The sequence below is a fragment of the Barbatula barbatula genome, assembly GCF_947034865.1.
Source record: "Barbatula barbatula genome assembly, chromosome: 10".
NCBI lineage: Eukaryota > Metazoa > Chordata > Actinopteri > Cypriniformes > Nemacheilidae > Barbatula > Barbatula barbatula.
In genome coordinates, this window is record NC_136773.1 from 11,426,685 (window position 1) to 11,498,773 (window position 72,089).

At 38.8% G+C, this 72,089-nt stretch overlaps 5 protein-coding genes across 5 annotated transcripts; 3 read left to right on the forward strand and 2 right to left on the reverse strand.

Annotated features, from left to right (window-relative positions):
• Positions 1 to 15,002: 15,002 nt before the first annotated feature.
• On the forward strand, positions 15,003 to 21,643 carry LOC306899837 (uncharacterized protein C14orf132; the record flags this gene model as incomplete). The annotated part of the gene is made up of 2 exons (XM_079466368.1): positions 15,003 to 15,029; positions 21,425 to 21,643. 2 exons carry the CDS (start codon positions 15,003 to 15,005, stop codon positions 21,641 to 21,643), a joined length of 246 nt encoding a protein of 81 aa, XP_079322494.1.
• Positions 21,644 to 28,441: 6,798 nt separating this feature from the next.
• Positions 28,442 to 40,645, forward strand: LOC306899838 (HHIP-like protein 1). Its single transcript, XM_079466369.1, has 9 exons — positions 28,442 to 28,971; positions 31,897 to 32,543; positions 33,107 to 33,250; positions 35,026 to 35,354; positions 35,525 to 35,651; positions 35,811 to 35,956; positions 36,055 to 36,136; positions 39,345 to 39,427; positions 39,506 to 40,645. Exons 1-9 carry the CDS (start codon positions 28,684 to 28,686, stop codon positions 40,147 to 40,149), a joined length of 2,490 nt encoding a protein of 829 aa, XP_079322495.1. The 5' UTR covers positions 28,442 to 28,683; the 3' UTR covers positions 40,150 to 40,645.
• Positions 40,646 to 41,455: 810 nt separating this feature from the next.
• On the forward strand, positions 41,456 to 45,487 carry yif1b (Yip1 interacting factor homolog B). Its single transcript, XM_079465352.1, has 9 exons — positions 41,456 to 41,554; positions 41,637 to 41,672; positions 42,109 to 42,311; positions 42,723 to 42,827; positions 42,940 to 43,018; positions 43,236 to 43,293; positions 43,826 to 43,981; positions 44,184 to 44,277; positions 44,545 to 45,487. Exons 2-9 carry the CDS (start codon positions 41,639 to 41,641, stop codon positions 44,698 to 44,700), a joined length of 885 nt encoding a protein of 294 aa, XP_079321478.1. The 5' UTR covers positions 41,456 to 41,554; positions 41,637 to 41,638; the 3' UTR covers positions 44,701 to 45,487.
• A 124-nt stretch (positions 45,488 to 45,611) lies between these two features.
• Positions 45,612 to 56,535, reverse strand: LOC306899315 (uncharacterized protein). The gene is made up of 2 exons (XM_079465473.1): positions 56,264 to 56,535; positions 45,612 to 47,605 (listed from the first exon to the last, which is right to left on the reverse strand). Exons 1-2 carry the CDS (start codon positions 56,274 to 56,276, stop codon positions 46,173 to 46,175), a joined length of 1,446 nt encoding a protein of 481 aa, XP_079321599.1. The 5' UTR covers positions 56,277 to 56,535; the 3' UTR covers positions 45,612 to 46,172.
• Positions 56,536 to 67,834: 11,299 nt separating this feature from the next.
• LOC306899807 (mRNA decay activator protein ZFP36L1) lies at positions 67,835 to 70,332 on the reverse strand. The gene is made up of 2 exons (XM_079466321.1): positions 70,207 to 70,332; positions 67,835 to 70,037 (listed from the first exon to the last, which is right to left on the reverse strand). Exons 1-2 carry the CDS (start codon positions 70,258 to 70,260, stop codon positions 68,988 to 68,990), a joined length of 1,104 nt encoding a protein of 367 aa, XP_079322447.1. The 5' UTR covers positions 70,261 to 70,332; the 3' UTR covers positions 67,835 to 68,987.
• Positions 70,333 to 72,089: the final 1,757 nt, after the last annotated feature.

A 72,089-nucleotide genomic window follows, 5' to 3' on the forward strand; every position in this document is an offset into this window, starting at 1 on the left:
AAGCAGGCTTATTTCTGTATATCAAAGTTGATTTTATGTCTGTTTGCAGTCCCAGCAATACTATTAGTCTGACATGAAGACCTCTCATGCCAAAAGACCCAAAATAGCATGGCTCCTCCCTAATGGGCCGTCTATGGCCCAGTTCTGTCTGCATTCAAAGTCACCGTGCTGGTCTACTCCAAGTGCTAAAACACATCTCTTCCGTCAGCACCTGACCAATCAGTTCTGACTTCTATCTCTTTTCTGAAAAAGGCTATATGAGACCAGTTTTCTAACTGTAGATAATTGTAATTCTAACTGTAATAAATGTAAATGTAAATGTACTCCCTCTGACCAATATGTTTGGATAAGCTGGGGACATTCCACAACTACACATAGCAGACATCCCTATACTCCAGAATGCAGGTTGGGTTCACCTTTGGGCTCACATTGATGTTGTTCCCACATTAAACACCATTAAGGTTGCTAGATAACTTTATTTTGCACGACTTGTATATAACATTATACATAGACAAATGCAAAATAGGTACAGCGACAAGAGTAGCATTAGTTTTGAAGTAAAAAAAGGATACTTCACCCAAAAATGAAAATTCTGTCATCATTTCTTCGAGTTGTTCCAGATCTGTATAAATGTATTTGTTCTGATGAACACAGAGAAAGATATTTGGAATAATGCTTTTAACCAGACAGATTTTTCACAACATTGGCTACCATAGTAGGAAAAAATACAATGGTAGCCAAAGGTCCCCCAGAACTTTTTGCTGTCATAAATTCTTCAAATTAACTTCTTTTGTGTGGAACAGAACAAAAAACCTAAGATCTGTTTGGTTGTAGACATTCTTCCAAATATCTTTCTTTGTGTTCATCAGAACAAAGACATTTAGACAGATTTGGAACCACTTGAAGGTGAGTAAAAAAAACGAATTAACATTTTTGGGTGAATCATCACTTTAAATGTTTTAATTCAAGAATATTATTGTCATCATTTATGTCACTTAAGTTGTGTGTGTGTATACAAAAGCATGACGAAGAAGTACAATCCACTTGGTTTATAAATCCACTTGGGTTATAAATCCACAGACAAAAGGAGCATCCACACACTGAAAGACAAACGATAACCGGCCAAGATCTGAACTTAACCGGGAATATATATATATAACAAGACTAATGAGAGAGTGACAGGCGATGATGATTATTAATGTGTAAGGCAACGAATGAGTGAATGAAGAGAACAAGGGCAAAATAACCAGACAGACATTAACAAATAAACATAACTTTATAATAAACAATTCATAACTGTGACCCTGCGTTCAGCAAACGAGCGGCGTCTTGTATTGCCTTCTCATAAGGGCAGTAAATCTCTTTCCCTCTCATTCTCCTTCACAACTCCTTCCTGTTGGAACATTCTTCCTAACTCGGTCCGGTCAACCACATCCCTCACTACCTTCAAAAAATGACTTAAAACCAATCTCTTCTGGGAATACTTGACAGACAAATGAGAAAAAAGGTACACTAACCCTCTCTCTTTCTCTCAACAGGTAGTGGTCTAGCTTTTGTTGAAGCTAGTAACTTTGTATCAGCACCTCTTGTACTATTGCTCGTGTATGACATATGGCTTATTGCTCCATGGACTCTTTGTAAGTCGCTTTGGATAAAAGCATCTGCTAAATGACTAACTGTAAATGTGACACTTTTCAAAAATGCAAGATGTCTTAACAATATTATAATATTATAAATTATGAAGTACTGTTCAACAGCAATCTATATTAATGAGGCCTTTGGTGAAGTGTAAAGTGTTACCAAAACTATATAATATGCAATCCATATGCATAATAGAATTGAGAGAATTAAAAGGAAAGTGGAGTTGGCATTGTAAGAGACAGACATGAACGTGATGTGAAACAACCCCTTCATGGAAATGAAGTTTTGGGGGATCGTGTAATAGAGGAAGTAATGAGATTGCAGCGGGTCACTGAACCAGGTCCATGCGGAAGCCCTTCAGACCCATGATACAGTGAGAAAATGTACACATGATTACCTCTATAGATATACAGTACATTTCTTAACGAAGTCTTTGGTTTTTTTTAACATTTTCTCCTTTTCAAAAATGGTTTCCACGTATTTGTCAGAGGGGAATTTTAAACACATGCTAATGTGTCATGACAGACATATTTACTAATGCAGTCATGCTCTCCACATCCCACTCACATGCACACAAACACGTGTGTACGCACATATATTCTCTCTCTCACTTAATCTCAACACACCCACACAGAGAGTTGATGATTCATGCTGCCATGGTAGAGCAGATATAAACTTGAGAACAAGATTTGGATTCATAGCTTCCATTATTTATTGTACCTACATTTTTTTCACTGTCAGATTCAGTTTCATAGCTGAAGCAGTGGATGCAAATATGGAAATCTACGGCCATTCAGGTATTCAAAATACTACCACACTGGAATAGGTTAAATAGATATGCTAATGCAGGTGGCGGGTCGCAAGCCAGAATTGGGTCACTGTTCTGTTCCGGGGGGTTGCAGAAAGAAAGAAAATAATGCTAAATGCCAAACAATAAAATCCAAGCACATAACTGTGATTCTTTGAATAGCAAATAGCTTAAACTTTAAAATGGGAATAAACGTAACATATTCCTGTTGATTTAAAAAAAAATTGAAAGTGCATCCAATTAAACTTAGAACTTGAGTGTCCTATCAAATTTATACTAAACCTGGGAATATGGTAATATACAAATTCCACTTGTTATGCTGGTAAATCATTCTCTCTCTGTTTATGCATGTACAAAAATGAACAGTTTTTCCCTTTCAACCTGTCATGTAAAAACAATTGCATATATGCAGATGGAAACATTTTGAATCGTAAATAATTTTGGTACTGTGTAGGGTCACCACTTGATGTCAAGTGCTGAAACAAAACCAATTGAGAACCACCTTTGTTCCTAATGCAGTTTCCCCCCTTTAAGAAACCGGGATGCATCGTGCAGCATGCTAACGTGTTTTGATTTCTTGGTAGCAAACAGTTTTTTTCAAATGAATAAAAAACATTTTGCTAATAGCATAAAACTGAACAGGTGTGAACCACTTTCTGAACATGACAGTGTAGAAATGTTTGATATCGACCTTTTCAGAGATGCAGTGGTGTGTGATTTCAGTAAACAGTTTTGGACAACCTCTCATGCACATCAGTGTAAAACTTTGGCAGAGATGGTCCTACCCAGTGGTGTAGTGGTATCTGAAGAAGTGGGTAACTACTCTGTGTTATAATGTAGCCAGGTTCAGTCTCATGGTCAATATTGTTACACAAATATAACACAATCTATGTTTCATGAATGAGCATTTGGGTTTGAAATGACATAAAGGTAAATGACGGATAACAGAATGTCCAGTTTTGAGTGAATTATCCCTTTAACGTTTTGAGTAATAACATAGACGTCAGATTACAAAAGTTGCAGATACTTTTTTTTTCAAGTAGGTAACATTAAAAGAATATAGAAACAGAATTAAGAAACATTTCAAGAATTCATTTAGAAGTTATGCATTTAAAATGTTTGCAAATATTTTAGAGTAAGCCATGCGCTTAAGCACGAACTAGTGAAGGTCTGGTCTTGTATTTGTATTGACATTGACATTACCTTAAACGCGTAATACTTTCAGCGTTTTTTTGTTTACATTACTGGATTTTACATTTGGTTGTTTACCATGTTGACACGGGTCAAGCATACCCACAGTAAACGATACCACGGGCATGCAAACTTCAGAGAGCTGTGGAAAGAGGAAGAAAGCAACACAGCCAGCGTTTTGCACACGTTTTTAACCGTGGCATGTGAACTACCCCTGACATTTTCATGATAAAACATTTGGCTACTTGCATTGCGCACTTTCACAGTTAAACTGACCTCGAGCTGAGCTTCTGTCAAAAGCAACTCCTGACTTCTTCCTTTGATTGGACAGTAATGCTCGGCTTCCTTCATTTGATCTCAATTAGATTGATGAGCGCTTGTAGAAAGCTGAGGTAGATCAGATCTGAGATCAGTCATGGGCGTTACAATATTGGCAGCAGTTCATTCAGTTTGTCCTGTTATTCACAACTTTTATGATACACCATGGGAAAATTACCGAGGGTATACGCCGTATAAACCTCCAAAAAGGTGACAGTGCAAGATGTGTATTTATGTTTAAAAAGTATTTATATGTTTTTAATGTTCTTGCAAAATGATTTATCGTTTCGCTAGAGAACACCCTTATTTATCAACTGGTGTTGTGTAGAGCCGTTTCAAGCTGCGATGAAACTGAAATTTGGCATGTAACCAACAGCCCTCCATTCAAGTCCATTATATGAAGCTTCCTCATAAGCCTCAATTTGTTTTCGACAGAAGAAATAAACACACAGACGGTTTGAATGATTTGTGGGTAAGTTAATTATCATTAATAATTTTTTTAAAGTGGACTACTAATTTGTAATGGCATAAAACCAAGTAGATTTAACTTATTTTTTTATTGTTTATTTTTTATTTTTAACAGGGACCATGCACATCACAAGCGTGTGAAAGAGTTAGCTATACAGCTAATATGCACCTACATTTTTTTTAAGTTTTTAGTTGACATGTTAAGATAAAATAGGTACATTTTTGTAAGTATTGTCCGATCTCAATAAAGATTGCCATTTACACAACTAAGATAGCAACTGTCCCAGATATATTAGTAGATATTAACATCATCTAACAACTAAAGTCTTATTATATACAGAAAAAACAACCAAATGAGTCCAGACATATAGTTTAACTCTTGTGAAATGCACACACTGTCTTTACTCACCACACATCGTTCCAGTGGGAAAGCAGAAACTTCCCGTCCTGTTTTTTATTCCGGTGTTGGATCCATGCCTTCAGGACCAGTGACAACCCCTGGAAGCCCCACACGGCCCTGGTCCTTTCCCCCTGCACCCTTTCGTCCGCCTGGTCCAGTTCTGTCACTCTTATCACCTGCCGCCTGTGGTTCCTAAACACTTCCTCCTTACTAAGAAACTTTTCACAATGTTCTTCTACCACCTGCCTGGTTGTTGCTGTCTGATCTGAAGCTTTATTTTCTTTCCTCGAAATCGTAAATTTAGTTAGAATCCACTGGAAGACTGCTGTTCTGTTGGCTCAGCATCTGAAAGGTGTCTTCCGACAAGACCTGAAGATCAGCTAGAGGGCAAGATACGACGTCAAAGGCCAGAAAGAACACGCAGTAAGTTCAAAAAGGGAACAGCACAGGAGGTGGGGCAGGGAAGGCATTGGGGTACCATTTTGCTCAGGCTTCAAATATTGGCATCACAGGACATGAAACAGCAGCACAGCTTCCTCAATCGACATCCAGATTATTAAAAAATGCTGCGGTTTCTTGACTCAGACTGTCGTTCTGTTGTGCTTTCCTTAATTCTTCGCCTTTGCTTTTGAAAGATTTTTCGTCCGTGTAAGAGAAATTAGTCCCATCTTTTTTAGGAAACAGGTAACCTTTTCTTTCTTCTCGGATTTTCCTCTTCACTTCATATTATGTCTGGCATCTTCTCGCCAGAGCTCTTCCTCTCAGTGTAGCTCAGAGCTGCTCACTCCATCTCTTTCACTCTCTCTCTCTCTCTCTCTGTCTCTTTGTCAGTTATTTTATCCCCTCCCTCTCTTCTTTCTTTCTCTGTGTTACTCTCCCACTCTTTGTAAACCCCCACCAGGACCACATGGAATCTCCCCAAATGTAAGACAGTAACAGACTGATTTCATTCATATCACTAGGAAAAACACCCATAAACACAAAGCATGAAAACCCATAAACACAGAGCATGAAAAAAAATCTAATTTGAATGTGCTTGTGGACTGTCTGTCTAGAAATTTGAAAACAAGTTAAAATACAATATGTCTATTTTATCATGCCAGTATGAGCTCACGTCTGTACAATTATGAATAAACATTAGGTTCAAACAATGAGAGGGTGCCTGGTGTTTAGATCCTCCAGTACCATTAGTGTGTGATGCAATGACAGGGATGTCATGTCTCCAACATACCCAACGGATAAAGGGCAGACTGTATTGTTTTTATTGAGAGCATAATTTAATTGCTCAGAGGGTTTTCCTGTGTAGCTTGAGAGATCTAACAGTATTCTCATTAGCGTTTTGCTTGATTTAAAGATGCATTCTTGCCACTTTTTGGAGATCTCCGTTTGAAACATGTACATAATTGACGTTTTTTAGGTGTGTTGTGCTTTGGCAACGCTTCTCTACGTGGATGAAACTGAGTTGCCAGATCTGTGTAACAAAACCAGCCGACTGCCATTTAAAACTGGATCAAAACACAGTCTGGTAACAGTCTGACAGCTGGCACCTCTTCTTTCTGTTAACAGGCATCGACCAGTCATTTCTCGCAAAATCCAACTAAAGCACTCTAATTGAAAATCATAAGCATCAAATATAATGAAAAAATTTAATCATTATGAAAAGCTTGCTGTTGTGAATTGGGGTAAGGTAAGGAGAGTTTAAGTTGTATACATTTCTCATATGAGTATTAAAGAAATTTTGAAAATAATGGATAAATGTCAAATTATGGATATAATTATTTGTAACAGAATTATTGATTTATAATTATTATCACAAATAATAATAATACAATCAATATTTCTTTTGAAATTGGTATTTTAGGAAATCTAAGCATGGTGTGAGACACTTTAAGAGTCTTAGACTAAAACTCAAAGTGGTACTTGGCTTGTAATAGAGGGTAACCACTTTTATTGCTATATAGAACCATATTTGCTGCTTTTGTGGTTCTTCAGATGTTCTTTGGGATGGCTGAAGAGCTGAAGAACCAAACAGGGGTTGAACAGGTTCTTTATACCGAAACGGTGCTATTTACAGCACCACTGTAACCCCAAAGAACCTCTGAAGCACCAATGCGATATGGTGCTATATAGCACTCCATAATTTTTTTAGAGTGTAGAGTCTATTCTCAGAGAAAAATCTGCGGTCTTAAAGACTAAGGTCTAAATTTGCTCTCACTGCTGTCTAGGAAAAACAACAGATATGTTAAAAATATTTGAGGGTTTTTCTCTATCTCTCACAACCTCATATACTCCTTCTAAACAAATAAAACCCCATTGATCCGCTAAACTACTTTAACTCCTAACATGACAGGTGAGTATACTGTCAATTTCATAACACCCACAATATGGACAAATATTGTCATGGCAACAGGGAGGAAAGCTGTTGCTATAGATACAGACCTTTTTGCGAGCTAATTTGCCTCCATTAGCTTCCAAGAGTTTGTTGGGGTATGTGGTCTCTACCAAGTTCAGTTGGCCTGAATCAGCCTTACACACATCCCCGCACACACATAACGTACCATCTCCCATGGTTGCATTTTCTTGCTTCTGACTTAACCCATAATCCAACAGTAGCCAGTTGCTTAGCAACTACCTCCAGGGAGACTTTTTCCGCATCAAAAGCAGCCTGCTGAAGACATGTGAGTCATGAAACTAAGGATGTAGTAAGAGACACAGAGAAAGACAGTAGGAGGTATGGAGAGACAGATAAAGCTGACACATAGGGGACAGAGGCATAACATATGCCAGAATGAGAAAACAGCAACTGGGGTGGATGCGGAGTCCTGCCAAATTCAATCAAATATCTTTTTTATATTCTGCCTTTTTTATTTCTAGAGGAGAGGCTGATGAAATATTCACAGGCTGCACTGCAACGGTAAACCCAATGCAAACCTCACATGCCCAAAGCAAACCTGCTTGACAGCATCTCCCAACACTCTTCACACTAGATCTGCTAATAGTGAAAAGTGCATTATGAATAATCAACCGAGACTGTAATATTATATGTCAAATGGTTTGATGAAGGCAAAACACACAGAGTAAATCATCATAATGATCTGTCTAATCGGCTTATTTGTCTCTCTGCTTATGGAAGGGTGATCCAGATTCATTACATGGTTAAGATGAGAACGAGTTCAGAGTGACGAGACAGCAACGGAGCCTTTTTGCCGTTGTATTAAGGATAAGATTAGGCACGAATGTGTGCATATTGTGAATGAATTGAATAGTGACCGAGTCAATTCACTTGTCTAAGCAAGTGATGAATTAAATCATTCTTGGTAAGCTGTGTGGCTTTCAATGTCTGTTATAGGTTGCGGTAGGTCAATAAAAATAAAAATGAAAACTTTTTTAACAATAAAATCTGATACACAAACACTTTATTTGTCAGTTTCTTTATTCCTTTAATTTTCTCTTGACAAAATCTCCTAAGTGTTTACAACCTTAAGAAGTCCATGTCTGGTCTGTGCTCAATTTAAAGGGACAGTTCACATAATGTAAATCTGTTATGTAATGGTTTGACAAACACACTTCCAATGCAAGATTTTTGTTGTTTAAGACATTCCCGCATCACTGACCCCCCCCCCCCAACAATCTCACTCCAAACTAACCTCAAAAGTTGGCATCCCTAAATGTTATTAATGTGTGTATTACAGAAAAGAGAGCTAACATTTCAATGTATGGCTGTGAAATGACAATAAAGACGTATTATTGTGTATACGCGATCATGCATAGTCTAATGTTTCCATTACAACTACCATTATTAACCATCAGCTGTTTACCATTGCAACCGTTAAAATCCCTTTAAAAAGTCTATTTGGATTAAACACCGTTCTTTGGATTACCATCCGCCAGATATGTGACCAATAGAATCCAACACAACACTACACCAGTAGAGACTCACCCCAAATGCGAAAGCTAATACAACTCACATTATAACCATTAAATCCATTCAGATGATCAGCAGGGACTTTTGGACTCCTGTCCATAAACTTAAAACATTGGATGAAAGCACACGTTGCTTCAGGGTGCAGTAAAATCACACGAGCTTAAACTGTGTTTCTCGGGTCAAGTCGTCCATTAAAGTGGAGTGTGATCAAAGAAAATAATACATTTGGTGAGTGTCCCGTCTGGGACTCGCCTTTGATGGGTCGCAGGGTCAGCTGGTGGAGCTCCACTGGTCATGTCGAGAGTGTCACTACCGGCGAGGCATCAGAAAGTTTCTCAGTGTTTTATGAGAGACAAGAGCTCCCGTGAGAGTTGCATTGTGTGTTTTTACATTCAAGAAGAAACCTGTAGGATCTGTGGTGCGAAAGACAGGTGACGTCATCGCGGAGGGAATGCGCTTTGTGTTTGTTGACCGGGTCATGCACTCCAACAGCTGCTCAGTTGGACAAGGAAAAGCCCAACACTCGCTTCAGTGGTGGAGAAGTAGATCCGGCTGGGAGGTTCTTTGCAGGTACATATTCCGAAAATACAGTATATTTGGGTGACTCTGCAATAATGCAGTGCATTAGAGTTTGCTGTACGCTTAGTGTAGTTACAGTGAGGGAAATAAGTATTAGATCCCCTGCTAATTTTGTAAGTTTGCCAGGCTTATTTGAACTGATAGAGACAGCCAATAAAAAATAATCAGGATACATTTTTTTTATAAAGTGAAATGAGTATTTAATTCCCTACAAAGCAGCAATGATTCTGGCTCCACAGATTGGTTATGTGCCTATATGGACCACAGATTAGTCCTCTCACTTTAAAAAAGTACTAAGTCAGCATGATATGTATTTGAAAGATGCCTGCCAACAGAATCTGTATCTTTCATTTTTTGTCACGGTGTGTGGACAGAACCCAAACGCAGGCAGCAGAGTTAAATAACAAAAACTTTATTTAAACAAAAGACCCTCGATGGGGAGAACATGAACTAAAACAAGACAAAAGTGTAAACTAAAACTTCCCACATGGGGAACAAAACAAACAAAGTCCTTTGAATAATAAATCAACAAAATCCACAAACTTAGAACAGGAACAAACACGATAATCCATAGACAGGAATAATCCAACAAGGTGACGTGAGGAGGTACGATAATGACGAAATGACAATGAACCGACAAGGGACAGAGGGAAAACTGGGGCTTGATAAAGGGAAAACACTAACAAGGACTGATGACACAGGGAGAGTGGCCACAGGTGACATGGATGAAACACTAAGGGAAAGCTAACAGGAGGATTGCACGAGGCAGGTGAGGGGACTGAAACACTAAGGGAAAGATGGATCAGGGTTGGAGACAAGACTAACAATAATGGGCTGCTAACAGGGAAACAAGGGGGCGGGGCTAAAGGACGTGACACCAAAGAGAGAGCATGGCTTCTCAAACCAAAACAATGCTCTTTCTCCACACAAAACACATGGGACTGACATGATCCTGCCACAAGACTCGAAAACCAAGACAAGGAGAGGCAGGATCATGACATTTTTATCCTGAACGCTCATCATTCAGACCAGGGGGACCTCCAACAGTTTGGACTGGTCACTGGATCCCCGTATCTTTTACCACATCCACAGCCTACCGTACACATGACTATGACATGGATGTCCATACTGTATTTACTGTATGTGTGTGTATGTGTGTGTAATTATGCTGACCGCAGAGGGGTTTACAGGGTAGAGCCCGATGAAGATACACCGGACGGCATGCCATGAATCTGTGGGTGAAACAGGTGTGTGAACTTGTAAAAGCCTTTCCATGTGTGTTGGTGTTGCCGGAGGAAAATGAATTACACTTCGAGACCATTCGTTGGAATGAAGGCTTTACAACGGGCGTCTTTATCCAAATGACTTTCGGCCAACACCTAAAGTTAACAGACTTCTTTCAGGCACCCGACTGCAGACAGTGAAACTGCCAGGAGAAGACCACCCCATGTTATTTAGGTGGGAAGGATCACGCTGATCTGCACGTCCCCACCACAGCGTATAAAGACACGGATGAAGTTTCACCGGCCGAACCGACCAGCGCCTGGCTGCATATTTAAGGTGATGTAACATACAAGGTGACATCGCTTTAAACTGACACGTAATATCCTTTATTCTCACTGCAGGTTACTGGTGTAGGAGTGACGGCCATTCCATCATTCTCGTATTCTGGATAAAAACCAAGAAGACGGCGATGATGTCACAATTTTTCTGCCAAACAACATTGATTATTTTACCACCGTTCTAACTGTGCAACCGTTGCTTTAATGCACGCTTGGGATAGATGAAAATCTTTGTTTTATGGTATTAGACATTGGAACATATTTGCCTTAAACTGATTTAATAGACCAGATCAGCAGATATATAACGCATTTATTTGCACATCCACTTTTTAGATGTGAAGTACAAAAGTACAATTGTACACACAATTGTTTCTAATCCTGTTTTCATTAACCAAACTCATTCAACATTTGCAATGTTTAGTATTAATGATCTCGACGTGTTGCTGCCAAACAGAGGTGTTGAAGTGATCTGATCAGACACTGTTATATGGTTTATTAAGGATGGTGCTATACAATGACAACGACGCTACAATTGCTGTTTTCCATTGTTAACGTCTTGTTAAAATAAAAATAAGACGTATTTTTATGTAAAACAAGATAATCTTGAGACTTAACATCAATCTTTTTGAAATTGAAAAAGTAGTGTGGTAGTCACATATAGTGTCACATCCCAGGACTGAGGCATAACGAGCTGTGTATTCGGAATCTGTTGGGGGAAAATAAATTAGTTCTCAGAAGTCCTCTTGCGCCCTCCGTTGGTAATGTTATGTATGTGCAAGTGCATGCCCGTGGACAAAAAGCTAGAACATATCGTATTGGACATGCGCAGGATAATGCTTTAAAAGTTTAAAGTACAGAGAGACACAAAGAAAGGGACAGCCCATCTTAAACCCCATCCAAGCACCCAATAACTGCACCAAACAGTATTACAGAAAACATTACCACAGCTCTCTAACAATTTCTTGAATCGAGTAATGTTTGTGTGGGGCATACCAAATAAACGTTTTCACTCTATTACACAGAAAATAATGATGATTACAGAACATTACTAAAGCTGCACAGACAAATCCTGTGTTTTAGGAATCCGTGTTAAATTAGAGGCAATTCTGTGGTTTTCACATATTACCACAAGTAGCCAGATTGACATATGGCCACAAATGTCTTGTAAATTATTATTTTCTTCACTCACATTGATCTCAAATATTAAATATTAAATATACCGCCTGACTCTTGTCCTACTGTACTTGCTTGATCTTAAATATTTTTATTATGTAAACTTTTAGTTTGTAGTACTGGCTTGTTCATGTTTAACATGGTTGTTTAATGTTAACGATGCTTTGGTTAAGTTTACCCTTCTATTTTAAAATATGTTTTGTGTTCACAGTTTTTAGTGTTCTGAGGTACACGAAAAACCCTTTTTGATAGAGCCTTTGTGAAATCGTCCTTATTTTGTGCTGCCCTTTTTTAAACCTCAGGACATAATGCTAAGTGCTACAGTTTTTATGTGCGCTGTGTGTGTTTTTATATCCTTTTCCAGCACTGAATCTCACAGCGGGACTTTCACTTCCCATATGCATTTTCATCACAGGTTAAGTATAATGCATTGTGTCTCTTTCTGTCATGTAAGAGTGTGGTGGGTGGGGGAGCTCTGCGATCTATCGTGAGGAGTCCCATCTGTTCCAGAGCATCCAAAGTCTTATTCCCTCAACAGACAAGCACGTCTTCACTATCAGCATGTTGTTGAATGTTTAAATTCTTATCACAGGGACATTTTTAAATAAGAAAATCTTCGGTTGTAATGAAATAAACAATTTAGGAGATTATATAATACATTTGATTTAACATTCATGTGTTTCTTTAATAACCTGTTTTTTAATGTTACACGTAGGTCAATATTTTAGGATCCCCTCTCAGAATATTGAAATTTCCCTGTGTATAAGTCAGCAAAGGTTTTAGTGAAACGTTTTGTACCTTTTGCTGAGAATGTTTCCAACACTGTTGTCATTATAATATCATAATTAAACCTACAGATTCCTAAATGAATGTGAGTCTGCGGGAGTCCCCCTCATCTCATGATGGACCGTCATGCTGTTATATCACACAGATTACTGACAGCTGGAGCAGTTCAGAATATAAGGTTTTAACAATCCCTGTGACGTGATGAGCTCATCAGTCCCACACAGAGCTGCTAATGTCATGAACATCTCAGTCACAGGGAGCTGTCGGATTACCCATGATGCTCTTGTACTGTTTCTTTGCATTCCTTGGATCAGGCATTGTTGAGACTTTACTGTTTTTCAGTTCGGCCAGGATTTGAAGGCTTATTTTCTGATCAGAAGTTTTAGTTGTGGTTTACTCACACAATTAAACTCAATTGATCTTAAATTCAAGGGTCAAGAAACCAACTCAAGGAAACACTTATCACCGTCATGGTGACTTGTTTGGGTTGCACGTATGTCCACCTTACTTCTAATATTTAGTGTCAACTAAACTTTTTTGAGTTGAAAATACCAAGACAAACAAGTGAATGCAACTTTGCTGAGTCAAAGCAAACAGATAACTTCACATTTTAAGTTGAGTCAACAAATTGTTTTTATAGTGTTAGTACAGGAAAAACCTAAGATTTTAGATACTGCATACAAAATAGCTGTACAAGAAAACATATTGACTATAAGCAAAACATATAAGGTTATGCAAGTCAAAACACACCACTGCACAGCACTTAGTCTCATCACGCATGATCAAAATTCACACGAGTGCCTGTGGCTGTATCTGTACTGTCCAGTCTACCCTCCTGATAAAAGCACAGATCCACAAACGCGACATTGAAATAGCAAGACATAGCAGCTTTATAAACATTAAAATAAAGCACAGCACATAAATTTCTAACATCTACATTTATTCTTGTTTATATAATGCGGGCAGCATTATAATAGGCCTCTAATCTCTCTCCAATGCATTTTAACAATTATTCAGATTTTAAGATGCATTTTGTAGTCCACATGAGGCATCTGTTTTCATCAGCCTGAAGCAGCTCCTCATCTTTTGATGATCACTTAATAAAGCAAATGTAATAATAGCATTAGCCTATAGGTTAATAACATTAAACAGTTTGAAGTGATGCAGGCTTGCAGCAGTAAGAGGTCTGAATGACAGATTGGTTAAAAAAAACGTATCATTCCTTTCAGCCCACAAACATTAATGCACCTCTTACTTTCTTCGGAATTCTTTATCACAAACATATTTTTCTTATTCAAGTAAAAAAATTCTACTGCTTCACAATGCCATTATGTAACCCGATGCCTTTCATTTTAACATTTCACCCAAATTTACCTTAAAGTAGCCTACTTATGTATATCTCCATTTACCAGAGAGGTTAGAATTTTCTTCAGTAAATGTTGTTAGAACTGTATGTTTGATTATTTTAAAGATTTTGATATAAAGTTACAACCTCATAAAGAGTCAAAACATTATTCAAAAAAGTGAATAATGCAATAGAAATGTCACTTGCAACCCTAACTCTTTCAAATACAAAGATGGTGATCTTTATGGACCATCACCAAGACACTGCAAAGCTATTTTAGTGCTATTTCTGAGAACTGACACTTTTGCTATTGCTTGTACATGAATTGTGAATCTCCTGGGAAAGACAGCATCTGCTAAATGAACACATATTAGCTGAATACTATACATTGTGGAGCATCACTAATTTCAAAAGGTTACATTCTATCTGTCAAACGATGCACATCATTTACTTTTGACCAGAACTCTTTTCAGTTCCCTCCCAAAAAACTGTTAAGGGAACTAAAGGTAAATCAATCATTTATCAAACCAGATTGTAAAAGCAATATTGTTCAGGTCTGTGGGGTTGAGGTTTTAAGCAGTATACCAGTGTCAAAGGATTTGACTGTCAAAGAAACAGTTTAATAAATAATTCTGCGATGATACACTGCTCGTGCATGCCTGCAGCTGGATTCACTAGCAGAGATGTGCGCATCCAGGCAGCAGCGCGCGTGAGGAGAGACGTGCCTCTGAGTCTCTGTTGGTGTGCTGACATACAGAAGAGACTTTATCTCAACACATTCTGCAGACACACAGGAGTGGATAAGGATGGAGTTATCACTGATGGCAGCGCAGGTATGACTTACAACATTGTTTGTCTTTGTTTAAAAATATATATTCGAAGGTTATTGAGAATTTTAAGAAAGGGGTTTAAGTGTTACAGTATATTGGAAGAGTATTTATGCCAAGATTTGTCGACTAAAACCACGCCTATAAAATGTGTTGAGTACGTAAGCATAGCATAACCGTATGTTTTCCGTTGCAACAATTTTTATATAGCTTACCAAAGTCTGTTTTATTGATGCATATTTTTCATACAAATCATAAATACAAATGTGAATGTATTGCATGTTATGCCATGTTGAACTATTTTTGTTTAGACAAATTTTGTGATGATTTACGACTTTTACGACAATTACATGAGTTTATGACTTTAGTTTGATGGCCATTGATGGCCAGCTTGCCTGTCCAGAAAGCCATCAGGCCTGATAAACCGATCTCTTTCAGACAAAAACACTACTAAAGGCTGTATATCAACACTGTAAGTGACAGGACCCTTGACAATTATTAGCACAATATCAGCTTTGTCAGTATGGAAAATATATGGATTGACACTTTGCAAAGCCGACTTTTACACGGTGATGTATAAAAGCCAAAAATTACATTGGTTTTAAATGCTTTCATAGTTAGTGAAACTTTGAAACTCATTATTTGTACTGCACAGGTGAAATGCTCAATAAGTGACGGAACAAAACAGCTGGTGATGCTATTTATTCGAGCTGTTTTTCTTTGGCCACTTTATTATCAAGTGACAGGATGCTAATGAGAATTATAAAGCAGGGCACCAGTTCACACCTGTTCTCTAACTCATAATGTCATCATCATGAGCTGTCATCAGAGATGCCATTACCTGGAAACGTGTGCTTTCAAAAGGATCACATTTATGTTGTTTAAAAGTAGTTTGAAGGTTGAAACGTGACATGGTTAAAAACTCTCACGAATACCTCAAACAAGGTGAAGATGTTTACTTGATTCGAATTGGCACACGTTGTACATTAAAATTTAAGTCAAACATTCTACATGAATTGCTTTTTTTGCACGCGTTTATCCAAAGCTACTTAAAAGTAGGAGAGCACATAACATTTTGTCGACACGCTAAACATTCTATAAAATTTAGGTTAAACTGATAAATGGTTCGTGCCCCTGGCAACCGAATTTTTACAGCCGTGGCAGTTTTATGTCACTTGCATTAATACATGGTTATTTTAAACATTTAAACATTTTATTAACACATATTCAACATTGGGGTCCTGATCATCGCTATCAATAGATTGTTTTGTGAAAATAACCAGATGACTGTCCATTATCACTTATGTTAGATGCCTTAGAACAGTGACTAGTAAAATAAATCATTCAAATTCATACTCATTAATGTTTATATTTCTGTATTCATTATTTCACATTTTAAACAATTAAAACAATATATGATATTATAGTTGTACTTCTGATCAACAACTAAATGTGCACGTTCAAGACCTACTTAGACCTTTCTTTAAAAAAGGCATCTCAAAATTTTTTTAAGCAGCTCTATGGCAGCTCTTGTCGGGAAACGACAGTAAGAAGCAATGTCATCAAGCTCCACCCACTAATCCCAGCAGTCTACACCGATTTGCTACAACATCATTCAGTGATAAATGAGACATAGGGGGGGTCAAGGGGGAGTGCATCGGGGAGGGGGAAGAGGGAGGGGTCCGTCTCAGTTTGGCAGGTGATTCATCCAGCACAGGTGAGACAGGAGGATGAGCGGTCATTCATGTCATTGAGCAAGATTTTATTAAGTGACGTTCTATACACTGCTTGTTTTCATTTAGCTCATAGCTCATTCATAGCTTCATCATTGTTTAGCATGTATGTGTGTCACTGACACATGATGAATGTCACGATTATGTTAAAAATGACACACAAGGAACCCTTAAGAAAAAAAAATCTTTTTTGATTTAATAACAAACATTTTCATTTATTTAGTTCAAAGTACTATTTTTTTCTTGCACCTTAATGTGTATAATCTTTTTTTTCATTATTACCTTTAAGTTTTATAAGAAATTTGTTAAGGTAGAATACTTGCAATGAAAAAACCAGAATAAGAAACGAGAATAAGAAAACTTGTGTTGCCACGCGGACCCCGACTTTATGAAAAAGTGTAAGGTACATGGTTTGATGGCTTAAACACAGAAACGGTGTAAACATCAAATTAAAAAGTTGAAATACTGTCTATGGCAGCGTAGGAGGTATCTTACTCAACATTTCATCATAGCTGGCAATAAAAGATAAAGTCCCAAGACCTCGAGTGAGTTTGTGAAGCCTTCAGAACATCTCTACATCAGAGTTGATCACAAGAATAAAATCACAATTCAATTAATTTCTTGGGTGACATTTAACAATATTATAACAACATTAAGCCTAATTACTTGTGAAACTTAGAATTATTTTATTATCTGTGAGTGTGCAACACTTTCTTAATGTAAAAAATTAGGCAGATAATGACAAATATTGTGCATCAGTCAAATCTCTGATCTACTGCTTGTTTCACCCGAGGCTCTAATATGAATGTCAAAACAGCTGAACGTAGATCTTCCGCTTACAATGGGAGTGCATTGTGGTGTTGACGGAAACTGCTTTGCTAATGCTGTGAAAGATAACTGCATTACATTTATGATGGATGACATTTAATGAGTCTCTCACAAGATCTAACTAGCATTGGAGAGGTTTATGAAATAAGATGAAACAAATAAACAGGAAAGGGCTTATGAAGGAAATCTATTTGTTTCAGATAATTCAAATGAAAAAAAAACAGCTTTAATTGGGCAAATGACCATGGAATTACTTATGGAATAAGTAAGGAATAAGTGACGAGAGGCCATTTAATTCTTAGAAAATAATGCACACACGATGTGCAGAGGAGCGTGCTTGGGGTGTGCATTATTTTCTAAGAATTCAACAGACCGGAGTCAATTATTCTGCTAATGCCACAGTTACCACGTTGGTCTGATGTTTGTTGTCAAGACATTTTTAAGCTATTTATCCTAGAACGCGCTAATTTCTAATTGGACGCTAATTAAATAGGAAGCTAATTTCTTACACGCCATGAGCTGTGCCCTGGTGGTTAGAGAGTTGGGCTTGTGATCAGAAGGTTGCTGGTTCAAATCTCAGCGCCAGCAGGTCATGACTGAAGTGCCCTTGAGCAAGACACCTTACCCCTGATTGCTCTGCAGTAATGTGCCACTGTAAAAACTACTTGTAAGTCGCTTAGGATAAAAGCGTCTGCCAAATGAATAAATGTAAGTGTAAACATCAGAGAGCGAGCGAGAGGAAGCACATACAGCACAGCGCATATGCACATGCATTTGCTTCATTAAGACAGTAAAGCCAAGTATTGATATTTGTTTTCAACCTGTTTAACAGCCTGGTCATGTCAGAAAAGCATTTAGAGAAAAAACATAACACAGAGTTGTCTGTGCCGGTGGAAGTTCTCACTGCGCTATAGAACGCTTGCAGCTGTGTTGGCCTATTTAAAGGCCCTGTACAAGGCTTTCCATCTAGTGGCTTTGTATATGCTTTCTGTTTATCATTTGTTTCCTTAGATACAGATTAGCCATACCTGTTTCTAGTTTAGTTAATTGACCTTGTGGATAAATAATAGGCCTAGCCATTCCTTTTCTGTGTTTATTGTCAGTTATCGTCTTTGCATGTTATGTAAAGCTGTTATGATTACTAATCTAGTTCATGCAAATTGTTCCCAAATTCCTTGCCAACCACAACCAAATGATATCCTTCATTACCCATGATCATCCTTGTTTTGTCAGGCCTATTAGGGATTAAATAGATATGTTTGTGTGTTAGAAAGAGTGAACCCAAAACCCTTGGTCCCTTTGGTATCGAATATAACACGTACACCAATGGAAACCAACTGCTTGAATGTATAGCACATAAACAAATGATTTGGCAGATGGAATGGGTGGTTGGACAAAGCTTGAAAAGCTTGGCTGTTTCAAATGGAACCAGCTGAATAATGTGGGATTTGCCTGATTTGCTGTGAGATATATAAAGCCAGAAGATCTGTAAAATGACTCTAATCTGTTTGGAGCAACCCCCCTGCAGCAAGATTACTCTCTCACACACACAGATACTGAAATAGTCGCTTCAGTGACGTGACTTTTATAAAGAAGACACCTTTCAGTCCACTCAGGGCTGAAACTTGACTAAAGGTACTCTCTTTGTTTTAACTTCTCTTTACTGCGGTGAAATTGACCTCTACAACATTCTTGTTCTGTGATGTTTGTCTGTGTGTTTTTGCCAGATTTGATGATTTGCATGTTTGCATACACCCAGTGACTTGGTGGCGTGATTGTGATGCTAGTTGAGTTGATTCATTTAGCAGACTTCTGTATCCTTGCAAATTTGATGCTGTATTAGTTTTACGTTATAACATTTCTGTATAAATTACAGCAGTTTGACTGTAATTTACTGTAGATTTACTGTATTGTAGTTGTTTAAATATAAATGGACATTAACAAGTCTTTCTCTTTACAGAAATAAAATGTAAAATAACAACCTCATGCAAAGCATTTTGGGAACGAACATTAGAAAAAAAAATTCTGGTTCCCAGAATGCTTTGCAGACAACTTTTTTTCTGTAAAGATAAAGACTTGTTGATGCTTAATGTCCATTTATCTTTTAACAAACCATTGCCAATACATTAGATAAAAATAAATCTACGGTAAGTTTCTGGCAACTAGCTGCATAACTGCAGCGATTTTTACTCTTTGAAAATTCAAAGTTAATAGGTAAAAAGTTTACACAATACGCTTTCTTGACCGTTTTTAGAGGAGCTGTGAGATAATGACATGTACTGCATCCTCCCACTGTTAAACTGTGCGGTCAGTTCATGTATTTTTGATTCACGACACTAATTGATGGGTTGGGTTTGGGTTTAGTTTAGCCGACAGTGGCTCAAAGCACAAATGTTCTTACTTTCTAAAAGAACAAGAAATCTGTCAACAGCATCCTCTGGGGAACAGATTTATGTTTACAGGGAGAGGACCTCTCATTAGAGAGCATTACCACTCACCACTGCTAACAGCTTTTATTTGTGAAAAACAACATTAGCTGCGGTCTCACAGTAGACAAATGTACTTTTTGTGGATCTGGAACTCGGATACAGTCACTCGGATGAATAATTCTCAGCTCATTGTGTTCTGTAAATGCTTTTTAAGCTGTTTATTTTTGCCCTCGGTTGAAAACATTGCAGTTTGATTCACATAGATAGAACAGAACTGAAGAAATGTTAGTTCAGTAAAATGTTTTGCGATGTATAAAATGTCCTTGCACAAAACAAATGACAGCAACTACTAGTATAGATAACACGGTTGCTATTCAGACGTTTAAGTACGACAATTGTTGCTTTTAATAAGAATGTGTATGACAAAACATTTAAAGAATCTTTAAATGCAGATATTAGCCTACGTCTGACACGGAGGTGACATGAGATGACTCTTCATTAACCTTTTTCATTGGGCTGTTATGAGATCAGCAGAACAAGAGTGATGAAGGTGTCTGGATCAGATGAAAGCGGATGAATGGTGGAATCGCTTTCTAAATGGGGTAGCGATGAGGTGGCGGACCAACAGAAAAAAATGAACGCCAGTACCGAGATTGCACCTGTAAGGCGGCATATTACATATGCCATACACAGATGGCACTGTCCTGTTTTTTTAGCCAGGCATCAATTTCAATTTCGCATGTACATTGGTGTCCAGGGCTGTTGAATATAAAAGTTTCTACGATGCATTGAGATGATGCAGAAGAAAGCAAATACAAGATTTAGCTATTAAAAATTCAATTTAATGTAATACGTGCCAGCGGTGTCTGTTCAAATTGCAAATAATGTATTCTTATTATATCTAAATGGTTGTTTTTGACATAAACCAGATCTATTCGCATTAGAAAATAAAGAAGCGGGTGCCTTTCAAACACAAAATAAGATATTTGGAAAGACAAATGTTGGTAATCTTTGGTCCCCATTGACTTGCATTGATTTTTGTGTCCAAACAATAGAAGTCAATGGGGACCAATGGTTTGTGGTAACCAACTTTTTTCAAAATATCTTCTTTTGTGTTCTGCAGAAGAAAGAAAACCACACAGGTTTAAAATGACAACAGGTTGAGTAAATGATGACGGATTTTTGTCCTTTTGAAGGCAAGCTATTCCTTTAAAGGAGCTTTAACTAAACAAGTAAAAGATGCAACAGTAAAAGTGTGAGGGAGACAGACTTGTGCAGTAATACTGAAAATTGTGATGCATCGTGAAATCGAATTGAATCGCTGACATGATGATCGAAATCGAATTGACTCATGACTATTCAGAACGATGATCTCTGCTGCATATTGTACAGAGGTTTTCTCTGCTTTCAGCATTTTCAAGCCGTCAGCGGGGCCATCATGGATTCTCCATACACTGGCAACTCATCCCTTCAGACTTCCACTTCCAATCTCAATGCGAACTTCTCCCGACCAGCCGAACAAGAAGAGGAGGGCAAGTTTTCCAGCGATGCCATCTGGCTGTGGGTGGCTGTCATTGCAACCATTGGCAACATTGTTGTGGTAGCAGTGGTGTGTGCCTGTGCCTTTTAGACCCCCTAGCGTGCAAGAACGCAGCCTGACCTCCTGATCCTTCACCCATTCGCACTTTAGCACACTTAGTTACTCTGTTCTCTGCCAAATTTTACACGACGCTGAATTGCGTGGATTTGAAGCGGAATTAGCTGGCTGTGGATTTAACCTTTGTTTCATTAGCAAGCATGTCTGCTGTAGCTCGGATGTTTGTTTAGTTGGTTACATAAGCATGTTATGTAAGCTCCCTTTGAATGTACAGTTCAACAGTGATTCCAGATGTGATCTATCATATCCCTTTGATGATAAACCAAATCCAGGAACATTGTTCTGGGTAAATCAAAGTGTGTGTGTTTTGTGAGAGTCCAGGCGAAATTAAGGACAGATGGTGGTTGTTCAAAGGCTCTTCACGTTATACACAATTTAACTGGCTTACGTTGCCCCTGGTAATTTTCACTACAGCCTTCACTCAGGGGTCAACACCAATTGTATAAATGCTTCACCACTACGGGGAAATTTAGTAGAGTATATGAGTAAACTATGGGGGGTAATATATTTTTTTGTAGAGCTTGAATTTATCTTGTCAAAATAGACAGCTGCTTCTAAGTGGCCTCAATTGCAAAATATGATTTTTTTGGAAGCTGGATGGTGTAGTAATAGCATCTACCAGCAGAGGCTCACTTGCCCATGCTATGCAGCCCGATTTTGACCCCTAGGTTAAAAAAACTCAGAGCCAGCTTTATGAACACTCTCAGCTCTAGTGTGTGTCCAGTTTGTGCATGCAGTCACATGTTAAAATACAAATAATCTTGGATCCCACCTCATTAAATTAATCACATCTGTCTCTCCAATATCCATAATTATCCTGGTCTGAACTGTACCGATGATCTTAGTTAAAAATGCTCCATTCAATCTAACAATAAGTGAGATATTAGATTATATGTTCACAATGATTCATCAGACTGAGGAGGAGGTGCAAGTGCAAGTAAAGCAAGAGAAAATAATTTAGCATGCAATCGCTCCGTACCATTAAATCTAAGCAGCTAGGGAATTCATTTAGTGTTTTTTTTTTTTATTCAAAGTTGAAAATGTTTTTAGAACGTGTAACATTTTCTTTTTTATTTAAACGCAAGGTTTGGCCCGGAATCATTTACCACAAGGAGGGAAGAATTCTGGGAAGATTGTTTTAGCCTTACAGTAGATCCTTAGCGTCCCTTACTCGTCTATGCACTGGTGAAGCCGACCGAAGAGGTGGTTATGTATCGCTCTACATGTTATCTACTTTAAGAGTTTCCTTAAAAGGCTGTGGTATTTTTCTGGACAGTTTGATCTCAGAAATATGGTACAGTCCATTGTCGGTATTAGCGCAGGTTGTGTGCTTGGCTCCGGAGTCAGTGGAGACATAGGGGCCCACCACCCACTCAACTACTTCACAATGTGCCTTAGGGAAACATCACACTGCCATTCCGAACACACCGGTGGAAACAGCATTTAGATGGTTAATCTTATTTTGAAGGTACATTTTCAGAGCATAATTTTTTCAATTATTTTTACAAACCTCTACTATGTTACAATTCACACTGACACATATTTTATTTGCATATTATACTTTATGCTAGTTTAGGAGTGAGATCATAAAATAATTGTTATTTAAACATGTATTTATGTATTTGTTAAGTTACGCAATACATTGTATATTATGCAGTCAGCCGGCATGTTCCCAAAATAAATCCCTTTCAGCCTTGATTCAGGGTCCTATTCCAGATTATTTTCTGACCTTCTGACTTTGTTTGCTGCATTCTTAACTACTTGCCTTGAATCGTAATCAGTCTTGGTTTTTATTCTGCAAGTTCTCAAACACCAAAGATATCCAATGTACAAAAACATGTTTTAAAAGCCCAAGGCTGACAACCAGAAACCCCTAGTTTATCAGCTGCACATTAACAAAGTTTATTGCACAAGACTAAGATATCTAGTAATAGAGGGAATATAGTTTTTAAAACGTATGCCTGCGGTGTCCATGATCTAAAGGCATTGAAATGAGAATGTTACAGACTCTGAGGTCTTCAAGGAGATTTATGTGACCTTTAACACATCTCTTCTTCTATTCCAGATCGAAAGGAACACAATTACCGAAGGGACGGTTTTCATTATATTTTCTAAAGAATAAACAGTCTTGAGACAAAGAGAGCTTTGGTTGCTGCCAGATCACGAGGGGAACCTGTTTAAAGAAGCTCTGGAGTTTTGGCAATGGACAGTGACATCTACAACATATCCCATTGTTTGTCCTGTGATTTTTAAAGGGAGAAGGATAGAAAATGTTAAGATTCTCACAATATTATTTTTGGCTTTTTTCTGGTTATGCTGTTATGGCAGAAAACAATCCAATTTAAGATATGTGCAATGTAGTGCGTGATCATGAAAAGTAATAACATATGTATATTTGGATTGAAAAAGTTCATACTTTACAAAGAAACATTTCTGGTGGGCATCTTGAGACAAAACAATCGCACTGATGTATTTTAAGATATGTCAGTGCAAATTGTTTTGGATTAAGGTGGACTGGGTATAATGCCTGTCTGGGATTTTTTATTCATTTTTGGTAGTACAGCATTAACCATTGTATTTGTGTTGTTAATTATTTTATGTTAGAAAGTGTATGAAGTATTCAAAAAGATTAGAGGCTACTGTATATATGTGTGAAAAAATGATTGTAGGTAAGCGGCAGACCTTCAGTTTTATTGTGATGGATTCGCATTGACATTGAGATTTATCCATGAATAATTATATTTCCTTAAACAAAAAGACCAGTTTGAGTGAAACTGAGTAGAAAAGGTATTTCAAAATAAGTATCATATTCACATTATTAATTCATTTATTTATAGAAACATCTAAAAAGGGAATTTAGGGAAAAGAAATGCTCTCTGTGTTCCAGCTCGACAGCCCCCCAGACATGAATGTGGTATCTTTGCTCTTATACCTCTGACCTGGAATGACCTCTGTCCTCTGTCTGGCTCCTCTGCTCTGATCTGGAGGCTTGACCACCTGCAGGAAATGAAGCAATTGTGCGATTGCTGTCTATCTATTTACAGTAATGAAAGTAATTGCACACCACAAATAGCAAGAGATTACTGCTAAATGACATTAAATGTAACTCTCTCTTTCTCCTTGTTTTTCTCACACATATTGTAGCTACTATATCATTACAGGGGAGGAATGTACCATGCTAACCAGACTTAACCAAAACTTTATTCCGTTTTCTGCATGAAAATAATAAGAATAACAAAAATCCTTATTTCATTTAGACAATTTTATAAACGCTTTTTTTGCATGATAACCGGTCGGATATTTCCCCTCTTTTACCCTTTTTTTTCATTTACGCACTGTGCATGTTGGAGGTACAATGGTGGATTGGATGTTTGAAGAGACCAGACATCTGATGATGATTAAACAATTAGTAATGTATCCTGGTGAACAGTAAACACAGGATTGCTTCAGCATGATATTTCCCAACAATCTAAGCAGGCAGCTTTCCTAATAATGACTCCAATGAGCTTCATATTTTTCGGTTATTCCCAACCCTTTTGTCTTAAGTGTTGCTTTTACACGATACTTACTTAATATAGCCTAATTTAGAACTCTATTTATTGTTATTTAATACAGAAATGATCAATATTCTGGTTTAAAATCCTCACAAAATATCAACAAAATATCACTGTTTTAACCAAGACCACAATTATTTTCAACCCACACTGGAAAAAAAACGCATTTTACAGAATTGTATTATTGTTTACCCATTTATCATTGGAGTTTGGGTTCCTCACCACAGAGTGCTGTTGGCTTGCTCACTGGGAGACTGCATTTATTAGATATTCTAGACATTCTAGATATTATTTGCTAGAATGATCTTGCTTGTGTAGACAAAATGCACTTTGCTGTGTTTTACCTGTTCTGTGTTTGTCTGTTTCTCTTATTTTGTCCAGTTAAGCTGCTTTGGAACAATGGACAATGGATTCTATCTAAAAAAAATTGTATTGAATTGTCTATTTACTATTTGCATTTTTTACAGATGTTTCATGTAATACAAAAAATAACAAAAGTTAAATATACAGAAAAAGACTAAAAATGTAGTAGATATATTTGTGTCGCCTCAGCCGCTGGAAAATGTCAGTTTTTTTAATTTTTTTTTACAGTTAAAAACCATCCAATTACAGAAAAACTGCAAATTTACAAGACAAACTACAAAAAACTATGTATATTTTAGTGGGAAAAAGAATTCTGAATATTTTGCCACCCCAGCTTTACAGTGCACATAATACAATTACAGCTGTGTCATCATGGCCTTTAAAACACCCATTATTGTAATTATTTATTCTTGTGGCACTCTGAACTTTTGGTAAAACATAGACAGTGACCTAATACACAAACATTTGCCTTTTTCGCACAAGGCCGCTCTCTGATAACTAATCTAAGTGCATAACATTTTGTCTGAATGAAATAAACTGGAACATTTGTAAGGGTTGTATAGCTAGTGTTACTGATCCAAGGTCTTTCTGTATTGCTTATGTTTTTCATTTGAAACAAGCAGGTTGACATACTGTGTAACAGTTTGAGCAGGACTTCACCTGATGATGGGTCCAGCAGTCTGGCGCTGTAACAAAGAGAGTATATGATGTCACAATTTATCACAACGATTATTGATATTCTATATGTATGATAGTATCGTAAAACAATCAGCACCAGTACAGTACAGGGACAGTTTGTGGCTCTCTGCCCTATGCCTGTATTTTAAGTCTTATTCATTAACAAAAAAATAAGACAAAATAGATAATGTGATAATATTAATTAATTATTTTGGCCACGAGAATCACAAAGTGATATTGATATTGTGACAGCTCTTTTTCAAACACAGGTTTAATTGAAATAGATAAAGAGCACACTGTAAAACGTTTTTGCTGTAGTTATGCAGTAACTTACTATCTATAGTAAGCTACTATAGATTTATATTTATCTAATTTATTGGCAAGAGTTTGTTCAAAGATAAATTAAAATTAAACATCAGTCTTTATCTTTGCCAAAAAAAAACGATACAATAACAGCCTCATGCAAAGCATTCTAGGAACCAGAAATCCACAAAACCTGTTTTGTTTCTGATTTTGGTTCCCAGAATGCTTTTGCATGAGTCTGTTATTTTATAGTTGTTTTCTGTAAGGATAAAGACTTGTTTATGTTTAATGATTATTTATCTTTCAACAAACTGTTGCCAGTAAATTGCATACATGTAAATCTACAGTAAGTTACTGGCAAACTGCTGCCAGTAACATTGTTGTTTTTACAGAATTGTTTTACACTGAATCTATTGTTTTAAACAGAATACATTCCGTGTCCTGCAGATAAAAGGCAGCCGAGTCCCTTATTATTCAGGATGTGCTTTGAAATGCTTCTCATTGAATGATGGCCAAACACATACCACTGACACATTCATTTGTAGTGTTTTAAAGTCTTGGTCACATTGACAGAAGTCATTAAGCTCCCCATAAGACGCAGTTTCCCAGAAGGTCTCCACATGGTGTGGCGCTGAATCACTGGGTACAGTTTACTGGACTTCCTCCCACAAATCGCTGACCATATACAAAAAAAGGCCCTTACTGACTCCCTTTAGACATAGCGAGATATGTATCAGACTGTAATATACACTTAGGAAAAGTTTAGGCCTTGGCAGACCTGCAAAGAAATTCAAAGTCATTGACGTTCCTTTCAGGCTGTATTATTTTAGTTGCATAAGCAGGCTCAACAGTGGCTTTAGATGCGAGAGTGTTTAAGATGTACAGCTATGAGATAAGACCATGAGCATAAAATGACACATTCACACGATATGCTTTATAAAACATTATGAAATATTTGTAACTGGTGTACTATGTGCAAACACAGCTGAACTTCAAAACATCTAAATGTAAAATAGCTGTTGCACATACAAAGACTCAACAGGTATAATGCAGCATTAAATATATAAACCTGAAATGAAACCAGGTGTAAACAGGAATCATGAAGAAAGATCACACTTCTTCATTATACATTTCACATTTAAACTTGAAAAATTTCATTTCTGTTACACCAGTGCCATCAAACGAAATTGAAATATGTTTGTTAGAGCATCATGACTGCACAAGATATAACTACATGTGTCCCATCAATGGTGTGAATCACGCCAGAAAACCTCAAAAAGGATTTGGGAATGGCTCACGTGGGGGAAAAGATGCTTCTCTGTCTGTCTGAATTAAATCCAGATGTGAGACACGTTTCAATTTTATCATGCAATGTATAGCTCATGCAAGGAGATACAACAAAGTTTTTATATACAGTAGTTCAAGTAAGTAAAAGGTTAAGTCACATTAAGAGGTTTACAACCAAGAGCTCACAAATGACAAACCAAACCACAGGATATAAATACAATAACTGAAATAAAAATAATAATTTATTGAAAGGAAATTGCCACAATTTCATTGGTCTTGACACAAGTGTGAAAACTAGTGACATGTACATGACAAGACTCATGCACTCGAATGCTAAAAAAGAATACACTAAAAAGACATACTGAATAGTTAAATGACATTATTGCAGGAAAATGAGCATGCTCTGCAAGACAGGGCAAGAGAAGAAAGCATGGGTTCATTCGGGGGAGGGAAGCCTCAAGCGTGTGATGCAGGCCAGCCGCAAAAAAGAAGGAATGCATCTGCCAAAGGAGCGAGGGAAAGGAGGAGACGGTGGAAAGGGGGAGGGAATAGAAGCTTGTGTGTAATGATGTGTATGTGTGCGTTTGTGGCATGGCTGTGGCTCAGACTGTTGAATGAGACTAGGCCTTGTGTTGCACTTTTCAGGTTGCGTTCTTTCCCCTGGAGCCACATGTCTGCATCGTGTGTTTATATCCGCACATGCCTGAGGGAGATAGCTGACCACCAGCCACCACATCTCACAGAGCGATCTGTGGAGACACCTTTGGCATCTCTCAATCTTAGCACAAGCCACCATTGTCAGAAGAACGTCTAGTTTTCTCCCGTGAGATGAATGGAATGTCACTGTGGAGTGGTTTTTGCCTTCTCTCCCACAGCTTGCTTCTGGTGGTCCTCCTGTTACCTCTGCAGGGAAATGCCCACCCACAGTGTCTGGACTACAAGCCTCCGTTCCAGCCTCCGGAGCCCCTGGTATTCTGCAACGAGTATGCCAAATTTGGATGCTGTGACTTAGACAAGGATAACCAAATATCCCAGCGCTTCTATCAGATCATGGATTATTTCGATCACACTGGATTTGTGGCCTGTGGGAAGTACATCCGCAGCATTCTGTGTCAGGTGAGATTTTCGTCAGGTTGATTTTGTTCTCAGATCATTCTAAGTGGCATTAAACCTCTGGTTTCACACTGGGGTCACACTTGACTGATTTGTGCTGTTTTTGTTTTGATGCTCTATTATGTGGTTTGACAAGCTGCTTTAAATTGGCATTAAAGTGATAGTTCACCCAATTTCTGTCATCATTTACTCATCTACTTGTCATTTCAAACCTTTATGACTTTCTTTCTTCTTTAGAAGAAGATATTTTGAAGAACATTGGTAACCAAACAACGCTGGCCCCCATTCACGTCTGAATGGACACAAAGTCATTGCATTACATCACATTTTGGAATTTAGCAGACGCTTTAATCTAAAGCAATTTACAAGAAAGAAACGATGAAGTTCTAAAAGTAAGAATGGAAGAGGAAGTGTTATAACAACGGACACAGTATTCCTCAAAATATCTTCTTTTGTGTCCTGCGGAAAAATGAAATGCAGACATGACAAAAGGGTGAGTAAATTATGATAGAATTTAACACTTTAAGCTGTGTTAATTCATTCAAACCGGAGCGCTACATCGCCTGTTCCCACCCCCTGAATATCCATCCCCTTTCACAAAAATCTAAATTAACATCAGAGGCTATGGTATCAGATGCATATCAGATGCAGTGCAACTGTCTTTAATGTATTATCTCTAATGTAATTGGAAAAATGTTGACATAAAAAAAAACTTGTCACCAAACTTTAGACAAAAACTCATAATTAAATGTTCAGTCTCTCTGCAGCAACCATTCAGGGGTTCTCTTGTGCATATAAACTGTAACATATTCGTAGAAAAGTTTTGGGACACTGGAACTAGTCATTTTGTGTGTTTTCTGTAAACAACCACAGCTCATGTCTAAATCATGTATCTTCTTTGATAGCAGATATAACCCTATAATGGTTTCAGGGCTGTTGGATTAAGATTCCAGTTAAATGATTATATGCTACCTTGCAGTGTTCAGATTGCATTAAGCTTGTGGTTGGCATGGAAAACAGCTGATTTATTTGGCTACTTAATGGGGACGTTGAGCTCAATGATAGCCGTTGTGATATTTATCCCAGATGCAAGCAAATGCTTGTGTTTCCGTCTTCAACCTGGAGAGAAGCAAAATATACACTTCCTCTCTGGCTGCACATGGGAAATATCATATTCCTATGTAAATGAGAGACAGAAATACAAAGATTTTAAAGCACGAGTTCTTACAAATTCATTCATGTCCTTTTGGACACTTATAGGTTTCTTCCTATTTCAGAATAAACCAAAATCAGAGTACAGTCAGAAACAAAGTATCAAGGTTTATGTTTTCCAAGGCCTTTACTATAAAAACATTCAAATAACGTCTCTAACAGCTCCTGTTTCTCAGTATATGACTCCAGAACACTTTAAGGCAATGCTTTAAACTCACAATGCCTAATGAGTGACGCACGCACACTCCAAACACATTAATGAAATTTGAGTCCCAGTGAAGTGAAGCAAATGGTGCTGATGAGAGATCAAACCTTGACACCATCTGTTGCAGAACAAAATCCATGTAGAGTTAGATCGGGTCAGAGATTCTTATCTCCTTCAGAGCCTCATCATCACAGAACCATGTAAACAAAATCATACAAGAGAGGAATATAGAAAGCAATGATTCAATAATAACTTAAATAACGCAAAACAACACTTTGGCGTATATATAAAGTAAAAAAGTATAAAAAAATGTATAGTATATCTTTGACTATTTCTCACTAGTCATTTAAGGGCAATAAGCTTGGATGTCAAGAGTGGCTTTATCTGAAAATAGAGCACTGAAGCTTTGCGTTATATCCTGACTAACTCAATTACCTAAACATTTTAATTGAGCCTGAAACCGCAATGAACTTTGGCAGAGCTTCCTTGACTTATAGTAATTCAGTCCAATTTGTGCCCAACCCCATCTCTTGCAAGTTTCTTTCCCCATTAGACCCACCAAATCTCTTAAAACCAAACAGGATATTGTGTTTGAATTGCACACAAAAATTTGTAAAAGTGCATTTTCAACGTTATTCTTACATTCCATTTCATTTTCCCTAGCATCCAACCCACTTTTAGTTTCATTATTTGTGTAATGTCATTATAGTACTCACATATGATTTGGAGTCCAGAGCTGGCAGTATTGTTGCCAGGGCTGGCTCAGTCCTCTGATGGGTGTGGTGTTGCAGCAACAACTTAATGAGGGTTCGGTTGGACCGAAATGTCCATGGGCTACTGTATTTATAGCTCAAACGATCATCACCAGTTGAATTGAACCCAGGGTTCCCAGCTGAAGTTAATACGTGCAGACTGCCACGTTTGCCAGACGATAGGAGGAGGAGACTAAAAAAAAAAAAAAAACGACTTCAATGGAACCGACCAGTTCACCAGTTGCATATGAGTCACTTAAGGGTATTGATTATAGTAGTGGTATTAACTTTATACTAAACGTTACATTTATAATTATTCACCTCTAAAACAGGTGGGTTTCCTGATCAAAGCTGAATTGTTGTTTTTATATTTCCAGTACAATACATTTACTGTAGATATTCTGCAAAGGCTGAATTAAATACACATACGATGCATTAAAGGGTTAGTTCACCCCAAAAAAAAAATTATTACTGTCATTATTTATTCATTTTGATGTCATTCAAAATCCTTATGACTTTATATGTCAATATTTGAGAAATTACTTTTCTGATTTTGTGTCCAAGGAAGTCAATTGGGGACCAATGTTGTTTGGTTCAACATTCTTCAGAATGTCATTTTTGGATGAACAATCCCTTTAGGATGTTGCACATTTCATTACTACAGTATGTGCATTGCCTGGGAGTCGAACCTACACCCCATGTGTAGTTCTCTATTTATAAAATGTCATGCAATATTTTCATTCTTTGATCTTGCTGTAGGAATGCTCGCCATACGCAGCTCACCTTTACGATGCCGAAGATGCCAACACCCCAATGCGAGAGCTTCCAGGACTTTGTGGCAACTACTGTAATGATTACTGGCTTCATTGTCGCTACACTCTCAGCCTTCTGACCAATAACAATCAATCGTATGCTATTGAGGAAGACCGAAACAAATTCTGCAAATACCTGGAGCTGAAGGATCCAGAGTACTGTTACCCAAACGTCCTCATGAGTGCTGAGCTCAATGCAAACCTGGGTGATGTTCAGGCAGATCCGCAGGGCTGCATACAGTTGTGCCTGGAAGAAATCGCAAACGGTCTTCGAAATCCCGTCGCAATGGTACATGCGAACGACGGCACCCATCGCTTCTTTGTCGCAGAGCAGCTGGGTTATGTGTGGACCTACCTTGCAAACGGCTCTAGAATCGACAGGCCCTTCTTGAATCTGACTAAGGCGGTTCTAACATCACCTTGGGCAGGGGATGAGCGAGGATTTCTTTGCATTGCCCTACACCCTCGATTCAAAGAAGTGAAAAAGGCGTATGTTTATTACTCCGTGTCTGTGAAGAAGCAGGAGAAAATTCGGATTAGTGAGTTCACATTGTCTGAACCAGATATGAACATCTTGGATCATTCTTCAGAAAGGTGAGGAAAGAAACATATTTCAGTACTGGACAGGCTCACTCAATCTGACATGACTTCACAAAAAATAAGTATACTTTGCACGGTAAAAAATATTCTGGCCAGTTTAATACTGTAAAATATATAAAGAATTACATATTTTCATGCTTTTTGTGTAAATTATATTTTTTTCTGTAATTTGACTGTTTGTACCGTATTTCAAAAACCTTGGCAGATGTTTTAACCTTATTTCAAAACTAAAATTATTGTTTTTTACAGTGTACGTTGATTTTGTATGCTAATTCATGTAAATGATGTATGGTTGTGTAGTAAATATACTAGTTTTAATACTACTTGGGACAAGTATATACAAGTATAACAGTAGTGAACTTTGAGTACACAACTAGTTAAGTAAGTTTATCATTTATCAACTATGCTATAAGTGAACCTCCAGGTATACTGTTAGTTTACTTGTAATACTTTGAAGAATACTTTTAATTAATTACCAATAAAAAAGTTATAACATTAGATAGCAGATTAATAGTCAGATTTACTTAAAGATGCCATGTTGTCTGTTGGGTTCTCAGGACACTTTTAGAGGTCGATGAGCCTGCATCAAATCACAATGGAGGTCAACTACAGTTTGGGTTAGATGGCTATCTGTACATATTCATTGGAGATGGCGGAAGAGCGGGAGACCCCTTTGGAAAGTATGGAAATTCCCAAAACAAGTAAGTAATCCTAAAACACATTATTTGCCTTTGTTTTGCACAGTTCCATAAATATATTTTATTGTGAATGTACTCACGTATTTGCTTCATTCGATTCATTTCAAACTCATGACATCATTAGTTCAATTGTTACTGCATGAGATGAAGACAGCCATGATCTGGTGATGACCATAATATGTTTGTGTTAGCAGACTTGTGGCAAGCTAACCTTACTAGCTCTTATTAGCTCATTTGTTAAATACATGAGGACAAAAGTGTTAAAACTGTATAAAACAAATAACAGTGATGCATGGCTCATGTCAAGTCTAAATATCTCTATGTTTATCTTAATATAAAAGAAGGTAAATACAGAGCTAGACCATAAGCAAAAAGTTAACAGTGTTCCAGAAGCACTTCCTGTTTCAGTTTTTGTTATTTCACACATAAGTCTTAAAATGAGTCTTGTTTGCATAACATTTTGGAGCTTTAAATGTTGGTTGTATTCTATAACATGCTAGTGTGCACTCAATAAGCTGTGGTGCTTGTAGAGGAGATACAGTATAACGTATACGACATCCACTTACAGTATATTCAACAGCAATATAATTAAAATGTGCCTTCAGCTCTTAAGCAGTCGACTCTTTGGCAAACATTTTCCCCAGTGAAGTAATGTACTTTCGGCTAGAGACCCGCAGCCTCAAAATATTAGCTTTGGCTCGACCAAGCTCTGTTCCCCATGAGATGAGGCATGAGTAGATATAAGCAATGCCTGGTAAATCTACAGTGGCACAATGCCACTTAAACTCCACAGCACATCTTTCATCCTTAAAGAGAGACCTAGTATAAACACAAAAGTAACACTAGATCCTTGGAACCATACAGCCAAGATTAAGTCAGTCACTGAGAAGTAGATAAAGTTTAATGAATTATCCCTGGGATATTTAAAGGTCCAGTCTCATTGCAGTGTTAAGAAGACACTGACAGTCATCTGGACTTTTTTCAGCCAAACAAGTTATATATATTGGTATGCTGGCTTTTCAGCTTTGAAATGCCATTGAATGCCATGTTTGCTCCAAAAGCGAATATATCCATACAAGAAGTTTTGGTGGGTTACTAAATATCTACCAAAGTAAAACATTATTTTCATCACATTATATAAAAGAGAAAATGACTTGTATTTTTTGCCTTTTTAGTCATTGTTTTAATATTTGGATTAACTATTGTTTGATCATTTCACGTTTTATGTGCTTTGGTCAGCCATTGGTGGTATATACAAAGAATTGTATTTATGTTTCCAAAGTTTCTTATGTTTTTTTTGTAGCATATACAAATATGAAAACTTTTAGGCTATAACAAAAAATATTAATAGATATAACAAAATGTGCTTGACTACACCAGCAATACTGGAAAATGAAGTAATAAGATCTAAGGTTTGAGTTTATTCAAAATAGGAAAAATGTGCAAGGGGCCTCCTCACAGACAGTTCAAGCCCTTTGCCAATGCAAATATTGACAGCAAATATTGACAGAGAGCATTGTGGGCCATGAAACGGTTACGTGAAGTTAGAAAAGATGCAACTTAGAGAGAGAGAGAGAGAGAGAGAGAGAGAGAGAGAGAGAGAGAGAGAGAGATAGAGTGCTCTATTTTCACACACACATTTTGTACTTATGATATACAATAAAAATGTCGCTCTCTGCACAACATAAATAATACATTTATTATGTTAATTATGAAGGTGCTCAACTTTATGTAGTTGCAGAAAATGTACACCCCCAAAACACTTTCTTGTTTTACAGGTCAACTCTTCTCGGCAAGGTCTTAAGAATCGACGTAGATAACAATGACTCCGGTTTCCCCTACATTATTCCTCCAGACAATCCTTTTGTGGGAGAAAAGGACACAAAACCAGAAATCTATGCCTATGGTGTGAGAAACATGTGGAGATGTTCCATTGACAGAGGCGATTCAATAACTGGCCAGGGAAGGGGCAGAATGCTGTGTGGAGATGTTGGACAAAATAAATATGAAGAAGTTGACCTCATCGAAAAGGGGGGAAACTATGGGTGGAGGGCGAAAGAGGGATTTTCCTGTTTTGACAGGAAACTGTGCTTCAACTCTTCCCTCAGTAAGCAAGCTTGAAAAACTGAACTCTTAAACTTCTTTTGAAAAACCCTTTTAAATGTATTTTCAGGTTGCCGTTTTTGACTACTATTAAGGGATGAATTTAAGGGTAAATATCTTCATAAATAACTTTTCTCCTAACAATCTGAACATGTGTTTTTCTCTTTTTCTTAGATGATATCCTTCCCATTTTTGCTTATCCACATAAAATTGGCAAGTCTGTTACTGGCGGCTACATCTACCGAGGCTGCCAGATGCCCAATCTTAATGGTCTGTATATCTTTGGGGATTTCATGAGTGGGTATGTAGGCTATGTTTCTTGCTTGCTTATTTAAAGAAAAATAAATCAAGAATAAAATAATTAACTAACACAGACTAATAATATCGTTCTCTTACCCATTTATTTCAGTAGCTTCACTTTACAGCACATCTCATAACTTTCCTGTCTGATTATTCCTAGCCGACTGATGTCCCTGAGGGAAAACCTAGACACTGGAAAATGGAACTATAAGGAGATCTGTATGGGCAAGGACAAAACTTGCAATTTCCCTAAACTAATAAACAGCTATTACAAGTATATCATATCTTTTGGTGAAGACGAGGCAGGTAACTTTGAAGTTCTATTCATCCTTAGCTACATTAAAGTCAATCTCTAAATAGTTCTGCAAAGTAACTTTACCAGAATCGTTGTCCTTTGTGTTTAGGAGAGCTGTACTTCCTTGCAACAGGAGCAGCCAGTGCGACAGCCAAAGCAGGAGTGGTCTACAAGATAGTGGATCCATCAAGGTACACATTAAAGTGATTGATCATGCAAAAATGAAACTTCATTCATCGTATACTCACCTTGTCAAACCTGTCTGAATTTCACAAATTCTATTTTGAAACATGTTGGTTACCAAACAACAGTGGTACCAATTGACTTGCATTGGTTTTGTGTCCGTATAGTAGAAGTAAATGGGTACCGCTGTTGTTTGGTTACTTTCTTCAAAAAATTGTGTTGTGTTCTGCAGAAGACAGAAAGTCATACATGTTTGAAATGACAAGAGGGTGAGTACATGAGTACGTGAGTTTCATTTTTAGGTGAACAATCCCTTTTATATACAGAACAGATTTAAAAAACAAATCCAGAACAGTGATTCAATTGGTTATTAGTGCACTGTTTTGCGGTTGTTAGATGGTTCAATACAGGCCCAGATCAGAAGAATCCAAGTCCCTATAATTTTCTTGTCCCTATATATGGTTTGTATTCCTCCTTCAATGTAAGTCAAGAAAATTAGGCAGTTTATGGTTGCGTTCTTGGGAATATGAAAGCACACCTCTTCTTCACATGGTTTGAGGTATCTTTTATGTCTGTTGCAAATATTGTGCAGGATGAGTTACGCAATCCAGGTTTTGTTAGGACTCTGTCCTTCCTGTCTCGAGCTTTCAAGCTCCCTGGGCAGAGTCATGACATTGCCACGTCTTTCGGGTTTCTGTTGTGTTATGTGTGGAGACATGTGGCTTTATGTTGTTACGTGATGCCACGTGTCTTCCTGTTATGTCTCTCAGCCCCACCCTCCTATCTCCTGTTAGGGTTTCATTCCCATCGTCTGTTTTGTAATTCACCTCGTTAGGGTTTCATTCCCATCAGCTGTCACCACTCTCCCCATGTAATCACTCCTCGTTAGTGTCTCCCTTTATATGGTCTCAGTTTCTCTCTGTTCAGTGTTGGTGCATTGTCTTATATCTATTGTCTTTTGTCGGATGTTGGTGTTTGTATCAACGCTCACGGTAGTATCCCCTGTTTCTCGTCTTGTTGGACTACCCTGTTTCGGTTTTGTTTCTAGTGTTTGTTTTCTAGTGTGTTTTTGTTCTTGTTTTTCCCCATTGCGGGTGTTTTATTTAATAAAGTTTATTGTTAAACCTTTGTCTGCCTGCATCTGGGTTCTGTCCAAAACCATTTTGTGACAGAATGCACCAACCCATAAGAACCCAGCAGGCGGCGATTTTCCCTGCAAGGCCTCGCCAGCCTGGTCCCCTCTCCAACATTCGCCAGGGGAACTTGGACCGGGACGAGTACCTGGACAGGTTCCTGGAAGCCGCAGTGGAGGAGCTCTTCGGGGAGGAAGAGGTGACGGCGGCATTCAACAGCGGACTGAGGGTCCCCCTATCGCCTGCGGAGATGAGGAGGCTGAGACCGCTTGGCTTCGAGGGTGTGCTCCAGTTCGCCATGAGCCGACCGGAGCCCAGTGTCTCCGTCTGTCCGAGGTTGTCTTCTCCGTTGGGCCCCATCCCCGAGGATCAAATCCTGGAGCTTGGGGTGGTGACCACCACCGCACCATCAGCCTCGGACCCTGCAACCTCTTCACCACCTACCAGTCTTCAGGGCAAGGGTGGAAGGAGAGAGTCCTGGGCATCATCTTCGGAGGCCTCCAACGCGGAGCCAGCCCCGTCCTTCACCTCATTCCTCCAGCCGACTACCAGGAAATTGGCTCGGCAGAAGAGGAAGAGGCAACGGAGGGGGGCACGTAAACCAGCCCAGCCGGTTCTCCTGCCGGTTCTTCACCCGGTTTCACAGCCGGCCTTCCAGTGGGCGATCCAGCAGGCTTCCAGTCCTGCCCTTCAGCAGGCATCCAGACCTGCCCATCCGCAGGCGGCCGGACCTGTCCTTCAGCAGGCGGCCGGACCTGTCCTTCAGCAGGCGGCCGGACCTGTCCTTCAGCAGGCGGCCGGACCTGTCCTTCAGCAGGCTTCAGGACCTGCCTTTCCGCAGGCTTCAGGACCTGCCTCTCAGCAGGCGTCAGGACCTGCCTCTCCGCAGGCTTCAGGACCAGCCCTTCCGCAGGCTTCAGGACCAGCCCTTCCGCAGGCTTCAGGACCAGCCCTTCCGCAGGCTTCAGGACCAGCCCTTCCGCAGGCTTCAGGACCAGCCCTTCCGCAGGCTTCAGGACCTGCCCTTCCGCAGGCTTCAGGACCTGCCCTTCCGCAGGCTTCAGGACCTGCCCTTCCGCAGGCTTCAGGACCTGCCCTTCCGCAGGCTTCAGGACCTGCCTTTCCGCAGGCTTCAGGACCTGCCCTTCCGCAGGCTTCAGGACCTGCCCTTCCGCAGGCTTCAGGACCTGCCTTTCCGCAGGCTTCAGGACCTGCCCATCAGCAGGCATCCAGACCTGCCCTTCCGCAGGCGGACTTCCAGCCGGTGCCTCAGCCAGTTCTCCGGCCGGCATCACCTCAAACTTTTTTCCCCCTTGGACACACACCTCTCCCTAGCCTTTTCAAGTCCCCGCCGGTCTCGTCCGGTCTGTCCTTCCTGTCTCGAGCTTTCAAGCTCCCTGGGCAGAGTCATGACATTGCCACGTCTTTCGGGTTTCTGTTGTGTTATGTGTGGAGACATGTGGCTTTATGTTGTTACGTGATGCCACGTGTCTTCCTGTTATGTCTCTCAGCCCCACCCTCCTATCTCCTGTTAGGGTTTCATTCCCATCGTCTGTTTTGTAATTCACCTCGTTAGGGTTTCATTCCCATCAGCTGTCACCACTCTCCCCATGTAATCACTCCTCGTTAGTGTCTCCCTTTATATGGTCTCAGTTTCTCTCTGTTCAGTGTTGGTGCATTGTCTTATATCTATTGTCTTTTGTCGGATGTTGGTGTTTGTATCAACGCTCACGGTAGTATCCCCTGTTTCTCGTCTTGTTGGACTACCCTGTTTCGGTTTTGTTTCTAGTGTTTGTTTTCTAGTGTGTTTTTGTTCTTGTTTTTCCCCATTGTGGGTGTTTTATTTAATAAAGTTTATTGTTAAACCTTCGTCTGCCTGCATCTGGGTTCTGTCCAAAACCATTTTGTGACAGGTTTATTCATATGGTTATGGGGATTTAAAATGTAAAAGTAAAAGTGAATGATTTTGAAATAAATATGGTTTGATAACAGGCTTTGCAGTTTTTATTTTGGCTATAGCAGATTTCTGTTCTGTTTTAACTTTTTATTGCAACAGCTGTGAAAATGTTTTTTTACTATTCAGGAGGGCTGCCCCAGGCAAGTGTAGCTACAAGCCCATTCCAGTCAGCGTTAAGGGCAAACTGGTTCATTTCAACCCTAAGGAAGGTAAGAGATCCAGTAAACACACATTGTGATAGTTTCTTCCATTTTAAACTACTTTATCGCTTTAACTTGTTTTCACAGAGTTTGTGATTAACAAAAAACCATCAACGACTGCTATTCCCAAGCCAAAACCAACCAAACCGAGCACAACCCCAACACCTCGACCACGAGTGCCCCAAATGACAACTCTGAGAGTACGCACAACAACCACGGTTCGACCTCGGCCACGTTACCCCCCTAGTACTCTCCGGCCTAGGCCTCAGTATGTGACCACCCCTAGGCCCACGTACTGGACCCCTGCACCCAAGTCCACAGCAAAGACGAGAGGTCGAGGTCGAGGAAAATCTAGGCGGAAGGGAGACAGGAGGGGCAGGTCTCGGGCCGGGATGGTGAGGCTGGTCAGCGCAGATGGTAGAAAAGACAGTGGCCGAGTGGAGATCTTCTTCCACGGTGAATGGGGCACAGTGTGCGATGATATGTTTAACATGAAGGCTGCGGATGTAGTTTGCAGGCAGCTGGGATTTCCCGCGGCCGTGCAGGTGTCTAAAAGAGCAGAACTGGGCGCAGGGGGTGTCGGGGTTAGCATCTTGCTGGACGACGTGGAGTGCGAAGGGACGGAAAAGACCCTTCTGCAATGCAAACATGCAAAAATTGGCAAACATAACTGTGCTCATGATGAGGACGTGGGGGTGATTTGTGGCTATGATGAACATGCAGTGGAGTGACTGTCTGTAGTCAAATGAGACCTATTTCATCTCAAAACTCTTGTTTACAGAGATTGCTGCCAGTTGAGAGATCAAAATCAATCAAACATTTATTATTATTTCAACACTGAATCAATGTGAGATGTTGACCATCTCACACAACGAATGAAAGTTGGATGACATACATTTTCTTCCCTATAATTTTTTTTATCAAAAATATATCTATCTATTAACTAATATTTTTCAGTGGAAGAATTAAATTAACTGAAAACCTAAATGTGATTCAAAAATATCTACCACTCCTAAAATCAAGCATTTCTCAGATGGTCTTTTAATCACAATTCAGGTTATTATACCTGTACATATTGCATTTTTCTTTTTTGCTGAATGCTATTGTTGCACACATCATTTCTTTGTTTAAATCTGAATGATGATTTTATCAAAAAGCAAATGCTGGACATTCTTTGTTACACTGTCAAAATATAACAATGTAAATAAAAGAGTTTGGTCATCATTCGAGAAGTGAGTGCAATTCTATTTGAATAAAGTCATATTTTTATGCTTTTAGAATGACAAAAAAAGACTAAACAATTAAATAACTCTAATTGTGATCGTAAAATTATTTATACACATGAAAAAACACTTAAGGTGATCACTGTGTTCAGCCACATTTTGCCAACCATATAGGATCAAGGCTAAGGTTTCAGTAAATTATAGTTTGCCCATGAATTAAAGGGACTGTTTGGAACAACTATAGAGTGAGTTGGCTAATTCATGGCAGAGTTTACATTTTTGGGTGAACTATCCCTTTAACAATAGCTATAAATAAGTACTTTGAACTTTGTTTGAGCTCTTATCTGCAACAGATAACCGAACGTTGCCAGCATAAGCATGAAATTGACAAATTCAAGGTTGAACTGGAAGTGAACAGTTAAACCTGCGACAGAGACAAGTGCAAAACGGGAGAAAAAACTTTGAATGCTTAAAATGTCTTTCCTTCACAAACAAGTGATTTAAAAAATCTCCAAGAAAACGCATTTAACAGCTTGATATAATGCTAATTTTATCATTTAACTTGGGTTTTACCCTTTCTTAGGTTTTTCGTTTTTCCCCTGTAAAGCTGCTTTGGAACAATGCAAATTGTGAAAAGCGCTATATAAATTGAATTGAATTGAATTTAAGACATTTTAAAATGATATTTCCCCAAAATAGCTCGGCTATGACAGCGTTGTTGTAATAAGTATTAGTGTTAATGCTAATGTTATTGCTAATACCGAATTGTGTCTGTGGCACTGTGCATTTAAGGATTTAAAAAAAGGTCGCGGTCTCTTTAAATAACCCGGAAGTGATCTTGTCCTTCTCCGTCTCTTTTCCTCTTTGGGTTTTCGTGGTGCTAATTTTAGTTTCGCTACCCGGTGGCTTCTCGGTAAGAAGCACAAATGTATTAATACATATTTATATATTTCCTTGAACATATTTTATTAAAAGAAGACGCATTTGTTTTGGAGAGATGGAGTTTCCAAACCAGAGTGGGTTCAGACAGCGTAAGTTACGTGTTTTATTGCGACTCGTGATTTAGACGCTTTGGATTTCTTCTGCATTTGTATTAAACTGTGTTTCTGTGCTCTTTAAATAATAAACATTTAATTGTAAAGTGTGTGTTGTCTAGTCAGCCAGTCAGTAATTCGTCAATTTGCTTTGTATAGTAGCTATAGGTGTATTAAACCACAATATCTCCATTAGGATATGAATTAAATGATGGATTGTTTGCTCAATTATTATTTTTACTTGATCTGTTTTCTGCTTATATCTGTGTCATCATTTGTTAGTTCACATTGGAATTGAATCCCTTACATGCAAACACGGTTTGAAATCAGTGCGCTGCTTATATCAGTGAAGGCAGCATTGGGCTTCTTAATAAACATTTGTGTACACAACTTTAAATGGTAACAGACTTTGACATTATTCCTTGTATTATAGAACCAAATGTCAGGATGCGAGGCACCTCTATGGACACCGGTGATGCGAGTCCATTATTTGATGACACTAGCGCCGGGGGGCACAAACAAAGAGGAAAAGATGCTTATACAGGACAGGCTTACCTTTCAGACCCCATGTCTAACCTAGCCATGGCTTATGGCAGCAGTCTGGCCTCCCATGGCAAAGAGATGATGGATAAAAATGTACGTGATGTCTTGAAGCAAAAAAGCATGCATGTCTGTTGTTATGATGTTGAAGAGCATGTGACACTGTATTGAAAGAACATTTTTAAGTTGTGTAATATGAATTTAGGACACTCTCTGGATGATTCTAATCACGTAACATACTTAGTTTTTCGATGTTTACATGCAATTGGAACAACATAAGGTCAACAAAAAGCATAAGTACAATAAAACTGGTCTCGTATAGCCTACCACAGTATACAGAGCCAAGTTATTTTAAGAAAGAGTAAAAAAATAAGATAGAAGTCAGAACTTATTGGTCAGGTGCTGACGGAAGAGATGTGTTTTCAGCTGATTCTTAAATATGAATCAAAGTTTCCATTTTTGGAGCCGGTTTACAAGTCTTAGTGCTTTATCTGTCCTTTCTCACAGCTGGATCGATTCATCCCCATCTCTAAGTTAAAGTACTATTTTGCAGTAGATACAGTATATGTTGGGAAGAAGCTTGGATTGCTTGTATTTCCTTACATGCATGAAGTAAGACCTTTTATTCTTTTTATATAATTTTTTTTTAAGTGTGCTTGATGTATTTGTAATTTGAATGGGAGTATATTGCATGGAAATGTGACAATTGAACTGTGTTTCCTAGAATTGGGAGGTGAGCTACAAACAGGACACACCAGTCGCCCCGCGGTTTGATATCAATGCCCCTGACCTTTACATTCCCGGTAAGGCACAAAATCATACACTTCTAATCATAGTGATTCGTGAGTTCCTGTAAATGTTTATGTTGTAAGTTGTGTGCTAGATCTGGTGTATTTTGATACATTTTTACTGGAAATGTATTGTAAACTAAGTTCCTTTACCTCTTATCATTGGACTGCAAACTGCTGAAAGTGGCATCTGTGTTTTTATAAAGATATTTGTGATCTTCTCACTCCACAGTAATGGGTTTCATTACATACGTCCTGGTTGCAGGCCTGGCCCTGGGCACACAGAACCGGTAAGACAATTGTGGTCTGCTTATCAAGAGCAGATTTCACATTGTGGACATTTGTAAATGTATAACCTTAAAAATAACGAAAAATAACGCGGCAGCTTTTGGCCAGCTGTAGTGTAAAAAATCACGTACTGTGACCAATAATATTTGTTCTTGATCTCTGAAAAAGATTTACAATTACATTTAGTTTCAGAGGGATTTTTAGCCGAGAGATAAAAAATAAGACTATTCTCAGTTAATTTCTGTAGTTTAGAAATATGTCTATAGTTGTAAAAGTTCTGGATAAATGGAGACACTGACAGTACCGGATAGCTGTTTGTATTTATTTGCATCTCCTGCTTAAATGTAATAAACATTGTTTTAGAGTGGAGACATTTTTTCTTTTGAAACATCATTCTTGGCACCTAAATAAGCCAATTTTGCTGATGTGTTTTATAGGAAAAAGGAAGTAAGCAAACTGTGCTTCCTACAATTGTCTTGACCTCCTTTATCCTCACCGATGTTTTTTTCTGGTTTTCTGTCCCTCTCCGTTCAGCTTTTCTCCAGAGATTTTGGGCATTCAGGCAAGCTCGGCTCTGGTATGGCTCATTATTGAGGTTTTGGCTGTGCTCCTCAGTCTTTATCTGGTGACAGTAAACACTGACCTCACCACTATCGATCTGGTGGCCTTTTCTGGATACAAATACGTTGGGTAATGCCTCTAGTTAATCCTTGTGTGTGTGAAATGGTTTGAGACCTTTCCTTGTGACAAGCTTATCACACATTTTTAAACTTTAAACCAGAATAGTCCAGCTGTCCCTAATGAGAACAAACCTGTGTGGAAATCTGGGTTTAGTTGCAAATAGCGTAAATGGGGAAAATCAAGTTTTACAATGCACTCTTTATTTCCTCAGGATGATAGTAGGCGTGGTAGCAGGCCTTCTGTTTGGGCGGACAGGATATTACCTCACGTTGCTTTGGTGCTGTGTCTCTATTTTTGTCTTTACGGTGCGTATCGAGAAACAATTTCATATGGTTGAAAAAAGTTTATTTTGAACTCCATTTCCACATTTTTGATGTTCTGCAACTTTATTCTCTTTTACATTTCCTATTATTGCATTTTAAATTCAATATTCATATCCGACTCTGAATTGTTTAGTTGTTTAAATTCTAAACAGAACACAACTTTTCAATTAAAAGAATCAAAGCCAGGTGCACTCAGGTTAAACATAGCTTTAGAAACTGAACCGTTAACCAGATCCATTTTTGTGACAGATTCGCACACTACGTTTGAAGATCCTCTCTGAGGCAGCTGCAGAGGGACGTTTAGTGCGAGGAGCAAAAAACCAACTGCGAATGTATCTAACAATGTCCATCGCTGCTGCGCAGCCCATATTTATGTACTGGTTTACCTTTCATCTGGTCAGATAAGATCTGAAGCACCCTGGAGGAACAGCAATGATTCTACCAGAGCAGTCACAAAGGAAAGATCCTCATCTATACAGACATGAACCTATTTGCACACATGTAACAAAAAACAATAGACATACATTGTGGAACCTCATAGCACAATCTCGTGCAGCTGTCTTTTGTATGTTTTTGTTATGTACGTTTCTAAGAACTATTGCTTTTTGTTTGTATGATGTACTATATGATGCGTAATGTATTTTTGTATGTTTATGTTTGCAAAGCAGTCATGCTATGACTGTGCCAGGCCACCACTGTTTAATACCCGCTGGCAGACTACCAGCTATACTTGTGACTGTTTGGTAATATTAACCAAATGAAACTTGCTCTGTGTGATGTGTTTTGTGTACATGTAGTCATTTATTACTCTGCCCTGACTGCCACTGTAATGGATCATTCAGAGTCTTAAGGTTAAACAAATACATGCCTAACTCAGATTTTATAGAAACGTGCTGCACATGCAGGGTCTGCCTGCCTTGAAATATGTCTTGAATTAATTCTACTTTTTTAAGGTTCAGTTGCAATTCACTTTTTCCAGATTTTGGAAATAAAGTGAAAACATGTCCACAAGAGCTCATGTTCGAAATCTGGTTTGTCTTATTTTATATGGTTACGTAGATTTAATTATGTGTTTACATACGTTTTGTAAAAAAGATGTATAAAAGGATGAAGTATATGTTGTTTTTGTTGGCATTTGATGGTGGTAGCTACCTACAACCAAAAGGTTGTATATATATAAATAGCACTAATTAACAGAATTGTCCTTTTTTCGTTATAGACGGTTTCTTAAACTTAAATGTTACTGCCCATTCATTACTTGGCTAAACTAAGTTTCACAACTCACTCAACATATGCTTCAGTAAAAGAAATTACAATTAAATTGTTTATTTAATGCAATTACCATACAATAAAATGTTGATATAAATTCATATTAATATAAATTTAATAAAATATAAACACATATATTATCAGCCACCTGCCAGACTGATCAACAGAGACCAGAAGATGGATTGTATAGGTGTTCTTTGTAAAATAAATATCCCTTGTAAATTATAGGTTTTACATTTACACAGTTCACGTTATCGTGTGAAAGCCCACTTTATTATATTTCCCTGATCACAAAACACAATCATAATTTACATAACTGTTTGGCAATTTGCAGCATATTCAAAGAAGGCTTTAAACTATGGCAGTAGCATAAACTCCGAAGATCCTGTAAATCCATCACATCCAAACTTTCATTTTATCAAAACTCTCCACATCCATCACATTCTACAATTTTGGGATTAATCACAAGTGCATTTAGTTGTTCTTAGCATTTATCACAGTGCATTGTCACTTAATATTGCATATAAAATAATTTCCTTGACAGACGGTTTAATCATAAGAATCATTTAAGCAATAATGATACGTTGTAAGAGCTGAGGTGTTGGTATCTAGGTGAATCCGCAATCCTGTAAAACTTTAGAAACAGCTGTTATCAAATCATTTGCATAGCCCCAAAGACGTTGGTCTCTTATAAGGTGCTTGTCTCGTGGGTATTTAGCATTTTTCAAGTGGTACATACGTGCAATGTCATTTCTGACTCTGACTGTGTTGTGTCCGTTCACAGTCTTCAGCAGGCCATGTACAGTAGCCTCGAGAACCAGCCGAGGATTTACTATAACTTTAATGTTGTTAAAACTATAAGGATCGATGGGAATTCTGTCAACATATTTTAAAATGTTTGTTCCTGGTACGTTTTTCCAAGCATCCTGCTCATATTTGTTTTGAGCTTCTGCCGTGAATGGAAACACATTATTCTCAAACTCAAAACCTACGTCGTTGCCATGCATCTTTTCCAACTCTGGCAACAATTCTGTCCAGGTTCTCACATTCAAAGGCAGTATGAGTTCATCTATGTCTTGTAAGGCCACATAGCGGCTTTGGTACATGTAACGAAAGACACAGTCATTAAGTGCAGGAATCTGTCCGTGGTAATGCAGTTCCCCTGGTGATATCTCTTTCTTCCATCCCAAAGACACTTTGATGTGCTTTTCAATGGTCCACGGGATGAGCTCAAGAAAACCACTTTTCACGTAGTAGTCTAGAACTTTCTGTGTGGCCGAATCGCAGCTGGATTTGTAGATCGCCACCTTTTGGACACCAAGCAGTTTGAAAAACTCCATAGCCTCGATTAAGTTTAACACTTTGTTGTAGTCGAACATAACAGAGATGCAGACTGTGAAGTTAAAAGGGAAATATTTTGGAATGACTCGATTTTCGATCGCTTGGAAGGACGTTATACTTTCAGATGAGTTATTTGCTGTAATCGCCACGTATGTTGGTGCAGAACACGTATGACTGAATTTGCACATAATGTCAGCAGTGCCATAATCAAAGTTATAGTGGTCACTATGAATTGAATACTTGGCTTGAGTTGAAGAAATGTTCACCCCGTCACAGCACATCACACAATAGTATGTCACCGGCTCGTGACGTTGCACGATGGCAATTGACTTGATTTCCTTGGTTGCACGATGTTCCACATAAGAGCCAATCACATATGTTTTGTGATGATTGACTTTAATAAAAGGGCCATTCTCGACATTAATACTGCATACTTTTGAAGGAGGGTAACCATTTGGACCATCTTTTGTGGAGGTAGGCTTTGGCAGATCTGAGGGTTTATTCTGTTGGTTTGGTCCAATGGGTTTGGGATTTTGCAGTTTTTTGCAGTTTTCTTCGAGAATCTTTGGAACAACAACATAAATAATATATATGACGACACAAACCAAAATCAAAGTGAAAAGACGGTTCTTTGGTATGCATCTCCTCTTGACAGATGAAGGATTTGACTCTAATTCACTGGCCAGTTTTTCATATTTCCCTATAGTAACCAAAGGAATAAGAAGGAAGAATGACATTAATGCAATAAAAGGAAGCATATATATTCTGTGCATTTCTACTAAGACACTATCTGATTTAATGTTGGAGGGTTTCTTTTAATTAAGAGGGAGATCTTGGCCTAAATTATATTTAAATAAATGGCTCAATTCAATTTCAGTTCATTTATTTATTTCTGTTCCCTTTGTTTTTTAAAGGAGTAGTTCACATTCAAAATGAAAATTCTGTCATCATGTACATGCCCTTTTGTAATTTAAAACCTGTATGACTTTCAGAACAGTACACCCCCCCCATTCATTTCTATTGTAACCCGGTGGGGTCTTCTGCTGTTGTAGCCCATCCGCCTCAAGGTTGTGTGTGTTGTGGCTTCACAAATGCTTTGCTGCATACCTCGGTTGTAACGAATGGATATTTCAGTCAAAGTTGCTCTTCTATCAGCTTGAATCAGTCGGCCCATTCTCCTCTGACCTCTAGCATTTACAAGGCATTTTCGCCCACAGGACTGCCGCATACTAGATGTTTTGTCCTTTTCACACCATTCTTTGTAAACCCTAGAAAGGGTTGTGCATGAAAATCCCAGTAACTGAGCTGATTGTGAAATACTCAGACCGGCCCGTCCGGCACCAACAACCATGCCACTTTCAAAATTGCTTAAATCACCTTTCCCATTCTGACATTCAGTTTGGAGTTCAGGAGGTTGTCTTGACCAGGACCACACCCCTAAATGCATTGAAGCAACTGCCAAGTGATTGGATGATTAGATATTTGCATTAATGAGAAATTGAACAGGTGTTCCTAATAATCCTTTAGGCGAGTGTATAACGGTTTATTTCCATACAAAGAATTTAAAGCTTTTCTTCTGCATTTTTATGTCAGGAATATTTTTACATTAAAACTTTTTAGCGAACTGTTTAGATAGGCTACATTTAAACATAATACACAGTCAAAATTACAAAGCTGTACTACTCTTGAGGTTGGAACTTTCATGTTTCCTGAAAGTGATATGACAGACCTGTTGGAAAAACAGCATATGCTACTGTAGTTAGGAATGCATTTGAAGCATGGTAGCTGGTTTAAGATGGTCATGTGCTCAGGGGCATAGCAAGCTTTTCAAAAGTGAGGAGGATTTATGTGATTTGTTTATTAACAATAAAAACGATGGATACAATGATAGAGGGGTACAAAATTTATATAGATATAAAAAGCTTCCCATTTAAATGAGTAGTACTAGAAAAGTATAAAAACACACTCGGAACACACAACAAATAAGTCAAAACTCTGTGGTGAAAATACACAACAGTAGACTAGCTAAAGAATCACAAATACTTTAATAATCCTTCTGGGCTTTTTTCTCTTACTCAGTGTTCAGGTGCGGAGTGAAAACAAGCATAGCGGAAGGAGGTCGTGAGGTTGAGAAGGAGCTTGGTAAGCGAAGAGCTACCGCTACAATTTGGAAATGGTTTTGTTAGAGAAAATCAGATGCGGAGCGGACTACCGTAATATGCAAGGTTTGTAGAAAAACGGTGGTTACAAAGAGTGGAAACCCGTCCAATTTGTTCCACCATCTAAAACACAAACCAGAGTACGAAGAAAGTTTGAAGCTACGTAATGGAACAACTACACGCGGACCTTGGGGTAATAAAATTCCCAACCAGACGAAAATTGCCAGCGCATTTGCTAATTGTGTCTCTTACGAATTGACATTTGTAATACAATCCATAGAAGGAAGGAGGGAGACGGGGAACCGGCGAACATAAAAGGACTTTTAATTATTAAAAGCAATGTAAATAGACCATAACAAAACCAGGCCTGTTCCTCTCTCACTGGCAGTGGCTCGTCCTCTTATGCTCCCAATCTCCTCGGTGATACGAGACCGATGCGCGTACAGTTGACGCTCGTCATCACTCACGCACCGGCCTAGCATCCCGCCTACAACGTTAAATGTTTTTTATTGATTTGATTTTTTATTTATCATTGTTGTGTTTGTTGAAAACAAATTGATAACAATTTGTGTTACAATTTTACTTTAACATGTTTGTAACTTTATCAGGATTTATTTGCAGTTTTACTTGAAAATTTGAAACACAAGACATGGTTGTTGATTGTTACTTTTGCTGTTTGCACGCTTTTTGCCACTGTTGCACCATGTGAGTATAAAGAAATACAGAAACTTTATTTACATTTTAAACTTGTAATTGATTTGAATTATTATTAAAAAAGTGTTTTTGTTTGTGTTTGATGTATTTCAGCACAGTCACTGAACACAACTTTAACATAACATAATCTGCAATTTTACAGAAGAAAATAATGTATAATAATAATATATATAAATGTATATATATTATCGTCATTGGTATCGTTATCGAAATAAATACCTGAAATTATCGGGATACATTATTTAGCCCATATCGCCCTTCCCTAGTATTAGTCTTAAAAACTAAATATAATAACGAAAACACTCGAAATGTCAACAAAACAATAACAGAACATCTCCCCAAACACATGTCAAGCTTATTTAAAAACATCAAAAGCATAAACACTCATTCAAAGTACCTGGAAAAGGGAGATGTATCATGTAAATAACCATAACCATAAGTTCCCGCCTCCTCAGCACGAGCTAACCGACACAAGAGAGGCAGAACAGAACCAATCATCAGCCGGTCACACTCAAAGCCGGTGTCATGTTTGAGAGGTAGAGGAGACAGCCGCAGACAGTAGAGCGGCCAGAGAAACCGAAAAGTGAGAAACTAGTAATGCGTTTGTGCAAAACTGCAGAAAAAGTGTGGGTGTTGAACCCTCTCATCCCCCACGGGTGCGACGCGCCTGCATGTGCTGGTCCTAAACTGGGCCTAACCCATACCTGTCAAGTATCCCGTTTTGGCTGGGAAAGTCCTGTATTTTACCCTTCTTTCCCGCCGTCCTCCCGTATTAGTATTTTCCCGTAAATCTCCCATATTTTAACCTGTGTTATTTAAAAAAATCAAAACATTCCCAATCTGACCTCTGTCACTAGCCTCGCGATAACTGCCATCTCCAGTAGCCTACTACATGTACTGTAGGTGGCAGTTGTCGCAAGGTTAGTGTGTGAGGTCAGATGATGAGTGACAACGCGGGGGAAAATAAAACAGCGATGATGAACGCCACGACGGAGAAGGAAGGCACTCCTGCCAAAAAAAACTAAACCATCATGTAAATACCGCGATGAATGAGACAGCGAATTTACTTTTCTTAAGAGGAGCAGGGTGGGGGACAGTCACGCGTTTTGTAAGCTTTGTAACTGTGACTTCTCAGACGTGGGAAGGAATGATGTATGTCAGCACGAGATATCCGCCAAGCACAAGCGCGGGCTAGAGGCACAGAAACATGCCCAGGCGATGTCAGCAATCGTGACGAGAAATGCCACCGAGGCAGACCAGGTCACAAGTGCAGATGTAAAAATGGCAATGCTGTGTGCCAAAAACAACATTCCTTCCACGATGACTTCAACAAGTGTGTAGCTGACATGATCCCGGACTCTGCTATTGCACGAAAATACTCAATGGGAAAAACTAAGTCTACTTCACTCATCAAAGGTAAGTTAGCTAGCCATATAGCTACCTATCTTACTGCTGGGCTACTGTAACTGTACATTTGCTAAAACGATATAAAATGTGTTTGAAAATTCTAACATTTGAGCGTTAACCCATGACATGCATGTTGTAGGCTACAAGCTAATTATTGAACACTCAACAGGTGCCATAGCAGCAGAACTAGAGGACGAGTTGGCCAAAACATGCCGATCTCAGCCCTTTTCACTGATGTGCAACGAATCGAACAGACAAAGAATTCGTCATCCTGACTAGACTTTAGATGTGGCCACTCTGCAGGTCACTACAAGATTCTTGGAGATGCCTACACGCAATATAGGAAATGCTGTAAATCTGTATTCCCCAGAGCAATGCAAGTTCAGAAAGGATGTTTAGCATGGTTCGAAAGATAGTTACAGAGAATAAGATATCGTTAGACAACAGAACTGTTTGCGCTCTACTCTCATGTAAAATGAACCACTCTGGCCCAGCCCACAAATACACTCCTTCCAAAACAGTCTTAAAGAATGCAAAGTCTGCAACAAATTTGTACAATAAGTCACTAAAAGCGTAAAGAAAAGTTATGTAAAAGAAAAGCAATATGAAATGAATGAGTGTGTGAATGTGAAAATGTAAAGACAAACATGCAAATAATCCTTTATATCCTCTAAATGCTCTTCATATATACCCTTTTGGGTTTTCATTTAGGCTATAATGAATGTTCACAGCATGTCAATGTCAACAAAGGTAGGCCTGTAGTTTATAAGTGGTTGACAAGTGGTGTTTTTAGCTTTCTTGTACACCTGTCTTCATAGACCGCGGAACTGGGGGGGCCAGGGGGTCCACGGGCCTAGCAACTTTTGTACTCTGACAAACTATCTTATATGAATAAAAGCCTAAGTTGTATCTGTGTTTTTACGAGCCAAACAATACTAGTCACCACACAGCTTCACTCACTCTCACCAACTGCTGCCGATAAAAAAACTCACACTGACTGCTGCATTTTGATTTGAAATTAGTGTACATTGTTTATCAACTACGACGTTACGTCTACGTAGTTACTAGGTCTGTCATGTGTGACGTCGCGAGCTAACGGCGGGCACCTGTTTAACCGCTGGCGGCATTACCAGGCTGCGACAATGAAGGGACAGAAGTCAATATCTGATTTTTTACAAAAAAACTGGCAAAACAAATTGAGCAAACTACTCCAGCTTCCACTGTTGCCTCAACAACAGACCCGGAGCGTCCATCTCCACCACGGACTCAGATGAGACCTGGCTAGCTGGCCCCCCTTGTTCAGATGCGTTCCGCGGTCCATGCCTGTCTTAAAATGTAAGGTATACTGGAGCTTGGTTGGGGTGGTGAGACTGCTCGCGGCGGGCGCCGAAAAATGTCCAAAACTTGACAGGTATGGCCTAACCATTACAGTCCATAACTTAACCCTGGTTGGCTCAGAGAGAAAAACATTAAAGACAAGAGAATGGTTAATAAATCGAGCTAAAAGTTACCATAATGTTAATACATATATATATATGTGTGTGTAAAATAAATATAAAATAAACGTTTGTGTTACGAACATGCCTGGAGGTCTTAAAACATTGATCGTCATTGGGGGTGAGAAGAAAATAACATAATTTCGATTTTGAGATGATATTTGCCACAGACAAAATAAGGCATTAGCAGAAAGCCAGGCCATTTTGGTGTACCAACAGGAAGAGAAGCTTCACGTTTACTGTCTGCTGTCTGATTAAGAGGTCAGGCTGGTCTGGACCTAGCCTTCAGTTTTTCTGTAAAAGTTCTCTTCTCAAACGTACATTGGAGTACATTTTACATTTTTAGGTTCGTGTGCCTGGATTACATGAGGCCGCCATTATCACACAATTTGAAATTGGGCCACTACAGACTGATTTTATCAGTTTGGAGCAACAGAAAAATCGCCCATTTCAGATTTAAGACGTGATTTTATGTCGCGTCTTAAATATATGTATATCTTGAATCAGGATTTGACTAAATTGTACAAAGACCCGCCTCCTGTGGCCGATTTCTCGATCGCCCCTCAGCTGAAATTGAGACGTGCAGTCAGGCAGAGAGGCCATATTGTTATGATGAAAACATATTTTCCACAGATGATTATCTATAACGTTACATTATGCAAATATAAATGTAAAAAAAATATATAGAATTATTATTTTGTGTGTGTAGCTCAGGGAGGCCCTAGCGCACTCTATAGGCCAGCCGCCACTGCACATAGCGTAAATCTAGCAGAAATTAAAAAATATAAAAAGTGTAGCCAAACCCTACCCTATTGATTAAATAACGTTCAAATACCACATATTGTTTAATAAACATAACGTAAAACTACGCTAAAATTGGTCCAACTTGCATAAGTAGACTTTGAACTTGAGCTGGCGCATACATATTGTCCGTCTCATGTGCAACCCTCTTTACAGTATATTTGAAGGCTCATAATTGTATCAGGCATATAACTGTTGTTCTTAAACTTCATGGGGGGTCAGGATGCTTTGCCAAGCTTGTGGTCTGTGTGCTTAAAACATCTTTTACAGGCAGATTTTTAGGTGCCGCATCACGCCTCTTATCTCAAAGATCTCCTCGTGTTTAGTTTAAAAGTAAGGTTGCTAAATGTCATGCCACATTGAGTGCATACAGACCAACTTTTTTGTGCAGCACCATTTCCTCGATAATCATCTGGCTGTGCGCCAACTGCATGAACACTAACGGCAAACGTTACCACTATATCTAAACTTGATTACAAGGATTAATATGGCATTATTCATCGGAACTCCAACTGGGCTTAAACATTTTCGTAACCCAAACAAATTATTTTGATTTTGGAATTAAATTCAACCCCTTGGATCGAACACATGACCGCCATGATCCAACCATGCTCGACTTGATTTTGCTAAGTGGTTGATGTCCTCAGGGCAACATATTTTGTTGACAACATTTAAAACATACGAATAAAACCTAAATTCAGGATAGCCATCCAACCACTGAGCCACAGGACAGCAGACTGACTATCTAGTAGAACGCCAGCCATTGGTTGCCCACCGCATGTTAGGCCCTCTCTCCACTAAGGGCCGAAATGATGGTTCCGAAATGAGATGGTTGGTTGAGAACGGTTGGTGATGAAAAAAATTAAGAGAATCACAATGAGAAATAACATCGGAACGTATATATATATATACAAGCCCGTAGGCAGGGGAGGTTCGGGTGGTTCGAACGAACCCCCCCTCACTGCCAAAGGTCCAGAATTTAAGTCGTTTTTTTCATGTGATTATTGTCATCATTGTTTTAATCAATGCTTGTGACAAATTTCTGGGTTGCCGTTTCAAATTAATACGATTATTATTGCAGGACGCGTGTATGTGCGTGCACAGACAGAGAGAGTTCTCGCATACACTTTTCAAAGCAACGTGAAGAAGCATCGCCTCTGAATGATGCGAGGGGAGGGGTATATATGAATGTGGTCCGCCCACAGATTTGGACCGGCCCTCTGAACAATGCCTTATAGCGCGAGTGATCTAAGTCAATGCAAAGATGCGATGACCTACTTGCGGCGCGATTCACGCGAATGACGCGCATTGAGAGTTTAAAATCTGAACTTTGGTGAAAATTTGCGCAGCGTTAACCAGTCAGGAGATTGCGCTAGTAGGGCCGTGAGCGAGCGTCAGAATATTGGCTTTCAGACCCAAATTTCTCTAAATTACTCACATAGCCTAATAATTTGTTAAATTCATAACATACCAATGCGATAGAACTGACGCGCGAACCATCGGAAAATTTCAAAGAGACGACAAAATGGCCAAGCGGTTGGGAAAGAGAAAGGTTAATTAATATGCAAAAGAAAATGTTTTGAATTTGAGTAGCACTAAACTATATACTATTAATAAACTATTCTACCATTAGGAGGCATAATAAATACATTTCAAATCATAATTAAATCTCCACAATAATTCAAGTAGTACCTCCGGCCCATGTAATTTTCTGTTACAAACCGACCCGGCCCCCCATTAAAGACAGTGAGAATTATGTGGCCCTTGCAGAAAAAAGTTTGGGGACCCCTGGTCTACAATATAATAGCCATATAAACTTAGCGTAATTATAATAATAAAACATAACAAAGAGGCATTGACAGAGAGTCAAGAAATTATGATGAGTGGAATTATTATTAATATTTCAGTAAAGTTCATTAAATCTGTTCTGTTGTTAGTGTGGTTTTTAAACTTATGAACTGTGTATGGACTGACAAAAGTGTTACTTGAGGAAGCAATTTGACAACAATGCAATAAATATTTTAGGTACATCAAAAAGCGTGCTGGTTAAGATACCAGCAGACAAACTAATCCAGCAGAAATTAGTGCATAAAGGTATTTGAACCTCATAATTAAATACAAAAGGAGGAGAAAAACTGCAAAAAAGGTCCACTTTAAAAAAAAAAGAACCTCCCCTTTCAACTGGCTGGCTACGGACCTGATATATATATATATATATATATATATATATATAGGCTATATATATATATATATATATATATATATTATATTAATATATATATATATTATATTAATATATATATATATATATATATATATATATATATATATATATATAAATAATTAACCACCTTTAAATGACGAGGTCACCAAACAATTTTCTGGCATAGCCTTCCTGTTCAACAAGCAAGTATTATTTACAAACGCGAACATTTTAAGCGCCTGCGAAACAAACTATCGCCCGGGTCATGCGAAATCAACCATTAAGTATAACAGTAGAAAGAAAATGTTAAAGGAATAAGTGCCAATGGTCACGCAAGCGCCCGTGTAACGGTACAAGTCCCAGCACACTTGGTGCGAATCAGCGCAGTTTTAATAGGACGCATTAAAGCGTTTATAATTTAAAACAAGACCTTTACTGGCAGCATTGCGTTTTTAAACCATGTACGCATTTCACACTTTATTCGATAAACTGGCTGTTCAATCCCACGAAACCAAAAGTGATTCCAAGTGATATGAAAAAAGGATAAAAAACGTAAACGAGACGCAATGATACTTTACCTTTTGAAAACATCCCGATAGTGCAGTTGAGTACACATGAAATACAATGTCAGCTCGTATCCCGCGGGGCGTTTCACGCGATAGCGCTCAACCCGATGTGTTTTATCCAAATATTCAGCAAGAGTTCGCAAAGTGTTTGTACTGCCATCTTAACTTCCCATTTTCTTCTTCTTTCACTCCTCTTCTGTTGGTCGGTGTGTTTATTCCACGGTCGTCTCTCGCATATGGATGTGTGCAGAGTGCGCGGACCTCAGCTGACAGCCCTGATCATTGACGTCTTGTTAAAATGACTGTTATGTTTCAGATACAGTATGCAGTATGTGAGGCATCTGTTGCGCAAGTCAAGACAGGAAAAAATACGATAGAAGCAGTTACAGCCCTTCGCTTAGCTTTCAAAAATTAGTCACTAAAATAAATAAATATTGAAAATAAAAATTGATTTCTTGTTTACTCTTCAGTTCTGTTGAGATTGACGAACTGGTGTGTTATGTTTAATAACTTTAATAACATTGAACACGTCACATTTGTTTAAACAAAAAAAATATTTAAACAAAATACCACAAAATACACGCTGTAAACAGTCAATAGGTGGGCCTGTGGCATCTGACTAATGCACTAGTGCCTAGTTCACTACTAAGCATGCCACAGGTGTCATTTAAAGGTGCATAGGCCTATACAGTTCTGCTTAAGTGCCTGATAAATAAAATAAAATGTAAAACAAATTATAGCCTTCATGTTCCCCTAAATTGACAATGCTTTTTTTAAATAAGTGATTTACAAATAAGCAAACATTGCAACCGAGTAAGCAATGCTTGTGCAAAAGAAACATCATTTATTTGGGTTTCCTTCTCTATGAATCAATATAGAGTGCTTTTGTGGTTATGGTCAAGTGCTTGTAAAATAAGCAAATGCCGGTTTTCTTATTGTTTTTACGGTCCCATTGGATTGTATAAACATGTTGTACAGAGGCATTGAAATGTCAAAATAAAAATTATAAAATTCTCAACTCTGTTACATCTTGTCGCGATCAGAGTGGAAGAACCCAAGTGCAGGCAGCGAGGATGAAGGGGTAAAACAGCTTTAATATTAAATGCAAAAAACAAAACAAACGCTCACGATGGGGGAAAACCACTAACCGCACTAAAATACAAAATAGAAAACAAACACTTCCCACTAGGGGGGGCAAAAAAAACCTAATTCGAACCATAACCAAATAGGAACCACAAACAAGGTAACAGGCATATGAACAAGAGAACTTTGAACCACAAACGAACACAAGTCAATAGACACGAGGGAGTTAAATAGGGAGACTCACAAAGGAGATAACAGTGGGCCGGTGTGGGTGGAGAGACACACCTGCCCACTGAGAAAGAGAGAGGTGGAAAGCAATGAAAGCAATACTAGGAACGAGATGGGTGGGTGGGTGTCGGGATATGACGAGACTGGAGAGTAAGTCCTGATTTGACAATAATATGTTTTTCCCCACACAAAACACGTGGGTCTATCATGATTCTGCCACTAGACCAGAAAATCAATTTAAGAGAAGGCAGAATAATAACACATCTCTGAAAACCTAATTCTATCTAAAAATGGTAAATAATAAAATATAAAAATTATGTGTTAAGATGTTTTTGTGGCCTAGCCATTGGTTTCTTGTCGACCCAAAAACAAAATAAACACAGAATAGAACTAAAACCGCCCAAATAAACAGCCAAACCCAAGAAGTGGACTTTGTTTCTTTATTTCAGTTTTAAGGTCATTGCCTGCTGTTTTTGTTATTTTACTTTCTGTCTGGAATGCCTATCAAGGTCATTAGACTTAAGGCCCATGAAAGCTAGCAATACTAGCAGGTCAGGTCCATGATTCTCATCATTAGAGTTCTGCTGCGGTAACATTTTGTGAGAACCTAAAAATGATTCGATTATGTCAACATTTACAGATGTTAACCCAAACATGTTCTGTCTGTGAGAGGAAATGCATCTTGCAGCTAGACTATTTTAATCTCAACTGCACACATTGCTACACTAACCCCAATGTAAAGGAGGGCAGTATTGTCATTTCCTTCCCATTTTTGGCCTGCACAAGTTTTTAAAGCGCACACAGCAGCTGCTAAAGGAAAAAAACAAATTTGAGGATGCTGCAGTTCGGGTGGAGGCTGGCAGTTCATTTCACCACAGGGGAACTGAATGAGTGCTCTTGTGAACATGCTCCATAAACTGACAAGACAGAGAAGAATATATCGATTAAAGTGCGCGGATGGACCAATTTAACGATGTCTTTAGTACTTTTATGGACCTTGGCAAAGACTGACACCATGATGTCTGTGAGGAGGCCTGGAAATCTCACAGATGAGATGTCACTTAAATAACTGGTGATAGGGGACCGATATAAAGGGTATTTGGTGTCCGATCCCGAGGAGAGGGCTCCGAGCTTGGTAGTTCCGCCGAACTCTAAGCAACCGCACCTTGTCAGGGGAGAGGGCCCCAGGCCCAGTGTGTGCCCGGAGTCGGGTCCGTTATACGCGGTAAAAATAGGCTGATGGTGAGGAGTTGGGGTGGAGGAGGAAGGGAAAATGTGGAGGTTGGATAATTTATTTTAAGTAGTGGATGCAGGTGACATTTTAGCTCATCCGCGCATCTCTACTGATTCGTTTTATATCGATTGTTGGGAACATGATTCAATAAAAAATCTATGTGATGTATGTTTGGATTTTATTCCATTTTGCTGGAATGATGCCGTTCGATGTGAGTCTTTACGATTAGTGTTCTCAAAATACTTCACCTTCGCTTTTCAAAGCTTGCAAATTGCATACGTCTTGTCAAGCTCCTTCTTACCATAGAGTTGATAAAATCTGAAGTATTTCCAAAAACTTGCCCTCACTAAAAATGGGAGGGTGTATGTATTTTACCCTTGCTGTTGCTGAGCTGAAGCTGTGCAGTCTCACGACTGTCCGGGTGCTGCACCGCTCTCGCAAAAAAGTCCCACCTTTTTTGTTCCGACAACATCAACAATTGTTATTTTAAAATCTGTCTGAGGACTGAATTGCAATTCTTTTGTGGAGTGAGGTGTCCTGCCCTTCAACAGCACCAAACCCCCTAAACAAGGTATGTGCTATGACCTCATCCTCCTTTGCACATAAAGGCCAGACTTAAACTGTCAGTATTGATGCTCTGATCTGTGACGCGCCAGCAAGGGCATATCTAAAATGTATTAAGAGTTATGAAAGATGTTTAATCAGAGATGCTCGTGATGAGAGAAGAATAGTTTTCAGTGAACAGGAATGCACCTCTCGAACAGAGTGCAGTTTCTCCTGAGTGGAGTACAGGAACCACCAAACTGATGTCAGCTCCCTCATTCCTGCAGGAATTCCTTGTGTTAGCTCATTTGTCTTAGATTACATGCATATGGTCTGCTTGGGAGTAGTTAGATGCCTGTTCATTTACTTGACTCATGGCCCAAAAATCTGTTGCTAATCTGTGAGGCAAAAGGATGCAATTTCTCAAAAACTAATTGCACTGAGAGAGAAGTGAATTTCCTTGGCAACCGAGGGGTTTACATGAAAGAGATAGGTGGAAAGCCACTGAGCTAAGGCAGTTTTTGCTATACAAAGTACCAGTGGAATTGAAAACTGTGTTGTCCCCTGAAAGATAATACATAAATTTGACCGGATTCGAAATGCCCATCTCAAATATGCTCATGAACTAATCAAATACTTTGTCATGTGCTGTGCTGACCTGTATAGCAAGACCTTTCCTGTTTACAATGTTCATGGATTAATGCATCTCCATGAAGATGCCAGCCACTTCAACTGTTCCTTAAATCACATTTCCTGTTTTCCATTTGAAAACTACCTGCAACAAATCAAGAAACATGTGAGAAGCAGGAGAAGTCCCCTGTAACAAGTTACCAGGCATTTGTCAGAAAACAAACATTCAGAAGTGAACAAAAGCAAAATGCACCTGAAAGTGTTTGCCTCTGTTAAAGTTGTTTTCTCTTGAGAGACGACAGATTCGCTTTTCTTAGACAAAAAATGCAGACGGTACCTTTGCTTCTGAAATCCTGCACCAGCGTCACACTTGACCATTATTTAACAAACCATGCAGCTCTGGACTTCTGAATATTGTCTGCATAGGAAATGGTCGTGTCAGGATGAAAATGCCCTACTACATGAAAGGGATCTGTTCCGCAAGGTGGCCTGCTTCCCACAAGAAACTGGTGGATCTGTCCTCATACCCCTTCGCCATGGTCTGGAACACGAATATTAAAGGTGGAATTTTCTCATTATTTTAGCTATATCATAGCAGTGGTTATCACAGCCGGTCACCTGTTTCCATCTGTTTCTGTAACTCGTTTCTCACTGCATCCATAAACATTCCCTTGCCTCCCTCTCTCTTTCCACAATAACCTTCTACCCATGTAACCCTCATCCCTCTTACGCACATGTCCTGTAGCTCAAATAGTAGAGCATGGTGCTAGCAACACCAAGGTCATGGGTTTGAATCCCAGGGAAAGAAAGAACTGATAAAAATTTTAAATTGTTACTTGAAAGCAATGTAAGAACATGGATAAAAGCGACTGCTAAATGTATAAATGTAAATGTCCAAACCGTCAAGGAAAAGGTTTTGTAAGAAATGGTATGTTTCTAATTCTCAAGTAATACATACATTTGTAATCTGTTGACACAAATTGGGGCAAAAATGTTTTGCAGAATTAACAGATTCAGATGAGGAGGGGAGCGTCAGGGGTAATGGTTTTCTATTATGAATTTATAATTCCGGTTTCAAAATGAATACGATTTTCATTTTCTTCTTGGAGATGGATATGCTTATTTTTACTTTATTATCACTGTAAAGGTGTCAAGGACCCAACTGCACCATGTAAGCTGCATCCCATTCAGGCAACCAACATGTTACACAACGCTTGTGAGTACTGATGTCAGCTTATGAAGCATGGCAATGTGTTGTGGATACACAACATGATAGTTACAGACTGATTCATCAGACTTTTTCAGCCTCTGAATATGTGAAGCGTGTCGACAGTTCTCGGGGAAGTGAAATGTCCACACCTCGTGAGTATTTACGTCTCCTCTTTCACCAACCATTTCATTGCACAAAGTTAAAGTCCATTCAAGACAGGTAGCTTCTCACTGCTTGAGAATTAAGCATGATAATGACTAAAGTATTTACAACATTATAGTTGCAGGCTGTTTCATGTTTAAGACATGTCTGGACTGGTGGAGCGTGCCAATGGGGGAAGGGAAACGTCGACACCCAGTACGTATCCATCACAACTACTGTTCAGCTTTTTGTTTCATTTCAATAATTTTGCATCATTGAAGATTCTTTTTCAGGCTCTCAAGATGTAGGCCTAAGCACTGCACCTCGTCGCAGTTTATAAACGTCTAAAATTAGTTTAAATTTGATGTTTAAATCAAGGCTGCAGCGCTTTAAAACTGTTAGAATCCCTTTTAAATGCCTTATATCCACCCTGTACCGACGAAAACAGAGTTCAGTTTAAGCCATGTAGAGCAAATAAGGTGCTGTGTTTGCATGTTATGAGCAGTGATGCTGCGAAAATGTTGAGAGAATGCAGTTGCGGTGTCTTGTCTATTTGTAGGGATTTTCTCTCAGGCTAAAAGATGATTGGTGTCACTGGTTATAAGAAGCCAGCCGAGTTAGTTGTGAGATTGGTTATGGAATGCCAGTCGGGTTAAATATCTGAATGGTGACATTGGTCATAGCAAGCAATCCGGGCTAGTTATCTGCACGTGCTCCTCCCAAACTTTGTTAATAAAACATAATTTAACGTCATGTGGTTTTTTTGGGTGAACTTCCCCTTTAAATAGGGTGGTACCAACCACAAAAAGGGGAACATCAAATATATGAAATAAGGGCTATGGTTTCCTACAACAATCTGAATTGGAATTATTTATGTGGATTTCATTGTGAAATAACGTTGATTGGAGAGACAACACAACATCATCTCTGTGCATAAATGATAGGAACATGCTGAACGCTCACCCCTTACTAAATATAAAGATAACAAATCGACCCTTTCTCTCCCCCTCAATAGGTACATTGTTGAAACTTGTTGTAGCTCTTTCTGTTATTACTATGATGAATCAGCCTGTTTTAATGATTCTGATTCACTCAATACTAATCATTAAACCCTTTGAACCCTCAATGCTGCATGTGTCGACCGAAGCTTTCCCAGGTAGCAAACAGACGTTGGGCCAACGTCAATATTGGTTGGTTACGTTGGCCCAACCTATCTGACAGAAATACAACGTTGGGCTAACGTTGGCATGGTCAGCTGCAATTGCCCACCACTTCCCTCAAATTATATACATACCCAGGTAGCAACAGACGTTGGCCCAACGTTGGCCCAACGTTTGTTGTTGTGTTGGGCCAACGTTGGGTGCTGACGTTGGCCCAACGTAATTTTGTCCGTTGGGCCAACGTTGGGCCAACCATGTTATTGGACGGCCAGCAGACCTTCTGCCAACCTAAAAAATACCTTGCCAACCTTCTGCCAACTTAAAAACCACTAAAACAACATTGGGCCAACGTTGGGCCAACGTCAGCACCCAACGTTGGCCCAACACACCATTTTAAGATTGTGATATGGCCTATTCATTGTTGAATTGCATTAAAAAAGAACAACAGACAAACTGAATTGGTTATAAAAATGAAATTTATTGGTAACAAAAAAACAGCAGAAAAAATGCAAAGCAAAGTCAAACAAAGTCAAAGAAATCAACAAGGAACCAAATATATATATATATATAATTATTAAAATAAGTATAATTATTAAATTATTAAAATAACCATTGGTTGTTATTATCTTAGCAGATAATTTTCTTTTGATGTTTATTGTTGTTGTTAAATAAAAAACCATAGTAGCTACACTTTTACTATAATAAAACCATTTTTATAATTTTTATAAAGGTCTGTCCATTTAGAACAAAATGTGCATTTATGTAGAAATAATTGAACACACCCCCGGATGAAGATCTAAAAAGCTATGCTTTAAAAGCACAATATTTCTGTTTATTTTAATACAATTTAATGTTAAACAAGTTCTACCATCTTTATTGTTTTTAACATGTTGTCTTTTGTTATGTGTTATTAGTCATGTTCGACTTCATGATGACGTCAACGTATCGCGAGAGCGAGTCGAGAACTTACGCGTAGAGATCTAATTTCGAATCGCTCTCGCGATACATTGACGTCATCATCCTGTCAGTGCCGCATGAAGCCACACACTCGTATTTGTGGGCGCGTGCGCGCCTCCGTTCTCCGAGTTCAGAGTCAGATGTTTACCTCAGACGAGTTTCCGTTTCTGTTGTAAATTCTGAGGTAAGTTTTCATTAATTCCTGGTTAAGTTCACAGTAATGTTCATTTTGTTGTTAGTAATTCGATATGACTAAAATATTATAAACTTTAATGTTGACTGTTAGTGTAATCTGGCGGTTTGACTGAGCGCAACTGAGCTAATGTAGACCATATCTTTTATTTGTCTTTATTTTCTTGACAGATGTTGACATTAGGCATTCTTGACAGATGTAATGTTCATTTTGTTGTTAGTAATTCGATATGGCTAAAATATTATAAACTTTAATGTTGACTGTTAGTGTAATCTGGCGGTTTGACTGAGTTTGTGACGCAACTGAGCTAATGTAGTTCATATCTTTTATTTGTCTTTATTTTCTTGACAGATGTTGACATTAGGCCTTCTTCACAGATGTAATGTTCATTTTGTTGTTAGTAATTCGATATGACTAAAATATTATAAACAGAGGTGCACTTCATCTTTACACTGCATTAAGATGTATAAAACATTTGCTACCCCAATATGGTGAATTTCTTGCAAAAAACCTTTGGGTTGTGTAATTAAAATAGAAAGACACATCTTAAATCTTCTAAAAAGTTGTTTGTATGTTTGTTGTTTTTACAGGAGTATATGCTGCTGCTTCTCCTCCTCCGCTCTGACTTCATCATCAAATAGCTTCAAATCTGCAAAGTTTTTTTGGCCTTCTTCCGCATTTTCTTTGCCGCCTTTTCTGTCACTTTGGTTCCTTGTTGATTTCTTTGACTTTGCTTTGCATTTTTTCTGCTGTTTTTTTCGTTACCAATAAATTTCATTTTTATAACCAATTCACTTTGTCTGTTGTTCTTTTTTTTGTAATGCAATTCAACAATGAATAGGCCATATCACAATCTTAAAATGGTGTGTTGGGCCAACGTTGGGTGCTGACGTTGGCCCAACGTAATTTTGTCCGTTGGCCCAACGTTGGCCCAATGTTGTTTTAGTGGTTTTTAAGTTGGCAGAAGGTTGGCAAGGTATTTTTTAGGTTGGCAGAAGGTCTGCTGGCCGTCCAATAACATGGTTGGCCCAACGTTGGCCCAACGGACAAAATTACGTTGGGCCAACGTCAGCACCCAACGTTGGCCCAACACAACAACAAACGTTGGGCCAACGTTTGTTTGCTACCTGGGTTAGTTTCACTACAATCCACTTGGCCGGCTTTCAAATTTGGCATGTTTTTGTTATTTCTGTAGTCACTGGCATGTGATGGTTTAGGTCAAGATACAGGAAAGTGACTGTCAAAATGCCCGACCAATGAAAAAAGTTATCCAGAACATTTTTGCTCAGGCTAGGCATAAGCCTACTGGTATGGTAGCACTACTTGCAGACTCTCCTAAATGAAATGAATTTGAAGGATTTTAAATATCTGTAACAATAATTATAACTATATAGTTGCGTCCGCGCCAGCAGACGATAACGTTACGTTAAGCGTTTTGGTCGGCCGTGATCCTTTGTGAAAACGAAAGTAAACTTTAAGTCCAGTACATCAAAGAATAGAACAGTCCATCAGTGTCTTGATCTTTATTTGTGTTAAATACAACGAACACAGTACAGCTGTTAAAATGTCACCGCAAATGCTGCTCTCTGGCGGCTGAAGGTGCGTCATCGTTGACGCAAAGCATATCTTGCCAGCTTGCTCATGTAATATGTAAGCAATGTAATAAAGTATTTTATTCCGCATTAACACACCACTTCCCGAACGCTTCCGTCTGTAATTCATACATTAATCTGTAATTCATTAACAATTTCGTACCTGTATTGGTATTTGTGATGTGAACTCCGCTACATTCTCCTTCATTTAGAATGATTAAAAAAATTAATAACTTCGTTATTGTTAATCGCCAAAGTCTAAACGTCCTTTAAACATATGTGTGTTTACTATTACAATAATGGAAACGCATTTTTAATAGTTATCACCACAGCTGTGGGCTGCTAAAGAAGGTTTGTTGGACTGGTTTGTTTGTCGGACAAAATGGCGGTCTGTCACGGAGGCACTTGCATCAGCATTATCATTGGTCAGATCGCTTGTCGATCAAACCGCCTGTAAAGGGTCAATTGCGTTCATAAATTCCATATTCTGTCTGTTGATTATTCACAATGAGCACATTGAAGTCGGCTTCCCCAATATTAAGAACGGCCCAAAGAAAGGCATAGATGTATGATGCAAATATGAAATGCGTCTGATTCGATGCAATAAGGCGAACAAACTTCGAATACGTCATTGGTCTTTGAAACTATTTTTCTAACTAAGCCTGTCTGAATATTTTTTGTGTACTTTTGGTGTTTGTAAAATATATATTTATATTATTTTCACTTTGAAAAGTTACATCAGCATTTGTTGTTTGCTGAAATTTCAGAGGTATTAACAGACTTTTCATGAGGTTTAACTGGTCCCACCTCTATTCCTGGATTACAGATGTGCATACTGTGATACATTTGTGACAATGTGTTAGTGTGTTATCACATGATTTTTAAATTTCTCATTTAAATTAGTTTATACCAATGAAAAGCATTATGGTTTATTTATTTTGAATTGCAGGATATAATATACATTTTTCTTACCTACAATTGAACTCAGCTTTGAACCAGTCTAATTGCAGCATACATCAACGTGCCTTCCAAAAAAATCATTACTAATGCACATTGAGATGTATTTTAAAATATGCTAAGGCACGTTTTCTGGTAAAACAGCTCAAACACACATTTTAATCTGTTTAAACCTTGTATCACAGAGTCTGTGTGGATACATGCATAGCCACAAGGTGTCAGTATTGCTACATACTGTGTAGTGCAGAGCTCCCAAAACATCAGAGGGGTAAGGCCCCAAAAACACACCAATAGCTCAAAATCTCTCAATTTGTATCCATATCTTGGCAGTTAAAAGCAAAAGTTGAATAGAGATATTCTTTTATAAAATAATCAGATTATCTCTTTGCACTCAGTGGTCAATCTTTATCATCATTTTTTAGTGGTATATATGAATTATGCATACGAAATTGGCAAATCATTCATTCATTGCACGTTCTCACCACAATCTTGTTCATAGGTTTGTGGAAACAACATGCAATATCTAATTTGTCTAATAAAATTATTTCAATGTTGCAACTTTTGCTTTTTTTTCATCAAAGTGTTTAAACCACAATAGTCAATAGACAAATCTATTGCAATAAAATTCATAGCTGTTTTTTAATTAAATATTTTAGAGTTTGATTTAGTCTAAGCCATAATCACCTTACCACATATGCTTCACCAGGCCCACAGCCACTGATGTTGCTTCATCAGCAACCCTTTGGATTTTGTTGCATTCAATAAAAGATCCAAGGAAAACCCCAGAAAACTCAAGAATCAGATTTAAAATTCTCATGGCCAAAATCGTATTTCTCTTTGAAAGGATAACGGAGGGTAAATAATCAGTTGTGATGCCATAACATTGAAATTCTCATGCAGATACACAGCGTTTAGCTCATGGTTGCATCTCTGCGTGTTTAAAGGAATATGACACACACACAACGTATGTGAACACATTCACCAGCTCCCTGTAAGTGATTGGGTCGTATAGATGAACACCCCCCATTTTCCCGTCCGTCTGAGCACCAAGTGTGTACCCAGCAGTGTCTGGTTAAGCTGCTCCAAAGACCTACTGCTCGGCAATACATTTGCAAATTACTCCTCCCTTCTGCCGTTCCATTAGCATACAGATGTTGCTAAGAAAGGGAAAGTGGCCTTACAAAGGAGCCCTGATGTGAGAAATGCCCCTGCATTTCATTTACTGCCCGGGCCTGTCTCAATAAAAGGCAGCGAGACCTTTGGCTATTGTCCATGACCGTATGGGACAGTGGGATGTTTCTTAGTCTTCCATGCACAAATGCCTGAACAATGAGCAAAGTATCACACAAAAGCCTTCATCTGTTCACTTGTCTTTTGTGTGTGTGTGCGCTTGAATAATTAAAATAGCTGTCAAGTATGCATTCTTCATTCTTTCTAAAAGGGAGATGGAAGGAGGGGCATTCAACCGTGTTTGCGTATTTAAAATTATATGAGATCGGAGGACCTCAAATGCAACTTAAAAACACAACAGTTTGCAATGCAAAGCTAATGGGCTGCAGAAAAGTTTCTCCAGAAGTGCATTCAAACAAACACACTAAAGCCACACATTGAAATTCAGATGGAAGATGAGCCAAGCGAGGAAACAAACCATCTTATCATCTTCAAAGTTTATTTTTAAAAACAATATATTATAATGAAAACCGGCATTGCCATCCCACGGAATGTAAACAGTTCATTTAAATTATATATAAACAAACATGAAATGAAAGCACAACACAATATACAGTTTTCCCACGTTGATCGAACTAAATAAATAAGTTTAAGTTAACAAAAGGCAAACGCGTGTCTTATGTCACAAGGCAAAACGAGGCAATAATAAAATAGACCCTATAAGAACCCCCAGTTCATTTTTGCAAGTGATGAACTATGTTTTAGTTCTCTGTTGTATACACATTGAGAAATGTCCACATTGCAAGATTCGCCTCTTAAATAAAAACTAAGAGTGCACGAGACGATACCACGGTACATCTTCTTTCTGGTACATTGTCACTTTACACATTTACATTTGTTTGCATATGAATGTCGTGTGGATATCTCTGACTATTATTACTGGTAAAGACTTTGAGGCTGATACAGGATAGTGGCGTATCGATACCCTTCAAAAACAATCCTGAGATTCCAAACATTAGAATCTGTGCATCTGGTCTCAATTAAAGCTAAAAGTTAGCTCGTGCAAAGCGGACGTATGGCCTCAGACAAACAAAAAAGCCTTATGTACATTGTTCCTTCTTCCAAATGCACATAAACCAAAGTACAAAAAATACAATCGCTGCATATTATACAAACAGCAATAAATAGGTTTTTAAAACAAACTATGGTTAAACTACTTGATAATACTGTCAATTTAATAATGCCTTAACTAAAGGCTACATTTTTAGCAGTATGTTGAGAGAGCGGGTTAGACATTACACTATTTGTATATACTCTAAATTGCTCAGCTTTGGTTAGACTACAGGTGGGTGCATTAAAAGTGGCACAGCGGAAAAAAATAAACATCTGTGCTTATTTCCATCCTACAGCCTTGACACCTTCTCCACAACAGCCAGTGTGAACTTTTGAGACTATCCCAAACAAGTAGTAGTAAATCTAGGTGAAGTACCCGCTGCAGCATCGAACTGGTATACAACAGTATACATTTCCAACAAATTCTTTCTTGAAATATAAAAAACGAATATGTTTAAAACTGGTACAAGTCAAAGCAGAGAGAAGTCTGCTTTAGTGTGAATGCAATATGCACTTAATGTAAGTCTAATCGTCTGAGACAGACAGGCGGCTGAAGATTGGCAAACGCCTGCCCTCAATGCCGGGGGAGTCGCAGTCGCTGAGGCTGCTGGAGCTGGTGTAGTCCTCCTGATCCGAGAGAGAGTCCGCGGAGGCGCTCCGCTGGAGAGCAGTCAGGCCTGTCAGCGCGTATGCCAGGTTTTTGGTGCTTATAGAGTCATTGATGGCGCAAAAACGCGGCGCGTCATTGTTGCCCAGATCCGCGAAGGGGTAACTGTGCTTCAAATGACAGGGCTCGGGAAAAAGCGGGGAGAGCAGGTCGGGACTTCCCGTTGATGGTGGGGGAGATACTGAAGATGATCTGGAAAAGGCGAGAGCGTCCGGCACGGCGTGGAAACCGGTCAGGGTGTGCTGTTGCGAGGAGAAGCCGCTAAAACTGACGCTCTGGCGCAGCAGCTGAGGTCGGTCTCTGTTGCTCCTCTGTCCGTGCGCGTTCCCCTGCAGCTCGTCCGCGTTGTGTATGAAATGACACCGAGCACCGTATGGGCAAAAACCAATGGTGTGAAATGTGCGACATGGCTCGGTCTTGTACTTCGGATGCCTGCTGAGGCCTCTCAGCTCATCCATGCCGTGCGCAAACTGACATTTGGCACCGTACTTGCAGGTACCGCTCTCCTCGAAGGTGCGGCAGAGCTCCGTCTTGTAGCGGGTGGACAGCGGCGCGGTGGTCGCACTGAGACACTTTGGGGAGGACAGGGAGCTGTTGCTGATGCTGAGGCCGGGCGGTGGAGGTAGGGGCGTAGTGGACTCGCAAGACCCCAGACTGCTCACGTGTCCCTCAATCATACTGACAGATCTGTCCACTCTGAATGGGATGTGATTCAGAGAGGAGCGGGGCAGCTGCTGTTTCTGCTCGAGGTTCCATTGCTGGTTGATGCCGGACAGAGGCCACGGGTTGCTGTCGGTGCTGTTGAATTTGGAGTTGGGAAGAGTGACCGGGCATAAGGAATGTCTGCGCTGGAATCCAACCACACGCTGCTGCTGCGCGCCATCCGACAGATCGATACTGCGAAAACCCTAGAAACCAGGAGAGGAATCTTAGCGCACTTTGAATTGTTTAAAGTAACTCACTAAAGCAATTAAAAAGTTTAAAAAAGTTCATTATAGCTTAGGACTTAAAGTGTTATACATTAAAAGCGTTTTTTTTAAAAGTTATTTAAATTATTTTCAAGCTTTATGTTCTTACCTTGCAAAATTCGTCGTCCAGCTCAAGGAAAGGCGTGAGAAAACTAGATGGCATTTTCAAGATGCCTGGTTGAGATTTTATGCAGTTGAGGAAATGTGGAACTGTTCAACAGCTCTCCTGTAAAGTTCTGAAACTGATACAAGCGCGCTGTTGGATTCTCAATATATATCCAAGAAACTTGTAGCTAACCCCACCCACTTTTCAAAGAGGCGTGTCTTTGGGCTTTTTACACGCCCCTTAAGAGTGAGAAAAGTTGGCTTGTATCCTGTTTAGAAGTTTAGAATAACACATAGTAGCACACACAAACTTTAATTGTTTATGTTGACTTATAGGCAATATAATGTAGTTTAATTTGTCAGAAAATGTACTCATGAAGTACTGTATATGCATACATATATAAGCCACTAATTAAAAAACAAATACAGTTATTCGAGTTACAATCAGCCTCCAATGCAGTAAATTGGCAAAAGAAACACAACTTGAAATGTAAGCGCATTCACATTTACTGGTATAAGTGTAAATCTCTCAGTGACCTGACTAGTGTGCAAGGTGGTCTTGTGTCATCATAGGATTTGCAAAGTATTAAGCTTGCCCTGTGACGCACCAAAATGATTCGATTCAAAGTTATCTCCTTTATTTTTGTTGTGTTCATCTTTAAATTACTCCTCGAGTGTCTGACCCTAGGCCGTTTTTGCACCATCAACATGCCATTATGAGACACCCATCATACTTGAGGGACCACATCAGGTGGGCAATCTTTCCCTGATATTACACTCAACGGATAGGAGTCCCTGGGGAGTACAGATAAGGTAAGAATAGTGAAAATGGGACATAATAATCATATTCATTATCCAAGAGTGTTCGACTGTTAAACTGATTGATCATATGTACAGTACACGATAGTTTATAGAATAGCCATCCAAAAATCAAAATAACCATATGGTCACCACATCTGCTATGAAAACATAACCCACTGGTTGAGTTTATAGTTTGAGGGCCTGTAAAAACAACATATATGTAAATTGGTTTGTCTAGTTTTATATGCTACCATCATCACTCCTTGTGTTTCTTAAAGTCACAATGTAGTTTCACATTAATTCAATTCTTCATCATTCCCTCTTTGTTTACAGGGATTAGAAAAAACCCAAGCACATCTCACCACGTCTACTCCTGTGAAAGAGACACTTCAAATATTAGCTAAGGAGAGCTTTATGGTCAAAAGACACTGTCCCTTTAACACACAATGAAGTCTTATCACAGAATGGAGCGTCAACACCTCACACAATTCTGCTATGAGAATGATAGGGCTGCACAAACAGACACTTGGTCTTTGCAGCTGATAAAAACTAGGGAAGTTAAATTTGGACAGGGAGATGCACAACTGAAACCAAAGGGTTTGTTTGTTGGTGGCAAAGTGCAAGTAAGCAAGATTAACGCCCATCTGAATGTTTGAGAAGCCTATTGTCTTTGTGAGAAGGTGAGAAAACACTGGCAGTCATGGAATGGTGTTTGTGAGGACTGTTTAAGAGACAGGGCACTAATGCTACACATAGTCTTTTATACCAAACTCTCTGTATTTGTGCAGATTTAATTGCAGGTATTGTGCTCTGCTGGCCTGAATAGCCGCTTTTGAAACAACACGTCAAAAGGCAAAAAAGGGAAGATGGAGGAGATTGCACAATGATAGGCCTCTCTGGTGAAAGGGAAAGACACAAGGACGTCCAAGCTTAGAAAAGACCAATTATGTGACATAAAGGCCTCCTGGAGACTCGGAATGGTTGTAGGGATTCAGGATGAGCAGCGATGCTGGATTGGTCAGCATGGAGCTTATGCAGATGTAGCTTGGCTTTTCAACCTCTGGGCAAAATAAAAGAGAACAGACT

What these genes read in the sequence shown, in the direction of transcription:
- LOC306899838 (XM_079466369.1), top strand. Translation starts at nt 28,684, where the DNA reads ATGAATGGAATGTCACTGTGGAGTGGTTTTTGCCTTCTCTCCCACAGC. An exon ending in TCCGCAGCATTCTGTGTCAG is followed by an intron (nt 28,972 to 31,896) that starts GTGAGATTTTCG and finishes ATCTTGCTGTAG; the next exon opens with GAATGCTCGCCATACGCAGC. An exon ending in AAGATAGTGGATCCATCAAG is followed by an intron (nt 36,137 to 39,344) that starts GTACACATTAAA and finishes TTTACTATTCAG; the next exon opens with GAGGGCTGCCCCAGGCAAGT.
- LOC306899807 (XM_079466321.1), bottom strand. Translation starts at nt 70,260, where the DNA reads ATGCCATCTAGTTTTCTCACGCCTTTCCTTGAGCTGGACGACGAATTT. An exon ending in TGGACGACGAATTTTGCAAG is followed by an intron (nt 70,038 to 70,206) that starts GTAAGAACATAA and finishes CCTGGTTTCTAG; the next exon opens with GGTTTTCGCAGTATCGATCT.
- yif1b (XM_079465352.1), top strand. Translation starts at nt 41,639, where the DNA reads ATGGAGTTTCCAAACCAGAGTGGGTTCAGACAGC. An exon ending in AAGAGATGATGGATAAAAAT is followed by an intron (nt 42,312 to 42,722) that starts GTACGTGATGTC and finishes CCTTTCTCACAG; the next exon opens with CTGGATCGATTCATCCCCAT. An exon ending in TCTCTATTTTTGTCTTTACG is followed by an intron (nt 44,278 to 44,544) that starts GTGCGTATCGAG and finishes TTTTTGTGACAG; the next exon opens with ATTCGCACACTACGTTTGAA.